Raw genomic sequence first — 72,089 nt, 5'->3', positions numbered from 1 at the left:
TGTCATCCGCACATCGGGACATGATCACACACCCGAATACACGAAGAACGCATGCGTGCAGTTCTATAAGTTAGAGAACAGAGACATGTGTATACTATCTTCACGTTTATTATGTTGTCATTACCTTGACCACAGCAACACATACACTGCAACATCCTGTGTAACGGCTTGCAGATGCTTATATGCAAATAACCCTATGGAACTACAGGAACACCTGAGGGACCTGGCAGAGCTATAAAGTGACTAACCTACAGACATTATAGAATAGCAACGTAGAAGTCTGTTATGGCTTAGGAAAATTACAACAGGCCGCAGATCCTCGGTTGAGGCTGAACAAAGCGGAGTAAGGCTGCCCAGAAGAGGGAACGTGTGGGATAGGGACTGCTGCCAAGGCCACCAAGATACATGTGGCATTCCTTTCCCTGAACTACAGTAACATTGGCTGTAGCTAATAGAAATAATTATTCATAAATGCAGGTTAATTCAGAGCTGCAGATCTCCAAACATGGTCTCTGGACATGTGATCGGCCGAGCCGGTAATGAACCGAAACTATCAGCTGGGAATGCAGAGCAGTTTCACGCAGCCAGACAATGGCTTGCAACAAAGTTGTTACAGAAGAAGCCGAATGTTGCATGATGAGATCAAGCATTCCCATAGTCTGTGGTGGTACACACACGTTACAACGCAGACACATAGTTGTTCTTATTACCTTGAAAAGGTACACTGTGAGCTGAAAACCGATCTGGGTCCGAGGCCTGGGGGCGACAGCTCTAACCAATCACAGTACAGGACCGTAGAGATGGGTAGCGAGGGGCAAGAACCAATAATCAGACCCTCACACTGCAACATTGTAGAAGTAGCATTTTTTGGGGGATGAACCAGGCCAGCGATCTGACATGGGAGAGCCAATAAACTAACAACTATAGGCTCAACCATAGGTGGACCATCACTCAGTGCCCAATCCACTTGCTCGATAGGTTTGCTGGAGAGAGGCCCAGGTTGTGATGTCATTGTGACTTGGATTTGACTAAAAACTGGCCTGCGAGCCAGGGTTTGCTGAGACGATCCAGGAGCCTGTTCCTTATTCTGATCCCTGTTGGATTTGGCTGTAATAAACCACAGTTTGAACTTGCTGTCTTTCTGGGCCTGTGTTCCTTTTGGGAAGGGAAGGGATTAGGGCTTCCATGAGTTCTAGTAGCCCTCTAGTAGCCCTCCTGCTTCCTTCACCAGTCCCCACTGGCCCTTCAAGTTCCCTATGCTGCCAATGCTACCCCTTGCCTCAAGTGCCTGTTACCCTGCTTCTGTCTACCGTGTTGTCCAATGCATCCATCCATGCTCTCCATGTATGAACCACTTTTGGGCCTTGGTTCATCCAGCCCAGACTTTATGAATGTGATGCTCGGTGCACGGGATGTCTTCTGGAGTGTACCATATCCATTATGCTCATGGACTAATCGAGTCCCCTTCTTCTACAGGGTACACGTGCCTCTCACTTTGCTTCCCTTTCCCTGTTCTCCTGTGGTAGGCTCAGGAATCATACACAGTGGTCAGGAAGGATGCAGCTGTGGAAAGCGAGGAGAACTTCCACTCCAAAAGTTTCCAATCTTCTCAGAAATAATCCCCCCCCCATTAGCCCGCCCCAGCACACAACTATGCTGCTTCCAGAAACACACATTAGACCCGCTGTTTGATTCATCCACCAGTAACCTGTAATAAGTTCCCAATGTATTCCATTGATCAGATGCAGTCCGACTAAATCTGTGATCGACTAAATTGTTTCCTGAAGGAAAACAACAACTTGAAAGAGAAAAGTTGGCTAGAAGGCGGGATCTATAATCCCACAAAAAAGTTCCAGGGTTTTCATTTCCAAGCCCAGTTTGGGATTCCACAGAGATTGAGTTCACTTTTCTCTCTGGTGATGGACACTATTGAGGAAAAGAGTTCCCTCAAGGGCTCTGTTCTCCAGCCTCAGGCGACTGAGATGCAGGGTTCAATTTCCAGAGCTTCTTACCACACATGTAAGAGACCATATCCGAAATACACCTTCAGCTTCATGACTCGCTGCGCCGTCTCTGACACCGGTTAGTTTCACAGGTTGCCCTGCATTTTAGGGACATTTTTGTTTTGTTGTAACAAAAAGCACATGCATTGTAAGAAAGACCAAACCCCAAAGCCAAAGTCCAGCATCGGGAATGGCAACCACCGGTTACTCTGACAGGGCAATGCCAGATACTTTTAAATCATTTTTCATAAAAACCTAAATAATAAAACACATTCTCATATTTTATCAACCTAAGCTGTATCTAATATTTATATTTGGGAAATTATTTGCAGAACTCGCCTGGAGTACCCAGATTGCTCCTTCACCTGCTGAGTCTAGGCCAAAGCCTAAGGAGCGTATCGTTAGCAGTATTTAAGTACAGCATGTGGCAACTTGCGCATTACTTTGCGTTTGGAAACCGTCTAAATAATGTTTACCACTCCCAAACGGTGGGCAAAATATTTTTGGAGAGCGAACCAATAGGAGGAGCGAGGGGCATAAAACAAAGATATCCACACAACCCTTCAATTTTGCGAAATGTGTTGCACCCAAAGGGCATCAGAATATGGGCGTTGAGGGGCATACTCAGATGCCCATGCCCATCGTGTACAGTGCGCAGGATAGTGGGAAGGACCCGTCTGCAAATCTTTTTACCTCCAGGACAGCGGAAGTGTGCATCACTACTGCCCACATGCATTTTAACAAGGAGGTCAGATGCAGGTTAACCCTCTGGCCTTGTAAATGGAGTTGGGGTATCCATGAAATACTGCACACAGTGTTTCACAAATACTTCATGTGAGGCCAGGTGCTACTCCCTTGCAGCGATAAACCCATAATTCCGGTGGACGCCCTCAGTTACCACAGACAGTAACAGCAGGTTCAGCAGGCAATTTTCTTGCCAAGAATAGCGAGAAACTAAAAAACCACCTCTAAAGGGGCCATAATTAGGCATATGCTAAAAACAGCTGCTCTTTGAAATTCTGCTTGGTGATACCATTACTACAAAGCTGATAATGGCCCTTTTAGTGGGCCTCTTTGGTTGTGAGTAGTCAGCTGCACCAACAGGGTGTCCTATGTGTTGTATGTGGAACTTGAGTGGACCACCTTAAAGTAGATACGACCTTAAGAGTCAGAAGGAAGGGATCCACACGGGGAAGGAGGGAGGAAGAGAAGGGGCTACTAGAGCCCAGGAGGGAGACCTGTAGAGGGACAATAGAGAAGTTTCACATATATTTGACTCCATCTCCCCTTTGGGCCCTCCGCCCATGCTGATCCCTGAGCCTGATTGGGCCACCCTCACACACCACAACACTATGTTATATTATACTATGTCATGTTACACCGATTTATACCATGCTGTGCCTCCATTTGCATGGTCTCTAGGTGCTCTGGGGGCTCCGAAAATGGTGGGGAGATGGGTTTTTGTAGTGTGGAAAGAAGAAAAATGGTAGATAGTTTTGCTGTTGTCTTAATGTATGCAAACTGACAGTATCCTGAGCCCTCAGTGCATGTCTCTTTTTAGGTGTTTTGTGACAGGGCATATAAGCAGTCGTGTCCCGAGGAGTCTGTGTGGTCTTGTGTCCATGGTACTTGGAGTGTTGCCAGGGATGTGGTTTGTAAGCTGGTTGTAGGGTTGAAATGTCCCCAAAAAAACGCGGACCAAAACAACTAACATTTTGGTCGAATTTCGAAAACATTAGTTCGTGTTTTTTTTACATTTTATGTGTTTGTAATGCGAGGGGGAGCTACCCGCCCATCCACCCAACATATACCCACCGTGTTTTATACCTTAACCCCACCCACATCTATTTATTTTCATACAAGTTCGAAAAAAATAAAATATGCTAATTTTATCCGCGTTGCTTTTGTATTCGTTTTTTTTTGGGACGGAGGGTTGCTGGTTGTAGCAGTATAATGCTCTGTTGTTTGAAGTCCCTTGTGAGGTGCATTCAGAAGGCCGCGCATAAGTGGCTTGGTTGATCTGAGTACAGGGCACGTGAGCATGGAAGCCGGAAATGATTAGCACGGGGAGGGTGCTGACGGACCCGCGGCCATGCTTTTTTGTCCATCTGATGTGTCTATGGCAAGGTTTCCGCCAGAATTCTCCTCAGGCAGCACCTCAGTACTAGAGCCCTTTGGGGGTAATGCTTGGGAGGGGGGGTCCTGTGGTGTCTGGCCTGGGCTGACATATTTGGCATTGGGCAGTGCTAGTGACTCGATCTGAGGGAGCAGAGAAAGAAGGGAAAGCAAGGGGGAAGAAGGGGAGCATAAAGTGGTTTGCGACAGGTAGAAAATCATTGAGAGCAGTGTGCAAAGAGGTTACAGCAAGGGCAGTGAGGACAGTGTCCCGATGTTAATGTTAAAGGATATTTGTACCGCGCACTATCACCAGTGGTCCCCTGGTGCTCTGGCGGATCTGAAAAGGAAAGGGGGTTGAGGGTGAAATTAGTGGGAACGAGCGGGATAAGTGGAAGAGAGCAGTGATGTGCTGTTGGCAGCTTCAGTTCGGTTGACACCGTTCGATGAGCATGGGGGTGCTTTCCGTTCGGTATCCGTTGCGTGCTACTTTTGCGAAGCTATGTATGGTTTGTTTTGTTGTTGCAGTGTAATGAAGTTTGTGCGTTTTGTGGTGCTTTAGGGTTGTGGTTGTGTTTGGTTAGAGTTTGAGAGGTAAATGCAGAGGGGTGAAATTGTTAGTGGGTTGGTTAATGGCTTTGCTATCTAGAAGTGATGTGTGCTGAATTTCTACGTTCTTTCTAGATGAGGTGCGTGATTATTTCTGCATTTCTATCTTGATCCTGTACTGGCTAACATTCAGAATCATGTATATATGACACATGCAGATATTCACTATTATATCCAGATGTGGCACTGGCCCTCCTTCAAACCTATCTAGATGTGAATCAAGCTAGTATTCACAGTTCTATCTAAATATGTTATTGGTAGTATTACCAATGCAGTCTAGATGTGGCAGTGGCTAGTATTCGCTACTCTGTCTAGATATGGCACTGGCTGACATTCAGACCCCTGTCCAGATGCGACGCAGGACAATGTTCACAACTCTATCCAAGTGTGGCACTTGCCAATCTTCACAGCTCCACCAAAGAGAGGTATCGCCAACCCTCGCAATCCCATCTAGATGGGACGCAAGCTAATGTTCACATTTGGTACTTTCTATCTTTTACAATTTTGTCTGGATCAGGCGCAGGCCAATGTTCACGATTCTGTCCAAATTTTGTCCTTGCTATCATTTACAACTCTGTCTGGGTCTGGTGCGGGCAAACCTTCCCAATTCTGTCTAAATGTGGCACTTGCAACATTCACAGCTCCCTCCAAGTGTGTCACTTGCTAATGTTCATGGAGTGGGTAAGTTTGTAGCTAGTGTTGGGTATGTATGCTACATCTGTCCTCATGGGGTTGGCGCTTGTGTTCTATTCCACCCAGTGTCGTCTCTTTGTTGTTGTAGGAGTTTCCTTAGTCGGTTCTGGGTGTTTCCTGTGCCATCATATATTCTGTCAATCTGTTCTATGTGTTTCCTATTAGATTGTTTAGTTGTGACATTTCAGAGCCATTCGTGTGAGTTATCATAGACCATCATGGAAGAGTAGCACCATGGCTGCATTGGGCATTGCAGCCAAGGGTGCAAGGAAGGAAATTGTTGTGGTGCAATTATGTCATAGAGCACCAGGGAGCCAAGCAGGGGACCAAAACACTGCTTGGGCTTTGATGCGAAACCCAGTTGGCGAATAATGGGGTTCCTTGGCTGGTTGAAGAGCCAGATTTGTAGGGTTTTCCTGAGCATTAGGTGATCCCAGATTGTACAAATTCCCTTTGGGGTCGAGTTCCAGCGTTTTGCATGATGTTAAACAATGCCTATCCTCTGTTTCACTTTCTGATGTATTGTGCTCGATTGGATTACAAATAAAGATCTCAGACCAAATAACTGGACGGACTCAAAGAATATGGCAAATTACTACTTTATTCTTAATTTAATAAATCAGGGCAAACTGGCAGACATCAGACTGATGTTTGCACACTCACACAAACTTGATTACACAGAGGTTTTATAACCCAATATTCGTAATCTATGATGCCATGCTACGTGGCAAACTATAAAACCTATTGATGGGAGGGATTAGTTAGAGGAACATATCTACTTATAGAATACATATGGGTTAGTATACCATTGTCTGTCTCTTATCTGTAAGGCATGCCTCAAACTACCTCTAAATACGTATAACACTAATTGTAGCGGACAAAATGGCAGCGGATTGGTCTATGCAATATTGTATAGCAGGTTACACCATAGACCCACTGATTGGTTGGCATTCCCACCCAACCTTGGACTTTTGGCCTGGCTAGTAACACATAAGCAAAACGAAACCCAGGTGCCTGAGTCACGTCGGATTACTCCCCACTTTCCCAATTAGTCCATCTTCTTCTCATCAGTCTGACCGTGAGCCAAAGTTTCCCATCTATAGTTGACCTTTTATCTTGCTCTCTGTTCTGGGACATTCAAGGGAGTATAAGCACATTACTATCTTCATCCACAGCTTAATGAATATCCATTGTTTTTGACTTCAGAATCACATGTGAGGAGACCGCAAATGTGTCAGTTCGTCCTCTTATTTACTGCAATTGATTAAAAAATGCTCGGTGTCACTGCTCCTCTTGGCCTCTAGAGACTTCCTCACTCCATCTTATAGGAACCTTATTCCTTAATTGTTCAATACTTGGCTCTTGCAAATGTTTTATTCTTCTTTAATCTAAGAGAAATATGTCTCACATCCATGGCTTATCCGTCTGCCTCCCTTTGTGCTTAGCAGCTATTCCTCCAATAACATCCTTTATCCCAGGCCAACACAGACTCCTCTTGGTTTTACACACAAAGCTAATTCTCCAACGTTTCATGACTCTGCACCCCTGGTCTGTTTATGAGATAGCTGTATTGAATCTTTACACGATCCGAAGTCCATTTTCCTACCATGGCCATCCTTGCCACATTATATTTTCCTCTATATCAAGTTCTATATGTCTCATTTATCTTGCATTGCTGCGTATTTACACATATTGGTCAGCACGTTACTTTATCTTCTTTTTATATGATTACTTTATAATTTCGTACATGTTTCTCTTGTCACTTCAGTTACGTCGTTACTATTAAGTACTTTCATATCGTTTCAGTATGTCTTTGAATACCTTCTTCATGACATCACTCTTCCCTTGATAGATGTCACTCGGCACTACACGATGTCCAGTGGTACATGCTGGCATCCTTCCATACGATATCCTTCCACTCTCTCATTACGAGGATACATTTGATATGGTTGTCTGAGCGCAGATCATCAACACTCGATGCGGTATAGGCATAGCACATGGGGTCCCAACTATAGCCCTTCTCCTGCTGTTCCAGTTTGATTGCCGTGAGGAGGCGGGAGTTAGCATAGTTATTGCTTCTGTCAGGGTTTCATTTTCTCCATGGGAGGGTGTGAATGTACAGCAAGAAGGTCCGACCTTGGCACACAACCCTCTTCCATTGCTGTAATTAAATTCAGGACATACCTGTTCTGGAGAGTCATCAGCCTGATGGCTCTCAATTCTTCTCTGATTGCATTGAATCCTTTTATTGTTGCATTAATTGTCTGTAACAGTTCCCATTTAGTAATCTGCAGCCACCTGATATTCACTGCAGTCTGGAGTCCTGGCATAAATATAGATGACATTATCATTGCTGTCTTGCTAAACAGTTCATGTTCATCTGGAATGTCTTCATAGGCATTTATTAATTTTGTTGATTTTGATGAGAAATAGTTCTCGCTCTTCAGCCAGCGAAGAATAAGCGACCTCTTCCTTCTCTGGTGTTCATTCATTTTTGGAACTGTATCAATATTGAGATCACTTTGAGGAATCACTAATGCTGGAACATGTATTAATACAATGGACCATACTCCTCTCCATTTTTTAGGCAATTGCATTTAAACTCTGGATCCACAGGCCCAATATTGGTCCATTAGTAAGGCAGTTCCTCCATTCATTCCTGGGACCTCGGTTGCCTGTCCACATCCTTTAATCCCTACAACCAGAACCGACCCTCCATTCTTGAAGCATTCTTCAATGGTATTATGGATACGGCCCTGCTTCATTGTCGACCCATGTTAGTAACTCATAAAACTTGGCCCTAGATTCTAGGCATCTATCATTCACTATTTGCACTCTGCTTACTGTTTGATTCTTCAATAAGTGTGCAGGGCAGGACAATAGTCCTTCCCATCCGGTAGTGGAGGCAACATGCCCATATACCAATAGCTGTCTCGCCCAGCAACCTGGCTCTCCTGATCTTTCAGTAATATCTGAGAAATCCATCCTCTTCATCTCAACAATATTTATTCGTTCTCCAATCTGGGATGCATACATATGTTTGTTACTTGCCCACCCCATCTCACTTTTCATACCTTTTGTCTTCATATAAGTATCTTCCTATGGCAATGTATCTCTTGATCGCCATCATAAAAATTGCCCTCTGGTTTTACACACTGCTAGATGACTGAGACATATTGCATCAAGGCAGGCATCCCTTTGGGAATAAATGTCCTTGTTGAGTTCATGGCATATGTTATTACGGAACAGAGATAGCAGCTTTCTCCGACATCCTCTCTCCCACCTCCTTCATGTGCTGATACCATAGGTTATTTTTTAAATGAGCCGATTTAACAAGATATGTATTTATATCTTCATGGTCTTCCCCAACATCCTTTTAAATCAAAATAGATGCCTTTTAAGATCATAAAGGATACTCTGTGTGCTTTTGTCACAGACAATATTAACTGTTTCATTGGCCCGCACCATGTCTGTATTGGTTCTTATAACATGTCTAAATGCCATAATAATCAGGAGAAAAACACAAATCATAACACAGAATGATATCACAATTATTATTCCATGAAAGCTCATTGGTTTTCTTGATGGAGCAGGCTACCATCCCAGGTGCATGGAAGCTCGGCGTGATCATGCCTCCTTTCAATTAACCCACTATCCATCAACACTCCTTCAGTATGTCAGACAATTATGCTTTTGAATTTGGCCTTGTAACTGTTGACTTAGTCTGAGAAATAAAGGGCGTATCGCTTCACTCTGTCTACTAGTTCCGGTACAGCCTGACCCAAGGTGTTTGATCTCACCCATATGACTTGAAGACCACTCTTTTTGACCCTCTTGCAGCATTTAATCCTATTAAATGATGAACTGTAGAAACCTTTAGTGTTTTTTTATGCTGCTTCAAACAGAAGCGTGTTCCCTTCTCACATTCATTGTATCCTTCTTGACAGGCATCAGTTTCACTGTGGTCTTATTACCTTAGTTCTGGGCTAGCCCTATCTTCTCTGAAACTTTCCTTGCCATCAGTAATTTCCAACTGCATCACTCATTTGAAAGTGTTTTTCTTTTTCATGAAGTTTCAGCCCTGCTGAAGTGCGTTGTGGAACATCCAGGTTATATACATTCCCATGTATATACATTGGGGCATCACGCAATCTAATTCACTACATAGCAAGCCTCATGAATACTTTTCCCTACTTGCGTTTCAGCTACTGTACACGTGTAAACTGATTTACATATTCTTTAGCGTTTCTGTAGCATGAGCATCTTAATCTCGAGCCCCAAATGTTGCTCATCATTAACTTCTGTTGTTCAAATCTTAGAGAATACTTTTGTGCTTTTTCCCTTCATCCAACCTTTACATATGTCAACTCCTATTTCATGTGCGTCATCAGGCTTCTTTCTTTGATCAAATGCACATTTCTTCTGGTACTTCATCCAAAGGAATATTATGTCTCTGTGCATTTAGGTTGAGTTTCCTCAAAGGATATCTTGTCTCGAAGGTTCTCTGCGGTATTGTTATACTGACTTGGACTGTACACGTCGTCATCTCTGATTCCCAACATATAGGCAACATAGGGGCGGAGCTTGGAGTGAGGATGTCTGATTGTACCTCTACAGCTACGTGTTTCTGGGTGGGCTACTCTTCGCTTTTTGCTCTGTGCCTGTAGCTGAAAAAAATGAATATTGTTTCAGATTAGCTCTGCTCCAACAACAATTACAATTATGTTTTCTTTTGCTGTTCCTCCCACTGGTTTTTGTGGGGTATTGAAGTTTAATTACTTTGTGAAACATGCAGGCAACAATAGAGGCAGCTTGAGCAACTCAAGCGCTTTCTTTATTTGATGAAGATCAAGTAGCAATTCATATAGAAACCGCTAAAGAGGACGATACAGAATGAAACTGAAATTACATTGCTCAAGAAATTGGAGGAATTAAAAAGAAGAGAAATTTCGAAATGGTGGGAAGAGACCCCTCTGCAAAACTATCTGAATGTGGGGTGGATCCCATGGGGATTGCGCATTTTAGTGACTCCGTCTTTCAAGGACCAATATCCAGCTATGCTCCAAGAATGGTGGGAAGCTGCCAATGTCTATTCAGCTAAGTTTTTGACAGCATTAGTGAAATATGCTAGATCAGACTGCATGATCATCTTGCAGTAAATTGAAGGTATGGAAAATAAATTTTCGAACAAACAAAACACAGAAGGAGGTAAAAAACTGCGTGCCAATATTGATTTAAATGTAATTGCTTATGATGAAGATATAAAACAACGCAAAAAGCGCATATTTCTGCGAGATAAGCAAGACTATGAGGCAGGCAGGGCATATACATCTGCAAAAAAATATGATGTTTTGAGAAAACAGCTTGTAGAAGAACCTAATATCAGTACATCCTTTAGTGAAACACCATCCTCCTCGGCAGAATTGGATGCTGTGATCAGTGATATGGAAACCCCAGTTACATGTCTGAATTGTTGGAGATGAGGCTTCTTTCCAAAGAAGGAAAGATATTAAACAGGTGAAGAGGCCGTGGAAGAGGAAAAGGATGTGAAAAAAAAACAACCAGGAGAAGGAGGGGGAGCAGGGGCAAGCGCATTTGACCAAACAAGCCAAACGAGATCAACACGCTATGGCACACGGGGCGAACATTAGAAGGTACAACCTACACTCAAATAATTAACTTTTCTGATCATACGCACAGAAATGTCTGCATTTTGACCAATATATGCAGAAGTAAAAATTGCCTACAACTTTTTTGACCAATCCCCAGAAGGAATCACAGACTTTGAGGCGCACCGGGAGAACTAACTTGGTAATTTCTGACATGCCTACTTTGATGGACATGGCAGGATTAGCAGACAGAAATTCTTGATCTATCATGTTTTGGTATTAATGTTGACTGGTCAAGAAAAACAAGTATGCATCCTAAATCCAAATTCAACTATCCTATTTAGGGTGCCTTGAGGCATTACAGGATCTAGTAATAAGTGATTTGAAGAAATTACGGCATTTTGACTTTGCCCCTGCAAGGAATTTGACCTTACAGCAGAAAAATTACTTTGTCTGAATTTACACAAATTACTGATATACTGATAAAGCCGTCTGACAAGGGCTCAAATATTGTGTTGGTAATTCATCTTGACTATGTTTGTGAGTCAAATAGACAATTAAGGGATCACTCCTGCTACTCCAAATTGTTGGTTGATCCATTTACAGACTTTTCTAATGAACTGTCTGTTTTACTGCAAAAGTGGACCAACTGAGGCATTCTGGATAAAGATACTTCCAAGTTTCTTTTTGCTCAAATGCCTGTGAACCCCACCATCTACTTCTTATCTAAGGTTCACAAGTCACTTATGCATCCTCCAGGTATGCTGTTAGTGACATTGAGTGGGTAGTTGGTGGAAAATTCTACCCAATTTGTAGATGAAACACCTTTTTTCTGCACTCTTCCTGCTTTTCTGAGAGATACAACAGATTTTTTAAAGCTTATTAATGAGATTGCAGGGGAATCAAGCATGATTTTGATTACCCTAGACATAGTTCCATTGTATATTTCCATCAGTCATGGGATTGGTATATCATCTTGTGAATTCATTTTCAGCTCTAGGTCCCTAAATGATCTGAGTCACTCAGAGATGATCATAGACATGCTTAAATTTTGTGTGAGACACAATGCATTCTTGTTCAATGGTTATGTTTATCATCAAGTGAGGGGGACAGCGATGAGAGCCATTTTTGCCCCGCCATATTTCAATCTCACGATGTGATGGTGGGAAAGGAGAATAGTCTGGTCTACAGATATGAGAAATATATTGAGAAAGTGGTTTGTTGGCTGAGGTTCATTGATGAGCTCTTCATCTTTTGGAAAAGGTAGGAAAAGAAATGGTTGGATATTGTGCAAATCTTAAATACCAATGAATTTAACATACGCCTAACGGAAACAAACAATGATTCTAAAATTGAGTTTTTAGATGTGGAAGTTTGTATATCACTGCAGGGAGTCAGCAACTCAGTACATCATAAACCAACAGGCTTAAATATTCCAATACGGGCTACCAGTAGTCATCCTATGGCTTGTATAAAATGTATCCCATATGGAGAATGTACATGGTTGAGGCATAATTGTAACCAATCTGATGGATTTCGATGCAGAAAGCTCCAGAACTGCTAGAAAATTACTTGTGCATGGATACCCCACGGTGAGTATTGAAAGGACATTTTTTTTTGGATAGAGATGCCTTGTTAAAAAAAATGCAAAATACTGAAATCAGTAAGGAGGCAGAAATGAGACTTATTTTAAGATATGGTTCAGAATCTTCGAATAATTAGACAGATTATGAATAAATAGTGACATGTTTTAAAGACAGATATTGACCTAGGACCGGGATTATCTCAACAGCATATTGTTACTTTTTGCAAGTCTAATTCTCTCAAGGACAAACTTGTATTGAGTTTTCTACCCCTGGCCACAAGATCAGCCAGCAAATGGCTTTCGGGGTCATGTCAGGGATTTTCCAAATTTCATAAATGTAAGATGTGCCAGTATGCCACTCCCTGTACCAGTGTTCAAACACCATATGGTAAATTCTAATTTTAATATCCAGCAAAGAATAACATGTGAAACAAAATTTGTGGTTTATATCCTATGCTGTCCATGAAAGAAATGGTACATGGAAAGCACCATTTGCAAGTTAAAAATAAGAATTTTACAGCATACAGAGCTATCAAATATGGTGATTTTAGGTACACCGCAGCAAAGCATTTCTTTGAATGTCATGGGGGTAAATTAGATGGCTTTTCATTTTTTTGGGCTATCCATGTACCGAGAGATCTAATGGGAGACAATGGGACTCTCAAGCTATGACAGCCAAAAACTAAGCTGATTATGGACTTTGAAACAAAAGTTCCCAGGGGGTTAAACATCGACAAAGAACTGTACACAATTGTGAGACATTGATATGATTGTGAATCTATTAAAGTCTGATATAGGAGCTGTTTGATCAGGACCCCTGCTATTTGTATCCTCGGTTTAGTATAATTCTAACAACAATGGATCACGGAATTATCTATGGGGTTAAAAGATCACTATACTATAATATGCTTTGAAGAAAAACTCTGTGAATGGCGTAAGCATATACAGAGACATTCTGTATTCTGCTACTTCGTGAGGTTTCTTTTCTTAATTTAAATTTTATTTTCATTTTGTTCTGTTTTTTCTCTTTGGGGTGGACAGTATCCTTTCAATTTAATTTGTATGCATTTTGGGGTCTTGTGTAATTTTTTTCTTGAATGTCACAGTTATTGGGTATTTTTCACTGCAGAGTGGATCAGTGCTGTGAACATGTGGTTGGTATACTGTGTCTGAAGCAATTTAGGATCAGTATGTAATTGATTGAGAGTTTTGTGTTTTATACAGTTGGAATTTTGATTTCAATGATGATGTCCTCTTTGGGGATGACATCAATATAATGACCACACAATGTCCTTTGCTCAGTAGCTGGGTAGACCCATATAATCTTCTCTTCCTTGGTGCAAAATTCAACCACTAAGGTATAAAACATGTTGGTGTATAATTTCAGTGGGATAGTACTATTAGGTTTTGGAGACATGCACTTAGCACTTTATCTGGATTAGTCGATGGGACCATCCACTATAAATTCCAACAATAAAGATACAGAAAACTATTATGATATAGATGCTGGTTTGTAAGCAGAGTTACATTACCAGTGTCCATTTCTATGCATCTGTCACTTTGAGTGGTTTGTTTACAATCCAGCAGTCCATGTAGATGCATACGTTTCTTTGAGTGATTTTTTTACATTCTAGCACTCCATGATTATATAGTAGTCCATGTTCATATGGACGCTAGGCTCACTGGCATGTGGCACTTCATCCGGATGAATGGACTAGACTGTATTATATATTATGACATGCACTGGTCACTTTATATAACTTTAGTTCATAATTAACTTTAATAAAGTACATCTACAGAGCTATTACAATGCTGATTTTTAAAGTAGAGTTAAATATTATCGGTGCTTTTCTATATCGATGTACTTGTTATCCAGTATAAACAGTCTGTTTACAATCATGCAGTCCATGATCAAGTGGCTGGTAGGGTCAAGTGAAATTCTGATTCAATTGAGGTCATTATGTATCATATTTCTTTATGCATATGTCACTTTTTGGCGATATTTGTGGACATTCTTTTTTTTTTAAAAAGATAGTATTTACATGATTTACCGTATTTTTCAAAGGTTTAGATCAGTTATCTTGTTTGGAGCTTTCTTGTTTTTACTTGTGATTCAAATGCTGATTTTTTATCAACCTCAATCTTATACATTTTTGATTTACACTAAAATGTAGCACTTTGTGATTGTGGTGTTTTTAATCAAGGAATCTATAGGTATATTTGCGACATGTTCAAAGCATGTTGGGAGTTGTTTGTGTGTACTTTGCAGAGATATTCTCAATAATATGTGAGTTATATCAACCCACTAATTGCGTTGGGTTTAAATACAATTTTGTATATAAATTGGCCTTAAAATCAGCAATAATTATGACCTGGGGGTGAAAATGCTAAATCAATGCACATTTTTACCCTTCTAAAAAACGATTTGGGCTGTATAACTTGTTTACAAATATAGTGTTAAGATGGCCACACTGTAAGTAGGCTTTAGCTTCGGGCTTAACTCAAACAGGACCTTGTTATGTGACACAGGTAGAGTTCTTTATTGCATTTTAAGGGTTGTCTCCCAAACAAACTGTGTGTGATGAAGCGCTGTGTGAGGTGTAAAATGTGTTGCTATGTTTGCTTACAAGCTGCCAGTCTGCATGCTATCTTATGCCACAATAAAGAGCACAGCATTCTTAAAATATATTTTTCGCGTTGACAGTGATTTTGTTAAGCAGATAGGAGTGCTAGAGTGCTGCCGCTGAGCCTAATGGCGCATTTCTATGTTCGCATATATATGTTTATATATAACTCTTTAATTCTTTGTGGGTCAAACCTTTCGATCAAAAACTGCAAGATGATTGCTGTACATTTTCTGAATTATTCTGAAAATATTATGATTTTTCTTAGGATTTCCCAAAAACTTCACTATATATATGTGTCTCCTTTCTAAAGCAGGATAAGACTAATATGTAAGTAAAAACAGCATAGATTAATGTATGTATTGTTATTATAAAGGGTAAGATAAGATGAAATGTGCTTCTCTTCTTTCAGCTTTGGTTTTTAAAACATTGTTCCTTGAGCCTATGTAAATAATTCCAGGAAAACTCCAAATCTATTTATTCCTTATCTAACTTTGAATGATATTGGACTCTAATTTAAAGTGCTGCTGTTCTCTTCATTTTCCTTGTCTTTGCTCTTTGCCATTGAATGAGTCTGCATGCATGAAACTTCTCTTGCTACACCGTCGGTAGCTACAGGAGGGGTTGAGGTTTCTCCTTTATGTGATTTGATATCGTGCGAATACAACCAGTCTCTTCTTCCTTTTTACTTGGCAGCTGTAGGGGTAACATTTTCCACCTCATGTGGTGCTTCAAAACAGGGCGCTCTCCAAATGCGTACAAACTTTAATAACAGCACCTGGTGCCCTGGGTATAGGCTGGGTTATTTTAACAAATCTTCTGCTTCAATGGATTGATTGTCTTTGTCGCTTCTCTTTGACCCCTCCCTTCGGTTTGTGACCTGTTGAGAAATGAAAGAAACACTTGCAGTCATTGTTGTTAGGCAATCATGCATCTCATCACCTAGTATCTTCACTACACTATGGGCATCAGTTTTTAGCCTAGTTGGAGGAGCAAGGGGGATTCTCATGCAGCATCCAGTCACCAACTCATGAGGAGTTAGATGGTGATCTGAGCCAGGCTGGTTTCTCAGGGCATATAAAGCAAGGGGTAGGCAATGTAGCCATCCCTTCTTTAGAGTCATTTTCATGTTTCCAGTCCATTCCTTCAAGAATCCATTTAATCTTTCACAGACAGGAGAGACGTGGCTACATGGCTGCGTGAGTGGACATGTTCTCAGGGGGCTCCCGCGGATCCGACATTGATCCTTTGAAATGGATGTGCTTTGCCCTGGTCATGTATGCCTGCAGCACACCCAAAGAAGCATGAATATCAGGGGCACAAACAGAGCGTCGTGACAACTCGATCCGCAGAGGGACAGGCGAGTTACAGCTGCCGGAAGAATTTGGGAGCCGGAGTCTTGGAGTGGCACAAGATGGCGGATGGTAAACAAAGGGCCGTAAACTGACCGCTGCATCGCGGTAGAGGTGGCAGGCACGGCGCAGCAGAGATCGATCCCGTCGTGTCCGGGTGGGACAGGAAGAGTCCAGCGTGTGTGCCGCCAATGCAGGACCCTCGTGGAAGGGGGTCCTGCCAGACCAAGAGGCTGCCGCTCCATGTTCGGCGCCCTGCTATCGGGCGACAGTGCAGCCAGTGGAAATGTAGATGCTCATTTAAGTGGATCAAACAGCCCCAAACAGATGGCACCAGCAGCAGAAAGCTGCGCGAGGATAGAGAGGATCAACCCCAGACTCGCTGCGGCAGCAGAACAGGGTGGAACAATATAGCCCATTCCAGGGCCTGTACCGGAAACTCGAGGGCACGCTCAATACAGCCTGATCATGAACTGTGCCCGGTGGATAGTGCTATAGATACCACCGCCAGGTGGGAAGCAACAGCACCTTGTTGGGGCTCAGGGCTGATGCGCGTGGGGCCAGCAAATCGCCCGAGGACACGAACCAATTGGGGCTGGGGCTCGGGGCCTGAGTGAGTTGAATAAGCCTACTTCATTACGTGGGAGGACACAGCCCTTTCCAGGAGTAAAATAGGCAGCCAGCAGATACCCCCGACATGGACAGGCTGGGCCCAGACACTAAGAGCCGTCTAACTTTACTTAAGCCGGGGCCTATAAGTGGTCGGGCTGGCCCACACTTTCTGATACAGCACGATGACCAACAAAGCTTTAAGAACAAAGGGCAAGCAGCCCACGCTCGATGACTACGCCAAAACATCGCCGGGTGCAGAAGGGGCCAGGAGCAAAGACAAAACACCCGTAGGGGGCACAGACACCATGTGCACGAACCAGGAGCTCCTTGCTGCAATTGCGGATCTGAAAGTGGCCTGGGAGACCAAATTGGGACTGGCCATGAACAAATTAAAGGCGGCTCTGGAGCTCAAGGTCAGGGTAGTGCAGGAAGAGGTGAACCTTCTTCGGCAGGATGTGAGGACAGTGGCGGAACACACGGGGGACCATGGGCATATTTATAGGGGGAGGGAGGGGGTTTTGTCCCCCCCAACTTCTTTGGAATGCCTTTTTGTCCCCCCATCTTTTGGAGGAGGGTGGGCAGGGGGGTCCTCACGTTGCACTGTATCAATAGAGCATTAAAATGTGGGCCATAAGGCACTGTTGGGAGGGAGGGGGCTACTATTAGCAGGGACTTTTGTCCCTTTAGAAATGTGAATGGGAGGGTGTGATCAGAAGTGAGAAGGGTGCATAATGTTGCATGCTTTATGAAATAATGACTATGCCTTTAAAACCCAAGGGGGATTTGTTAGGCTCACATTAATCTACATGATGCTATTGTGACTTAAGCCATACTCCCATTGATCAACATATTTCTATGACAATGAATGCAGTGTATGATTAGTTTACTATGAAAGGCTAGTTTATTATGTAATGTGGTTTGCTTCCAAGGCATTGCTATAAATAATTAGTTAAGCACATGAAATGTAAAGCAAAACCTTGATAAATATATTAACTAAACCTGGAAAGATGTGCGCGGTCGCTTAAATTGTCCACATCCCAGTTTCACATTTTAACCAAGTGTGTGACCCTGAGCAAATCATTTAATCACATTGTGCCTTTCCTGCAGCTCTGCAAGTGACTCTGATTCACTTCATACCTTATGTTAATGTACCATGGAATTATAATGACTATAGAGTTGCGCCACATATAACTATAGTGCAATTTAGGTATTTTGCACCACAAAGTTATTTGTCACTTGGCTTATTTATGGCAACTTATTCTAAAGTGACTTTCATGGTGCCTCCAAGTATCAAAGACTGATGATGCGCCTTTCAATGTCCTTTCCTGTGAAGTCATTTCTGTTGGTGCAATCCATATAATAATTAGGAAGTTTGCATGCATTTTGCCTCAGAGGGCCTGGACAGAGCTCTAATAGATGAGTTTTGTGCATCTTGAATGATGCTGCCGTTTTTTGTTGTTGTTGTGTGTTAAAATTCCATCTTCCACTATTGTTACCAAAAAAGTAGATTGGACCAGGGGTGGGCGGTTTGGGAGTGCCAATGAGACCATGTGGAATTCCACACACTGCATTTTGGTCCTCCCCCTTTCCCCCGCACTATTACAATGCTGGATACTCCCTGCTTAGTTTGGTAAGTGAAGCAGGTTTTGGTGGCCTCTAACCTGAACCATGACACTCATTTACTCATTTGCATCAAACCGTCCTTAACAAGTGTCTGCAAAACTTGAAATACTTTTTGCCAGTTTGGTGAAGATTATATTTGGTGGCAGGGGAAGGGCTCTTAAACGTGTGCTTTTCACATAAAATCCCATATGGTTCCTCCTCGCACCGAGAGCAAAAACTGCTTAACAAAAGTTCACCATGTTTGGAAGGCGTATAGCACTCAGCATCATTTCACAGAATTTGCAGAGCACAACAGTTTTGGGTCACAGGTATTCTCAGCTTGACTCTTTCCACTTTACTTGGGCCTTGGGCAGGGCACACCTTTCGCCAACTTCATTTTGAAATTAGGATGGTGGTGCTTTAGTAGCATCTGAAAAGTTGCAAGACTAATTTTAGAGGCGTTGTAGAGCTGTGGCCTGCCACAGAGAATGCACCATTTGTTATTGTTTGTGTGTCTTCCTACCTGGGGCCTTAATGTGTACTGTGAGCTCTGCTCACATTGTCCAAGTGTGACACGCACCCTCACTAGGGTCAGCTAGCAGCACAGACCCCAACAAACATAGACAAACACAATTAAACATTATAAAAAAAACAAAAAAGTACCCCTGCTCTGCTTTCAAATGCCACCTTGGCCACGTCTCATGTTACGCCGACCTAACCTCGCACTCACACACCTCCAGGCGCAGGGTATCCCACAGCCCTAAATGTGATGATATTGGGCCCCCTGCACCTCCAGACAGAAACCAGCAAGCTGAATGAGCTTCCTAGTTCCTGTCTGTGTGTCGCACGAACACAAAGCCGGAAATCGATTCTCTGCGCTGCGGCCCCTGGAAGTGCTGCTGCTAGTGTGGCAACACAGACGCCAGGCCCTGCAACACCCGGTTCAGCACCCTTGCTGCTGACTTTGAGTCAGGCCAGACAGGGTGAGGGACCTGACATATGTAGATGGTAGTTTTGGAGGCGATTCCTTACAGGACGCTTCAAGTATCAAATATGGTAATGCATCAAGAATTGAATAGCCTTGAAAAAGACATCATGTTCAAACACGTGTTGGCTGGTCTTTTGCACAACAAAATCAACTGGACTTAACACGTCCACTTAAGACTATATGACATTTAACTCAAGCGTTACTAAAACCAAATAATCTTTTGTAAAACATGTTGTAGAGCTGCATTTACCAAGCGAGAAGTGTGAGGGGTTTTCTTCTTTCTATTGGAATTAAGTTTGTGAATGTTATGTTGTGTCACTGGGTGCATGGCAGGCCGGCTGAAGATGTGTTGGGGCCCAACTGAATTTAATCCCTACAACCAGAACCGACCCTCCATTCTTGAAGCATTCTTCAATGGTATTATCGATACGGCCCTGCTTCATTGTCGACCCATGTTAGTAACTCATAAAACTTGGCCCTAGATTCTAGGCATCTATCATTCACTATTTGCACTCTGCTTACTGTTTGATTCTTCAATAAGTGTGCAGGGCAGGACAATAGTCCTTCCCATCCGGTAGTGGAGGCAACATGCCCATATACCAATAGCTGTCTCGCCCAGCAACCTGGCTCTCCTGATCTTTCAGTAATATCTGAGAAATCCATCCTCTTCATCTCAACAATATTTATTCGTTCTCCAATCTGGGATGCATACATATGTTTGTTACTTGCCCACCCCATCTCACTTTTCATACCTTTTGTCTTCATATAAGTATCTTCCTATGGCAATGTATCTCTTGATCGCCATCATAAAAATTGCCCTCTGGTTTTACACACTGCTAGATGACTGAGACATATTGCATCAAGGCAGGCATCCCTTTGGGAATAAATGTCCTTGTTGAGTTCATGGCATATGTTATTACGGAACAGAGATAGCAGCTTTCTCCGACATACTCTCTCCCACCTCCTTCATGTGCTGATACCATAGGTTATTTTTTAAATGAGCCGATTTAACAAGATATGTATTTATATCTTCATGGTCTTCCCCAACATCCTTTTAAATCAAAATAGATGCCTTTTAAGATCATAAAGGATACTCTGTGTGCTTTTGTCACAGACAATATTAACTGTTTCATTGGCCCGCACCATGTCTGTATTGGTTCTTATAACATGTCTAAATGCCATAATAATCAGGAGAAAAACACAAATCATAACACAGAATGATATCACAATTATTATTCCATGAAAGCTCATTGGTTTTCTTGATGGAGCAGGCTACCATCCCAGGTGCATGGAAGCTCGGCGTGATCATGCCTCCTTTCAATTAACCCACTATCCATCAACACTCCTTCAGTATGTCAGACAATTATGCTTTTGAATTTGGCCTTGTAACTGTTGACTTAGTCTGAGAAATAAAGGGCGTATCGCTTCACTCTGTCTACTAGTTCCGGTACAGCCTGACCCAAGGTATTTTGATCTCACCCATATGACTTGAAGACCACTCTTTTTGACCCTCTTGCAGCATTTAATCCTATTAAATGATGAACTGTAGAAACCTTTAGTGTTTTTTTATGCTGCTTCAAACAGAAGCGTGTTCCCTTCTCACATTCATTGTATCCTTCTTGACAGGCATCAGTTTCACTGTGGTCTTATTACCTTAGTTCTGGGCTAGCCCTATCTTCTCTGAAACTTTCCTTGCCATCAGTAATTTCCAACTGCATCACTCATTTGAAAGTGTTTTTCTTTTTCATGAAGTTTCAGCCCTGCTGAAGTGCGTTGTGGAACATCCAGGTTATATACATTCCCATGTATATACATTGGGGCATCACGCAATCTAATTCACTACATAGCAAGCCTCATGAATACTTTTCCCTACTTGCGTTTCAGCTACTGTACACGTGTAAACTGATTTACATATTCTTTAGCGTTTCTGTAGCATGAGCATCTTAATCTCGAGCCCCAAATGTTGCTCATCATTAACTTCTGTTGTTCAAATCTTAGAGAATACTTTTGTGCTTTTTCCCTTCATCCAACCTTTACATATGTCAACTCCTATTTCATGTGCGTCATCAGGCTTCTTTCTTTGATCAAATGCACATTTCTTCTGGTACTTCATCCAAAGGAATATTATGTCTCTGTGCATTTAGGTTGAGTTTCCTCAAAGGATATCTTGTCTCGAAGGTTCTCTGCGGTATTGTTATACTGACTTGGACTGTACACGTCGTCATCTCTGATTCCCAACATATAGGCAACATAGGGGCGGAGCTTGGAGTGAGGATGTCTGATTGTACCTCTACAGCTACGTGTTTCTGGGTGGGCTACTCTTCGCTTTTTGCTCTGTGCCTGTAGCTGAAACAAATGAATATTGTTTCAGATTAGCTCTGCTCCAACAACAATTACAATTATGTTTTCTTTTGCTGTTCCTCCCACTGGTTTTTGTGGGGTATTGAAGTTTAATTACTTTGTGAAACATGCAGGCAACAATAGAGGCAGCTTGAGCAACTCAAGCGCTTTCTTTATTTGATGAAGATCAAGTAGCAATTCATATAGAAACCGCTAAAGAGGACGATACAGAATGAAACTGAAATTACATTGCTCAAGAAATTGGAGGAATTAAAAAGAAGAGAAATTTCGAAATGGTGGGAAGAGACCCCTCTGCAAAACTATCTGAATGTGGGGTGGATCCCATGGGGATTGCGCATTTTAGTGACTCCGTCTTTCAAGGACCAATATCCAGCTATGCTCCAAGAATGGTGGGAAGCTGCCAATGTCTATTCAGCTAAGTTTTTGACAGCATTAGTGAAATATGCTAAATCAGACTGCATGATCATCTTGCAGTAAATTGAAGGTATGGAAAATAAATTTTCGAACAAACAAAACACAGAAGGAGGTAAAAAACTGCGTGCCAATATTGATTTAAATGTAATTGCTTATGATGAAGATATAAAACAACGCAAAAAGTGCATATTTCTGCGAGATAAGCAAGACTATGAGGCAGGCAGGGCATATACATCTGCAAAAAAATATGATGTTTTGAGAAAACAGCTTGTAGAAGAACCTAATATCAGTACATCCTTTAGTGAAACACCATCCTCCTCGGCAGAATTGGATGCTGTGATCAGTGATATGGAAACCCCAGTTACATGTCTGAATTGTTGGAGATGAGGCTTCTTTCCAAAGAAGGAAAGATATTAAACAGGTGAAGAGGCCGTGGAAGAGGAAAAGGATGTGAAAAAAAAACAACCAGGAGAAGGAGGGGGAGCAGGGGCAAGCGCATTTGACCAAACAAGCCAAACGAGATCAACACGCTATGGCACACGGGGCGAACATTAGAAGGTACAACCTACACTCAAATAATTAACTTTTCTGATCATACGCACAGAAATGTCTGCATTTTGACCAATATATGCAGAAGTAAAAATTGCCTACAACTTTTTTGACCAATCCCCAGAAGGAATCACAGACTTTGAGGCGCACCGGGAGAACTAACTTGGTAATTTCTGACATGCCTACTTTGATGGACATGGCAGGATTAGCAGACAGAAATTCTTGATCTATCATGTTTTGGTATTAATGTTGACTGGTCAAGAAAAACAAGTATGCATCCTAAATCCAAATTCAACTATCCTATTTAGGGTGCCTTGAGGTATTACAGGATCTAGTAATAAGTGATTTGAAGAAATTACGGCATTTTGACTTTGCCCCTGCAAGGAATTTGACCTTACAGCAGAAAAATTACTTTGTCTGAATTTACACAAATTACTGATATACTGATAAAGCCGTCTGACAAGGGCTCAAATATTGTGTTGGTAATTCATCTTGACTATGTTTGTGAGTCAAATAGACAATTAAGGGATCACTCCTGCTACTCCAAATTGTTGGTTGATCCATTTACAGACTTTTCTAATGAACTGTCTGTTTTACTGCAAAAGTGGACCAACTAAGGCATTCTGGATAAAGATACTTCCAAGTTTCTTTTTGCTCAAATGCCTGTGAACCCCACCATCTACTTCTTATCTAAGGTTCACAAGTCACTTATGCATCCTCCAGGTATGCTGTTAGTGACATTGAGTGGGTAGTTGGTGGAAAATTCTACCCAATTTGTAGATGAAACACCTTTTTTCTGCACTCTTCCTGCTTTTCTGAGAGATACAACAGATTTTTTAAAGCTTATTAATGAGATCGCAGGGGAATCAAGCATGATTTTGATTACCCTAGACATAGTTCCATTGTATATTTCCATCAGTCATGGGATTGGTATATCATCTTGTGAATTCATTTTCAGCTCTAGGTCCCTAAATGATCTGAGTCACTCAGAGATGATCATAGACATGCTTAAATTTTGTGTGAGACACAATGCATTCTTGTTCAATGGTTATGTTTATCATCAAGTGAGGGGGACAGCGATGAGAGCCATTTTTGCCCCGCCATATTTCAATCTCACGATGTGATGGTGGGAAAGGAGAATAGTCTGGTCTACAGATATGAGAAATATATTGAGAAAGTGGTTTGTTGGCTGAGGTTCATTGATGAGCTCTTCATCTTTTGGAAAAGGTAGGAAAAGAAATGGTTGGATATTGTGCAAATCTTAAATACCAATGAATTTAACATACGCCTAACGTAAACAAACAATGATTCTAAAATTGAGTATTTAGATGTGGAAGTTTGTATATCACTGCAGGGAGTCAGCAACTCAGTACATCATAAACCAACAGGCTTAAATATTCCAATACGGGCTACCAGTAGTCATCCTATGGCTTGTATAAAATGTATCCCATATGGAGAATGTACATGGTTGAGGCATAATTGTAACCAATCTGATGGATTTCGATGCAGAAAGCTCCAGAACTGCTAGAAAATTACTTGTGCATGGATACCCCACGGTGAGTATTGAAAGGACATTTTTTTTTGGATAGAGATGCCTTGTTAAAAAAAATGCAAAATACTGAAATCAGTAAGGAGGCAGAAATGAGACTTATTTTAAGATATGGTTCAGAATCTTCGAATAATTAGACAGATTATGAATAAATAGTGACATGTTTTAAAGACAGATATTGACCTAGGACCGGGATTATCTCAACAGCATATTGTTACTTTTTGCAAGTCTAATTCTCTCAAGGACAAACTTGTATTGAGTTTTCTACCCCTGGCCACAAGATCAGCCAGCAAATGGCTTTCGGGGTCATGTCAGGGATTTTCCAAATTTCATAAATGTAAGATGTGCCAGTATGCCACTCCCTGTACCAGTGTTCAAACACCATATGGTAAATTCTAATTTTAATATCCAGCAAAGAATAACATGTGAAACAAAATTTGTGGTTTATATCCTATGCTGTCCATGAAAGAAATGGTACATGGAAAGCACCATTTGCAAGTTAAAAATAAGAATTTTACAGCATACAGAGCTATCAAATATGGTGATTTTAGGTACACCGCAGCAAAGCATTTCTTTGAATGTCATGGGGGTAAATTAGATGGCTTTTCATTTTTTTGGGCTATCCATGTACCGAGAGATCTAATGGGAGACAATGGGACTCTCAAGCTATGACAGCCAAAAACTAAGCTGATTATGGACTTTGAAACAAAAGTTCCCAGGGGGTTAAACATCGACAAAGAACTGTACACAATTGTGAGACATTGATATGATTGTGAATCTATTAAAGTCTGATATAGGAGCTGTTTGATCAGGACCCCTGCTATTTGTATCCTCGGTTTAGTATAATTCTAACAACAATGGATCACGGAATTATCTATGGGGTTAAAAGATCACTATACTATAATATGCTTTGAAGAAAAACTCTGTGAATGGCGTAAGCATATACAGAGACATTCTGTATTCTGCTACTTCGTGAGGTTTCTTTTCTTAATTTAAATTTTATTTTCATTTTGTTCTGTTTTTTCTCTTTGGGGTGGACAGTATCCTTTCAAGTTAATTTGTATGCATTTTGGGGTCTTGTGTAGTTTTTCTTGAATGTCACAGTTATTGGGTATTTTCACTGCAGAGTGGATCAGTGCTGTGAACATGTGGTTGGTATACTGTGTCTGAAGCAATTTAGGATCAGTATGTAATTGATTGAGAGTTTTGTGTTTTATACAGTTGGAATTTTGATTTCAATGATGATGTCCTCTTTGGGGATGACATCAATATAATGACCACACAATGTCCTTTGCTCAGTAGCTGGGTAGACCCATATAATCTTCTCTTCCTTGGTGCAAAATTCAACCACTAAGGTATAAAACATGTTGGTGTATAATTTCAGTGGGATAGTACTATTAGGTTTTGGAGACATGCACTTAGCACTTTATCTGGATTAGTCGATGGGACCATCCACTATAAATTCCAACAATAAAGATACAGAAAACTATTATGATATAGATGCTGGTTTGTAAGCAGAGTTACATTACCAGTGTCCATTTCTATGCATCTGTCACTTTGAGTGGTTTGTTTACAATCCAGCAGTCCATGTAGATGCATACGTCTCTTTGAGTGATTTTTTTACATTCTAGCACTCCATGATTATATAGTAGTCCATGTTCATATGGACGCTAGGCTCACTGGCATGTGGCACTTCATCCGGATGAATGGACTAGACTGTATTATATATTATGACATGCACTGGTCACTTTATATAACTTTAGTTCATAATTAACTTTAATAAAGTACATCTACAGAGCTATTACAATGCTGATTTTTAAAGTAGAGTTAAATATTATCGGTGCTTTTCTATATCGATGTACTTGTTATCCAGTATAAACAGTCTGTTTACAATCATGCAGTCCATGATCAAGTGGCTGGTAGGGTCAAGTGAAATTCTGATTCAATTGAGGTCATTATGTATCATATTTCTTTATGCATATGTCACTTTTTGGCGATATTTGTGGACATTCTTTTTTTTTTAAAAAGATAGTATTTACATGATTTACCGTATTTTTCAAAGGTTTAGATCAGTTATCTTGTTTGGAGCTTTCTTGTTTTTACTTGTGATTCAAATGCTGATTTTTTATCAACCTCAATCTTATACATTTTTGATTTACACTAAAATGTAGCACTTTGTGATTGTGGTGTTTTTAATCAAGGAATCTATAGGTATATTTGCGACATGTTCAAAGCATGTTGGGAGTTGTTTGTGTGTACTTTGCAGAGATATTCTCAATAATATGTGAGTTATATCAACCCACTAATTGCGTTGGGTTTAAATACAATTTTGTATATAAATTGGCCTTAAAATCAGCAATAATTATGACCTGGGGGTGAAAATGCTAAATCAATGCACATTTTTACCCTTCTAAAAAACGATTTGGGCTGTATAACTTGTTTACAAATATAGTGTTAAGATGGCCACACTGTAAGTAGGCTTTAGCTTCGGGCTTAACTCAAACAGGACCTTGTTATGTGACACAGGTAGAGTTCTTTATTGCATTTTAAGGGTTGTCTCCCAAACAAACTGTGTGTGATGAAGCGCTGTGTGAGGTGTAAAATGTGTTGCTATGTTTGCTTACAAGCTGCCAGTCTGCATGCTATCTTATGCCACAATAAAGAGCACAGCATTCTTAAAATATATTTTTCGCGTTGACAGTGATTTTGTTAAGCAGATAGGAGTGCTAGAGTGCTGCCGCTGAGCCTAATGGCGCATTTCTATGTTCGCATATATATGTTTATATATAACTCTTTAATTCTTTGTGGGTCAAACCTTTCGATCAAAAACTGCAAGATGATTGCTGTACATTTTCTGAATTATTCTGAAAATATTATGATTTTTCTTAGGATTTCCCAAAAACTTCACTATATATATGTGTCTCCTTTCTAAAGCAGGATAAGACTAATATGTAAGTAAAAACAGCATAGATTAATGTATGTATTGTTATTATAATGGGTAAGATAAGATGAAATGTGCTTCTCTTCTTTCAGCTTTGGTTTTTAAAACATTGTTCCTTGAGCCTATGTAAATAATTCCAGGAAAACTCCAAATCTATTTATTCCTTATCTAACTTTGAATGATATTGGACTCTAATTTAAAGTGCTGCTGTTCTCTTCATTTTCCTTGTCTTTGCTCTTTGCCATTGAATGAGTCTGCATGCATGAAACTTCTCTTGCTACACCGTCGGTAGCTACAGGAGGGGTTGAGGTTTCTCCTTTATGTGATTTGATATCGTGCGAATACAACCAGTCTCTTCTTCCTTTTTACTTGGCAGCTGTAGGGGTAACATTTTCCACCTCATGTGGTGCTTCAAAACAGGGCGCTCTCCAAATGCGTACAAACTTTCATAACAGCACCTGGTGCCCTGGGTATAGGCTGGGTTATTTTAACAAATCTTCTGCTTCAATGGATTGATTGTCTTTGTCGCTTCTCTTTGACCCCTCCCTTCGGTTTGTGACCTGTTGAGAAATGAAAGAAACACTTGCAGTCATTGTTGTTAGGCAATCATGCATCTCATCACCTAGTATCTTCACTACACTATGGGCATCAGTTTTTAGCCTAGTTGGAGGAGCAAGGGGGATTCTCATGCAGCATCCAGTCACCAACTCATGAGGAGTTAGATGGTGATCTGAGCCAGGCTGGTTTCTCAGGGCATATAAAGCAAGGGGTAGGCAATGTAGCCATCCCTTCTTTAGAGTCATTTTCATGTTTCCAGTCCATTCCTTCAAGAATCCATTTAATCTTTCACAGACAGGAGAGACGTGGCTACATGGCTGCGTGAGTGGACATGTTCTCAGGGGGCTCCCGCGGATCCGACATTGATCCTTTGAAATGGATGTGCTTTGCCCTGGTCATGTATGCCTGCAGCACACCCAAAGAAGCATGAATATCAGGGGCACAAACAGAGCGTCGTGACAACTCGATCCGCAGAGGGACAGGCGAGTTACAGCTGCCGGAAGAATTTGGGAGCCGGAGTCTTGGAGTGGCACAAGATGGCGGATGGTAAACAAAAGGCCGTAAACTGACCGCTGCATCGCGGTAGAGGTGGCAGGCACGGCGCAGCAGAGATCGATCCCGTCGTGTCCGGGTGGGACAGGAAGAGTCCAGCGTGTGTGCCGCCAATGCAGGACCCTCGTGGAAGGGGGTCCTGCCAGACCAAGAGGCTGCCGCTCCATGTTCGGCGCCCTGCTATCGGGCGACAGTGCAGCCAGTGGAAATGTAGATGCTCATTTAAGTGGATCAAACAGCCCCAAACAGATGGCACCAGCAGCAGAAAGCTGCGCGAGGATAGAGAGGATCAACCCCAGACTCGCTGCGGCAGCAGAACAGGGTGGAACAATATAGCCCATTCCAGGGCCTGTACCGGAAACTCGAGGGCACGCTCAATACAGCCTGATCATGAACTGTGCCCGGTGGATAGTGCTATAGATACCACCGCCAGGTGGGAAGCAACAGCACCTTGTTGGGGCTCAGGGCTGATGCGCGTGGGGCCAGCAAATCGCCCGTGGACACGAACCAATTGGTGCTGGGGCTCGGGGCCTGAGTGAGTTGAATAAGCCTACTTCATTACGTGGGAGGACACAGCCCTTTCCAGGAGTAAAATAGGCAGCCAGCAGATACCCCCGACATGGACAGGCTGGGCCCAGACACTAAGAGCCGTCTAACTTTACTTAAGCCGGGGCCTATAAGTGGTCGGGCTGGCCCACACTTTCTGATACAGCACGATGACCAACAAACCTTTAAGAACAAAGGGCAAGCAGCCCACGCTCGATGACTACGCCAAAACATCGCCGGGTGCAGAAGGGGCCAGGAGCAAAGACAAAACACCCGTAGGGGGCACAGACACCATGTGCACGAACCAGGAGCTCCTTGCTGCAATTGCGGATCTGAAAGTGGCCTGGGAGACCAAATTGGGACTGGCCATGAACAAATTAAAGGCGGCTTTGGAGCTCAAGGTCAGGGTAGTGCAGGAAGAGGTGAACCTTCTTCGGCAGGATGTGAGGACAGTGGCGGAACACACGGGGGACCAAGGGCATATTTATAGGGGGAGGGAGGGGGTTTTGTCCCCCCCAACTTCTTTGGAATGCCTTTTTGTCCCCCCATCTTTTGGAGGAGGGTGGGCAGGGGGGTCCTCACGTTGCACTGTATCAATAGAGCATTAAAATGTGGGCCATAAGGCACTGTTGGGAGGGAGGGGGCTACTATTAGCAGGGACTTTTGTCCCTTTAGAAATGTGAATGGGAGGGTGTGATCAGAAGTGAGAAGGGTGCATAATGTTGCATGCTTTATGAAATAATGACTATGCCTTTAAAACCCAAGGGGGATTTGTTAGGCTCACATTAATCTACATGATGCTATTGTGACTTAAGCCATACTCCCATTGATCAACATATTTCTATGACAATGAATGCAGTGTATGATTAGTTTACTATGAAAGGCTAGTTTATTATGTAATGTGGTTTGCTTCCAAGGCATTGCTATAAATAATTAGTTAAGCACATGAAATGTAAAGCAAAACCTTGATAAATATATTAACTAAACCTGGAAAGATGTGCGCGGTCGCTTAAATTGTCCACATCCCAGTTTCACATTTTAACCAAGTGTGTGACCCTGAGCAAATCATTTAATCACATTGTGCCTTTCCTGCAGCTCTGCAAGTGACTCTGATTCACTTCATACCTTATGTTAATGTACCATGGAATTATAATGACTATAGAGTTGCGCCACATATAACTATAGTGCAATTTAGGTATTTTGCACCACAAAGTTATTTGTCACTTGGCTTATTTATGGCAACTTATTCTAAAGTGACTTTCATGGTGCCTCCAAGTATCAAAGACTGATGATGCGCCTTTCAATGTCCTTTCCTGTGAAGTCATTTCTGTTGGTGCAATCCATATAATAATTAGGAAGTTTGCATGCATTTTGCCTCAGAGGGCCTGGACAGAGCTCTAATAGATGAGTTTTGTGCATCTTGAATGATGCTGCCGTTTTTTGTTGTTGTTGTGTGTTAAAATTCCATCTTCCACTATTGTTACCAAAAAAGTAGATTGGACCAGGGGTGGGCGGTTTGGGAGTGCCAATGAGACCATGTGGAATTCCACACACTGCATTTTGGTCCTCCCCCTTTCCCCCGCACTATTACAATGCTGGATACTCCCTGCTTAGTTTGGTAAGTGAAGCAGTTTTTGGTGGCCTCTAACCTGAACCATGACACTCATTTACTCATTTGCATCAAACCGTCCTTAACAAGTGTCTGCAAAACTGAAATACTTTTTGCCAGTTTGGTGAAGATTATATTTGGTGGCAGGGGAAGGGCTCTTAAACGTGTGCTTTTCACATAAAATCCCATATGGTTCCTCCTCGCACCGAGAGCAAAAACTGCTTAACAAAAGTTCACCATGTTTGGAAGGCGTATAGCACTCAGCATCATTTCACAGAATTTGCAGAGCACAACAGTTTTGGGTCACAGGTATTCTCAGCTTGACTCTTTCCACTTTACTTGGGCCTTGGGCAGGGCACACCTTTCGCCAACTTCATTTTGAAATTAGGATGGTGGTGCTTTAGTAGCATCTGAAAAGTTGCAAGACTAATTTTAGAAGCGTTGTAGAGCTGTGGCCTGCCACAGAGAATGCACCATTTGTTATTGTTTGTGTGTCTTCCTACCTGGGGCCTTAATGTGTACTGTGAGCTCTGCTCACATTGTCCAAGTGTGACACACACCCTCACTAGGGTCAGCTAGCAGCACAGACCCCAACAAACATAGACAAACACAATTAAACATTATAAAAAAAACAAAAAAGTACCCCTGCTCTGCTTTCAAATGCCACCTTGGCCACGTCTCATGTTACGCCGACCTAACCTCGCACTCACACACCTCCAGGCGCAGGGTATCCCACAGCCCTAAATGTGATGATATTGGGCCCCCTGCACCTCCAGACAGAAACCAGCAAGCTGAATGAGCTTCCTAGTTCCTGTCTGTGTGTCGCACGAACACAAAGCCGGAAATCGATTCTCTGCGCTGCGGCCCCTGGAAGTGCTGCTGCTAGTGTGGCAACACAGACGCCAGGCCCTGCAACACCCGGTTCAGCACCCTTGCTGCTGACTTTGAGTCAGGCCAGACAGGGTGAGGGACCTGACATATGTAGATGGTAGTTTTGGAGGCGATTCCTTACAGGACGCTTCAAGTATCAAATATGGTAATGCATCAAGAATTGAATAGCCTTGAAAAAGACATCATGTTCAAACACGTGTTGGCTGGTCTTTTGCACAACAAAATCAACTGGACTTAACACGTCCACTTAAGACTATATGACATTTAACTCAAGCGTTACTAAAACCAAATAATCTTTTGTAAAACATGTTGTAGAGCTGCATTTACCAAGCGAGAAGTGTGAGGGGTTTTCTTCTTTCTATTGGAATTAAGTTTGTGAATGTTATGTTGTGTCACTGGGTGCATGGCAGGCCGGCTGAAGATGTGTTGGGGCCCAACTGAATTTAATCCCTACAACCAGAACCGACCCTCCATTCTTGAAGCATTCTTCAATGGTATTATGGATACGGCCCTGCTTCATTGTCGACCCATGTTAGTAACTCATAAAACTTGGCCCTAGATTCTAGGCATCTATCATTCACTATTTGCACTCTGCTTACTGTTTGATTCTTCAATAAGTGTGCAGGGCAGGACAATAGTCCTTCCCATCCGGTAGTGGAGGCAACATGCCCATATACCAATAGCTGTCTCGCCCAGCAACCTGGCTCTCCTGATCTTTCAGTAATATCTGAGAAATCCATCCTCTTCATCTCAACAATATTTATTCGTTCTCCAATCTGGGATGCATACATATGTTTGTTACTTGCCCACCCCATCTCACTTTTCATACCTTTTGTCTTCATATAAGTATCTTCCTATGGCAATGTATCTCTTGATCGCCATCATAAAAATTGCCCTCTGGTTTTACACACTGCTAGATGACTGAGACATATTGCATCAAGGCAGGCATCCCTTTGGGAATAAATGTCCTTGTTGAGTTCATGGCATATGTTATTACGGAACAGAGATAGCAGCTTTCTCCGACATACTCTCTCCCACCTCCTTCATGTGCTGATACCATAGGTTATTTTTTAAATGAGCCGATTTAACAAGATATGTATTTATATCTTCATGGTCTTCCCCAACATCCTTTTAAATCAAAATAGATGCCTTTTAAGATCATAAAGGATACTCTGTGTGCTTTTGTCACAGACAATATTAACTGTTTCATTGGCCCGCACCATGTCTGTATTGGTTCTTATAACATGTCTAAATGCCATAATAATCAGGAGAAAAACACAAATCATAACACAGAATGATATCACAATTATTATTCCATGAAAGCTCATTGGTTTTCTTGATGGAGCAGGCTACCATCCCAGGTGCATGGAAGCTCGGCGTGATCATGCCTCCTTTCAATTAACCCACTATCCATCAACACTCCTTCAGTATGTCAGACAATTATGCTTTTGAATTTGGCCTTGTAACTGTTGACTTAGTCTGAGAAATAAAGGGCGTATCGCTTCACTCTGTCTACTAGTTCCGGTACAGCCTGACCCAAGGTATTTTGATCTCACCCATATGACTTGAAGACCACTCTTTTTGACCCTCTTGCAGCATTTAATCCTATTAAATGATGAACTGTAGAAACCTTTAGTGTTTTTTTATGCTGCTTCAAACAGAAGCGTGTTCCCTTCTCACATTCATTGTATCCTTCTTGACAGGCATCAGTTTCACTGTGGTCTTATTACCTTAGTTCTGGGCTAGCCCTATCTTCTCTGAAACTTTCCTTGCCATCAGTAATTTCCAACTGCATCACTCATTTGAAAGTGTTTTTCTTTTTCATGAAGTTTCAGCCCTGCTGAAGTGCGTTGTGGAACATCCAGGTTATATACATTCTCATGTATATACATTGGGGCATCACGCAATCTAATTCACTACATAGCAAGCCTCATGAATACTTTTCCCTACTTGCGTTTCAGCTACTGTACACGTGTAAACTGATTTACATATTCTTTAGCGTTTCTGTAGCATGAGCATCTTAATCTCGAGCCCCAAATGTTGCTCATCATTAACTTCTGTTGTTCAAATCTTAGAGAATACTTTTGTGCTTTTTCCCTTCATCCAACCTTTACATATGTCAACTCCTATTTCATGTGCGTCATCAGGCTTCTTTCTTTGATCAAATGCACATTTCTTCTGGTACTTCATCCAAAGGAATATTATGTCTCTGTGCATTTAGGTTGAGTTTCCTCAAAGGATATCTTGTCTCGAAGGTTCTCTGCGGTATTGTTATACTGACTTGGACTGTACACGTCGTCATCTCTGATTCCCAACATATAGGCAACATAGGGGCGGAGCTTGGAGTGAGGATGTCTGATTGTACCTCTACAGCTACGTGTTTCTGGGTGGGCTACTCTTCGCTTTTTGCTCTGTGCCTGTAGCTGAAACAAATGAATATTGTTTCAGATTAGCTCTGCTCCAACAACAATTACAATTATGTTTTCTTTTGCTGTTCCTCCCACTGGTTTTTGTGGGGTATTGAAGTTTAATTACTTTGTGAAACATGCAGGCAACAATAGAGGCAGCTTGAGCAACTCAAGCGCTTTCTTTATTTGATGAAGATCAAGTAGCAATTCATATAGAAACCGCTAAAGAGGACGATACAGAATGAAACTGAAATTACATTGCTCAAGAAATTGGAGGAATTAAAAAGAAGAGAAATTTCGAAATGGTGGGAAGAGACCCCTCTGCAAAACTATCTGAATGTGGGGTGGATCCCATGGGGATTGCGCATTTTAGTGACTCCGTCTTTCAAGGACCAATATCCAGCTATGCTCCAAGAATGGTGGGAAGCTGCCAATGTCTATTCAGCTAAGTTTTTGACAGCATTAGTGAAATATGCTAAATCAGACTGCATGATCATCTTGCAGTAAATTGAAGGTATGGAAAATAAATTTTCGAACAAACAAAACACAGAAGGAGGTAAAAAACTGCGTGCCAATATTGATTTAAATGTAATTGCTTATGATGAAGATATAAAACAACGCAAAAAGCGCATATTTCTGCGAGATAAGCAAGACTATGAGGCAGGCAGGGCATATACATCTGCAAAAAAATATGATGTTTTGAGAAAACAGCTTGTAGAAGAACCTAATATCAGTACATCCTTTAGTGAAACACCATCCTCCTCGGCAGAATTGGATGCTGTGATCAGTGATATGGAAACCCCAGTTACATGTCTGAATTGTTGGAGATGAGGCTTCTTTCCAAAGAAGGAAAGATATTAAACAGGTGAAGAGGCCGTGGAAGAGGAAAAGGATGTGAAAAAAAAACAACCAGGAGAAGGAGGGGGAGCAGGGGCAAGCGCATTTGACCAAACAAGCCAAACGAGATCAACACGCTATGGCACACGGGGCGAACATTAGAAGGTACAACCTACACTCAAATAATTAACTTTTCTGATCATACGCACAGAAATGTCTGCATTTTGACCAATATATGCAGAAGTAAAAATTGCCTACAACTTTTTTGACCAATCCCCAGAAGGAATCACAGACTTTGAGGCGCACCGGGAGAACTAACTTGGTAATTTCTGACATGCCTACTTTGATGGACATGGCAGGATTAGCAGACAGAAATTCTTGATCTATCATGTTTTGGTATTAATGTTGACTGGTCAAGAAAAACAAGTATGCATCCTAAATCCAAATTCAACTATTCTATTTAGGGTGCCTTGAGGCATTACAGGATCTAGTAATAAGTGATTTGAAGAAATTACGGCATTTTGACTTTGCCCCTGCAAGGAATTTGACCTTACAGCAGAAAAATTACTTTGTCTGAATTTACACAAATTACTGATATACTGATAAAGCCGTCTGACAAGGGCTCAAATATTGTGTTGGTAATTCATCTTGACTATGTTTGTGAGTCAAATAGACAATTAAGGGATCACTCCTGCTACTCCAAATTGTTGGTTGATCCATTTACAGACTTTTCTAATGAACTGTCTGTTTTACTGCAAAAGTGGACCAACTGAGGCATTCTGGATAAAGATACTTCCAAGTTTCTTTTTGCTCAAATGCCTGTGAACCCCACCATCTACTTCTTATCTAAGGTTCACAAGTCACTTATGCATCCTCCAGGTATGCTGTTAGTGACATTGAGTGGGTAGTTGGTGGAAAATTCTACCCAATTTGTAGATGAAACACCTTTTTTCTGCACTCTTCCTGCTTTTCTGAGAGATACAACAGATTTTTTAAAGCTTATTAATGAGATCGCAGGGGAATCAAGCATGATTTTGATTACCCTAGACATAGTTCCATTGTATATTTCCATCAGTCATGGGATTGGTATATCATCTTGTGAATTCATTTTCAGCTCTAGGTCCCTAAATGATCTGAGTCACTCAGAGATGATCATAGACATGCTTAAATTTTGTGTGAGACACAATGCATTCTTGTTCAATGGTTATGTTTATCATCAAGTGAGGGGGACAGCGATGAGAGCCATTTTTGCCCCGCCATATTTCAATCTCACGATGTGATGGTGGGAAAGGAGAATAGTCTGGTCTACAGATATGAGAAATATATTGAGAAAGTGGTTTGTTGGCTGAGGTTCATTGATGAGCTCTTCATCTTTTGGAAAAGGTAGGAAAAGAAATGGTTGGATATTGTGCAAATCTTAAATACCAATGAATTTAACATACGCCTAACGGAAACAAACAATGATTCTAAAATTGAGTTTTTAGATGTGGAAGTTTGTATATCACTGCAGGGAGTCAGCAACTCAGTACATCATAAACCAACAGGCTTAAATATTCCAATACGGGCTACCAGTAGTCATCCTATGGCTTGTATAAAATGTATCCCATATGGAGAATGTACATGGTTGAGGCATAATTGTAACCAATCTGATGGATTTCGATGCAGAAAGCTCCAGAACTGCTAGAAAATTACTTGTGCATGGATACCCCACGGTGAGTATTGAAAGGACATTTTTTTTTGGATAGAGATGCCTTGTTAAAAAAAATGCAAAATACTGAAATCAGTAAGGAGGCAGAAATGAGACTTATTTTAAGATATGGTTCAGAATCTTCGAATAATTAGACAGATTATGAATAAATAGTGACATGTTTTAAAGACAGATATTGACCTAGGACCGGGATTATCTCAACAGCATATTGTTACTTTTTGCAAGTCTAATTCTCTCAAGGACAAACTTGTATTGAGTTTTCTACCCCTGGCCACAAGATCAGCCAGCAAATGGCTTTCGGGGTCATGTCAGGGATTTTCCAAATTTCATAAATGTAAGATGTGCCAGTATGCCACTCCCTGTACCAGTGTTCAAACACCATATGGTAAATTCTAATTTTAATATCCAGCAAAGAATAACATGTGAAACAAAATTTGTGGTTTATATCCTATGCTGTCCATGAAAGAAATGGTACATGGAAAGCACCATTTGCAAGTTAAAAATAAGAATTTTACAGCATACAGAGCTATCAAATATGGTGATTTTAGGTACACCGCAGCAAAGCATTTCTTTGAATGTCATGGGGGTAAATTAGATGGCTTTTCATTTTTTTGGGCTATCCATGTACCGAGAGATCTAATGGGAGACAATGGGACTCTCAAGCTATGACAGCCAAAAACTAAGCTGATTATGGACTTTGAAACAAAAGTTCCCAGGGGGTTAAACATCGACAAAGAACTGTACACAATTGTGAGACATTGATATGATTGTGAATCTATTAAAGTCTGATATAGGAGCTGTTTGATCAGGACCCCTGCTATTTGTATCCTCGGTTTAGTATAATTCTAACAACAATGGATCACGGAATTATCTATGGGGTTAAAAGATCACTATACTATAATATGCTTTGAAGAAAAACTCTGTGAATGGCGTAAGCATATACAGAGACATTCTGTATTCTGCTACTTCGTGAGGTTTCTTTTCTTAATTTAAATTTTATTTTCATTTTGTTCTGTTTTTTCTCTTTGGGGTGGACAGTATCCTTTCAAGTTAATTTGTATGCATTTTGGGGTCTTGTGTAGTTTTTCTTGAATGTCACAGTTATTGGGTATTTTCACTGCAGAGTGGATCAGTGCTGTGAACATGTGGTTGGTATACTGTGTCTGAAGCAATTTAGGATCAGTATGTAATTGATTGAGAGTTTTGTGTTTTATACAGTTGGAATTTTGATTTCAATGATGATGTCCTCTTTGGGGATGACATCAATATAATGACCACACAATGTCCTTTGCTCAGTAGCTGGGTAGACCCATATAATCTTCTCTTCCTTGGTGCAAAATTCAACCACTAAGGTATAAAACATGTTGGTGTATAATTTCAGTGGGATAGTACTATTAGGTTTTGGAGACATGCACTTAGCACTTTATCTGGATTAGTCGATGGGACCATCCACTATAAATTCCAACAATAAAGATACAGAAAACTATTATGATATAGATGCTGGTTTGTAAGCAGAGTTACATTACCAGTGTCCATTTCTATGCATCTGTCACTTTGAGTGGTTTGTTTACAATCCAGCAGTCCATGTAGATGCATACGTCTCTTTGAGTGATTTTTTTACATTCTAGCACTCCATGATTATATAGTAGTCCATGTTCATATGGACGCTAGGCTCACTGGCATGTGGCACTTCATCCGGATGAATGGACTAGACTGTATTATATATTATGACATGCACTGGTCACTTTATATAACTTTAGTTCATAATTAACTTTAATAAAGTACATCTACAGAGCTATTACAATGCTGATTTTTAAAGTAGAGTTAAATATTATCGGTGCTTTTCTATATCGATGTACTTGTTATCCAGTATAAACAGTCTGTTTACAATCATGCAGTCCATGATCAAGTGGCTGGTAGGGTCAAGTGAAATTCTGATTCAATTGAGGTCATTATGTATCATATTTCTTTATGCATATGTCACTTTTTGGCGATATTTGTGGACATTCTTTTTTTTTTAAAAAGATAGTATTTACATGATTTACCGTATTTTTCAAAGGTTTAGATCAGTTATCTTGTTTGGAGCTTTCTTGTTTTTACTTGTGATTCAAATGCTGATTTTTTATCGACCTCAATCTTATACATTTTTGATTTACACTAAAATGTAGCACTTTGTGATTGTGGTGTTTTTAATCAAGGAATCTATAGGTATATTTGCGACATGTTCAAAGCATGTTGGGAGTTGTTTGTGTGTACTTTGCAGAGATATTCTCAATAATATGTGAGTTATATCAACCCACTAATTGCGTTGGGTTTAAATACAATTTTGTATATAAATTGGCCTTAAAATCAGCAATAATTATGACCTGGGGGTGAAAATGCTAAATCAATGCACATTTTTACCCTTCTAAAAAACGATTTGGGCTGTATAACTTGTTTAAAAATATAGTGTTAAGATGGCCACACTGTAAGTAGGCTTTAGCTTCGGGCTTAACTCAAACAGGACCTTGTTATGTGACACAGGTAGAGTTCTTTATTGCATTTTAAGGGTTGTCTCCCAAACAAACTGTGTGTGATGAAGCGCTGTGTGAGGTGTAAAATGTGTTGCTATGTTTGCTTACAAGCTGCCAGTCTGCATGCTATCTTATGCCACAATAAAGAGCACAGCATTCTTAAAATATATTTTTCGCGTTGACAGTGATTTTGTTAAGCAGATAGGAGTGCTAGAGTGCTGCCGCTGAGCCTAATGGCGCATTTCTATGTTCGCATATATATGTTTATATATAACTCTTTAATTCTTTGTGGGTCAAACCTTTCGATCAAAAACTGCAAGATGATTGCTGTACATTTTCTGAATTATTCTGAAAATATTATGATTTTTCTTAGGATTTCCCAAAAACTTCACTATATATATGTGTCTCCTTTCTAAAGCAGGATAAGACTAATATGTAAGTAAAAACAGCATAGATTAATGTATGTATTGTTATTATAATGGGTAAGATAAGATGAAATGTGCTTCTCTTCTTTCAGCTTTGGTTTTTAAAACATTGTTCCTTGAGCCTATGTAAATAATTCCAGGAAAACTCCAAATCTATTTATTCCTTATCTAACTTTGAATGACATTGGACTCTAATTTAAAGTGCTGCTGTTCTCTTCATTTTCCTTGTCTTTGCTCTTTGCCATTGAATGAGTCTGCATGCATGAAACTTCTCTTGCTACACCGTCGGTAGCTACAGGAGGGGTTGAGGTTTCTCCTTTATGTGATTTGATATCGTGCGAATACAACCAGTCTCTTCTTCCTTTTTACTTGGCAGCTGTAGGGGTAACATTTTCCACCTCATGTGGTGCTTCAAAACAGGGCGCTCTCCAAATGCGTACAAACTTTCATAACAGCACCTGGTGCCCTGGGTATAGGCTGGGTTATTTTAACAAATCTTCTGCTTCAATGGATTGATTGTCTTTGTCGCTTCTCTTTGACCCCTCCCTTCGGTTTGTGACCTGTTGAGAAATGAAAGAAACACTTGCAGTCATTGTTGTTAGGCAATCATGCATCTCATCACCTAGTATCTTCACTACACTATGGGCATCAGTTTTTAGCCTAGTTGGAGGAGCAAGGGGGATTCTCATGCAGCATCCAGTCACCAACTCATGAGGAGTTAGATGGTGATCTGAGCCAGGCTGGTTTCTCAGGGCATATAAAGCAAGGGGTAGGCAATGTAGCCATCCCTTCTTTAGAGTCATTTTCATGTTTCCAGTCCATTCCTTCAAGAATCCATTTAATCTTTCACAGACAGGAGAGACGTGGCTACATGGCTGCGTGAGTGGACATGTTCTCAGGGGGCTCCCGCGGATCCGACATTGATCCTTTGAAATGGATGTGCTTTGCCCTGGTCATGTATGCCTGCAGCACACCCAAAGAAGCATGAATATCAGGGGCACAAACAGAGCGTCGTGACAACTCGATCCGCAGAGGGACAGGCGAGTTACAGCTGCCGGAAGAATTTGGGAGCCGGAGTCTTGGAGTGGCACAAGATGGCGGATGGTAAACAAAGGGCCGTAAACTGACCGCTGCATCGCGGTAGAGGTGGCAGGCACGGCGCAGCAGAGATCGATCCCGTCGTGTCCGGGTGGGACAGGAAGAGTCCAGCGTGTGTGCCGCCAATGCAGGACCCTCGTGGAAGGGGGTCCTGCCAGACCAAGAGGCTGCCGCTCCATGTTCGGCGCCCTGCTATCGGGCGACAGTGCAGCCAGTGGAAATGTAGATGCTCATTTAAGTGGATCAAACAGCCCCAAACAGATGGCACCAGCAGCAGAAAGCTGCGCGAGGATAGAGAGGATCAACCCCAGACTCGCTGCGGCAGCAGAACAGGGTGGAACAATATAGCCCATTCCAGGGCCTGTACCGGAAACTCGAGGGCACGCTCAATACAGCCTGATCATGAACTGTGCCCGGTGGATAGTGCTATAGATACCACCGCCAGGTGGGAAGCAACAGCACCTTGTTGGGGCTCAGGGCTGATGCGCGTGGGGCCAGCAAATCGCCCGAGGACACGAACCAATTGGGGCTGGGGCTCGGGGCCTGAGTGAGTTGAATAAGCCTACTTCATTACGTGGGAGGACACAGCCCTTTCCAGGAGTAAAATAGGCAGCCAGCAGATACCCCCGACATGGACAGGCTGGGCCCAGACACTAAGAGCCGTCTAACTTTACTTAAGCCGGGGCCTATAAGTGGTCGGGCTGGCCCACACTTTCTGATACAGCACGATGACCAACAAACCTTTAAGAACAAAGGGCAAGCAGCCCACGCTCGATGACTACGCCAAAACATCGCCGGGTGCAGAAGGGGCCAGGAGCAAAGACAAAACACCCGTAGGGGGCACAGACACCATGTGCACGAACCAGGAGCTCCTTGCTGCAATTGCGGATCTGAAAGTGGCCTGGGAGACCAAATTGGGACTGGCCATGAACAAATTAAAGGCGGCTCTGGAGCTCAAGGTCAGGGTAGTGCAGGAAGAGGTGAACCTTCTTCGGCAGGATGTGAGGACAGTGGCGGAACACACGGGGGACCATGGGCATATTTATAGGGGGAGGGAGGGGGTTTTGTCCCCCCCAACTTCTTTGGAATGCCTTTTTGTCCCCCCATCTTTTGGAGGAGGGTGGGCAGGGGGGTCCTCACGTTGCACTGTATCAATAGAGCATTAAAATGTGGGCCATAAGGCACTGTTGGGAGGGAGGGGGCTACTATTAGCAGGGACTTTTGTCCCTTTAGAAATGTGAATGGGAGGGTGTGATCAGAAGTGAGAAGGGTGCATAATGTTGCATGCTTTATGAAATAATGACTATGCCTTTAAAACCCAAGGGGGATTTGTTAGGCTCACATTAATCTACATGATGCTATTGTGACTTAAGCCATACTCCCATTGATCAACATATTTCTATGACAATTAATGCAGTGTATGATTAGTTTACTATGAAAGGCTAGTTTATTATGTAATGTGGTTTGCTTCCAAGGCATTGCTATAAATAATTAGTTAAGCACATGAAATGTAAAGCAAAACCTTGATAAATATATTAACTAAACCTGGAAAGATGTGCGCGGTCGCTTAAATTGTCCACATCCCAGTTTCACATTTTAACCAAGTGTGTGACCCTGAGCAAATCATTTAATCACATTGTGCCTTTCCTGCAGCTCTGCAAGTGACTCTGATTCACTTCATACCTTATGTTAATGTACCATGGAATTATAATGACTATAGAGTTGCGCCACATATAACTATAGTGCAATTTAGGTATTTTGCACCACAAAGTTATTTGTCACTTGGCTTATTTATGGCAACTTATTCTAAAGTGACTTTCATGGTGCCTCCAAGTATCAAAGACTGATGATGCGCCTTTCAATGTCCTTTCCTGTGAAGTCATTTCTGTTGGTGCAATCCATATAATAATTAGGAAGTTTGCATGCATTTTGCCTCAGAGGGCCTGGACAGAGCTCTAATAGATGAGTTTTGTGCATCTTGAATGATGCTGCCGTTTTTTGTTGTTGTTGTGTGTTAAAATTCCATCTTCCACTATTGTTACCAAAAAAGTAGATTGGACCAGGGGTGGGCGGTTTGGGAGTGCCAATGAGACCATGTGGAATTCCACACACTGCATTTTGGTCCTCCCCCTTTCCCCCGCACTATTACAATGCTGGATACTCCCTGCTTAGTTTGGTAAGTGAAGCAGTTTTTGGTGGCCTCTAACCTGAACCATGACACTCATTTACTCATTTGCATCAAACCGTCCTTAACAAGTGTCTGCAAAACTTGAAATACTTTTTGCCAGTTTGGTGAAGATTATATTTGGTGGCAGGGGAAGGGCTCTTAAACGTGTGCTTTTCACATAAAATCCCATATGGTTCCTCCTCGCACCGAGAGCAAAAACTGCTTAACAAAAGTTCACCATGTTTGGAAGGCGTATAGCACTCAGCATCATTTCACAGAATTTGCAGAGCACAACAGTTTTGGGTCACAGGTATTCTCAGCTTGACTCTTTCCACTTTACTTGGGCCTTGGGCAGGGCACACCTTTCGCCAACTTCATTTTGAAATTAGGATGGTGGTGCTTTAGTAGCATCTGAAAAGTTGCAAGACTAATTTTAGAGGCGTTGTAGAGCTGTGGCCTGCCACAGAGAATGCACCATTTGTTATTGTTTGTGTGTCTTCCTACCTGGGGCCTTAATGTGTACTGTGAGCTCTGCTCACATTGTCCAAGTGTGACACGCACCCTCACTAGGGTCAGCTAGCAGCACAGACCCCAACAAACATAGACAAACACAATTAAACATTATAAAAAAAACAAAAAAGTACCCCTGCTCTGCTTTCAAATGCCACCTTGGCCACGTCTCATGTTACGCCGACCTAACCTCGCACTCACACACCTCCAGGCGCAGGGTATCCCACAGCCCTAAATGTGATGATATTGGGCCCCCTGCACCTCCAGACAGAAACCAGCAAGCTGAATGAGCTTCCTAGTTCCTGTCTGTGTGTCGCACGAACACAAAGCCGGAAATCGATTCTCTGCGCTGCGGCCCCTGGAAGTGCTGCTGCTAGTGTGGCAACACAGACGCCAGGCCCTGCAACACCCGGTTCAGCACCCTTGCTGCTGACTTTGAGTCAGGCCAGACAGGGTGAGGGACCTGACATATGTAGATGGTAGTTTTGGAGGCGATTCCTTACAGGACGCTTCAAGTATCAAATATGGTAATGCATCAAGAATTGAATAGCCTTGAAAAAGACATCATGTTCAAACACGTGTTGGCTGGTCTTTTGCACAACAAAATCAACTGGACTTAACACGTCCACTTAAGACTATATGACATTTAACTCAAGCGTTACTAAAACCAAATAATCTTTTGTAAAACATGTTGTAGAGCTGCATTTACCAAGCGAGAAGTGTGAGGGGTTTTCTTCTTTCTATTGGAATTAAGTTTGTGAATGTTATGTTGTGTCACTGGGTGCATGGCAGGCCGGCTGAAGATGTGTTGGGGCCCAACTGAATTAAAAAAATATGCCACCAGTCTTATGAAAGTTATAAAAGAGCGTCAGTAATGGTCTTGTGGTGTAGTAGTTTAGTGTTATCCCTCAAGGATTTAGGTTGTTTGACCGAGATCCAAAATCACAGCGGAATTGACCGTAGTCATTTTTGCTGCGAATACGTTTTACCTCGGTACAAATTAACCAAACCCATGTCCCCCCAAACCGCCAGTACACTCATAACCCCCCTACTTACCTTTTCTCCACCCGCCGCCTCTCCTGAACACTGCAGCGTCAGATCCATCCATCTAACGCAGGTCAGATCTGATGTTGCAAGGTCCCTTTTTCTTTTTTTTTTGTTGGGTCCCCTTCCACCAAAGCTGAGGAAGCGGGGTCACCCCTGCAACCGCCAAAGCCAAGAATACCAAACATGGGGAGCGGGGGACACACCTGCAACCCCAGCTCTTAATGTTCGGGATCTTCGGCTTCAAACTAATTGTGGTGACCAAATTCCGTCAAATCTACCATTCAACCAAATTCTTTCAAACAATTTGGCCAAAACGATCCCTAAGAACCACCATCCGCCCTCCCTCCACCCCACCCCTGTCCCCCCAACATTTTCAGAAAAGTTACTCCACTGCGGGGGACCTAGAAAAGGAGATGGCCCCGAATACAGCAGACTGCACAGCCCATAAATTGGAACTTCATTCCCTGGTACAGTGTGTGGGCAACCTAGAAAGTAGGGCGGAGGAGGCGGAGGGACGCGCCCGAAGAAACAATAACCGCATCGTGGGATTGCCGGAAGGAGCTGAGGGATCCAACCCTATGGAGTATATTGAATCTATGCTGTTGCAGGAGATAACCAGAGGAGTGTTGACCCAGGGGTTTGCTGTGGAAAGAGCTCACAGGGCCCTGATGAGGAGGCCACCGCTGGGAACCCCCCCCCCCCAGGCCGGTGATAGCCAAGATCCTGAATTACAGGGATCAGGAAAAAATTCTTGAACACTTTCGGAAGGGCAGAACAATAGAAAGGGGGTTGGCAAAAATAACTGCATACCCAGATTACACCTTGCAAGTACAGCTCAGATGTATGAACTTTGGGACTGTGAAAAGAAGATTGCTGGAAGCAGGCCACAAGTATATGTTGATCTACCTGGCCAAACTGAAGGTGTTCCACAAGAACGGAACCCTGTTTTTTGAGACCCCGGAGATGCTATGGGGTGACTGGACACACAGAGCTGCCCCCAAGAATCGGGAATCCAGACAGGAGAAAGAGAGGATAAGTAACATGTGGCTGCAGCACCAAGGGTGTCACAGCCTAAGACAATGGGACTTGAATATAGGATGAGACATGGCTTATGGGAAGGTGCTGCTAGGGCTATACATGCATGCATGATCCGATAGTACTGAGAAACCTTGATAATAGTGCGGGAGCCTTACAGAGCCAACCCTCGTACCCCCACAACGAGAAGTTTAGTTAGGTCACCAGTAGTCCGGTGACACCCTGCCGGGTTCCTGACCTCGGCATTCTGAGGCAGGACCAAACGCGGGGGGCCTGAGATCCAGCGATGGAGCTGGGCACTTGTTGGGGTTGGGCGGGAAGGGGGAGGGAAGGGGTTGTGTGCAGTAGTTTGAAGTTGGGAAAAGGGGGGAGGGGGAGTTTGTTGGGAGCGAGAGGGGAGCGAGCCAAGCTTTGTGTCATCATAGGAGGAAGGGGAAAGTGGGAGGGGAGGCGGGATACCAAATAAATGACATCTGGTAGTCTCAGAGTTGTGACCTGGAACGTGAGGGGCCTCAAAAGTTATCTAAATCGTAATAATGTAATGATGTACCTGAGAAGGATGAAGATTGATATAGCATTATTACAGGAAACCCACTTCCCTAGGGAGAAACTGGAGGTGGTCAAGAGGAAATGGACGGGAGCATTACGGGAGCCACATATTCATCTTACGCAAAGGGAGTCATCATATGGGTGGCACCGCATGTACCGTTTCAGCTGATTCGGTCGACGGTGGACCCGGAAGATAGAACGGTTGTAGTGCAGGGGATGCTGGAAAAGCAGGAAGTGAGCATTATAAATGTATACGCCCCTAACCAAGATACAGCGGCTTACTTTAGGACTCTATATGGCAAAATTAGCCCCCTGTTGGGTAGCGCGATCCTATAGGGAGGGGACTTCAACTGCACTTTGAATCCCAAAATGGACAGGTCAGACGGTAAGCTAGGCAAACCCACTCTGGCCGCTAAGGCGTTACAGGCCCTGTTGACAGATTCTGACCTTGTAGATGTTGGGAGGCGGCTGCACCCAGTGGACAGGCAGTACTCACACTACGCGGCGCCACATGACTTGCACACGACGCTGGATTATGTGTTTTCCGCTGCTGAGTTAGTAGGAGAAATGGTGGGTGCGGAATATAAAGTCAGGGTGCTTTCGGACCACTCCCGCTTGGTCCTGGAGTGGCGACACCAACTCCCTATGGCACGGATCCCGACGTGGAAGCTCAGAGCTGAGGCCCTGCAAGTCACAGGATTTTGGGAGGACCTGAGGGAGGCGATCACTGAGTACTTCGACATTAACACCGGCAGTGTGCAATCTGTGAGAACAGTATGGGAGGCATTTAAGGTAGTAGTGCGGGGTGTAGACATATCAAAATCCAGAGTGCTCCAAGGGGGTATAGCACGGGAATTGCAAGAAACGGAAAGGGAGTAGGAGGACATACTGCATAAGGGCGGTGCCTCTTGGGAGGATGGGTTGCTGCAACAAGCCAGCTGTAAGCTCTGGGATATATTATGTAAGTTGAGCTATAAGAAATATGTGGAAAGGCAGCATGCGGGATGAGACAAGCCGGGCAGATTGCTGGCCTGCTTATATAAAAATGAGACACCACAATCTGTTATCAGAGAAGTCAGGGGTGACGAGGGCCAGATCTGGGATACCCAAGAGGGAGTAAACAAAGAGTTCCTCAGATACTATAAACGGCTGTATGAGGACGTAGGGGAAAATATGGACCAAGAGATCCAAGAAACACTAGAAGACATAGTTCTGCCTTATTTAGATGACCTGGAACGGGCAGACCTGGACACCCCAATCACCTCAGACAAACTAGAGACAGTGATTCAGCACCTGCCCACATGCAAAGATCTGGGGTCGGACGGGCTCCCCAGTGAATTCTATAAAACATGTAAACAAGAGTTGCTCCCGCCGCTGCTGGCGATGCTCAATGAGGCATATAAGCGTGGTAGGCTGCCGGAGTCCCTACGGGAGGCGGTGATCATCCCGCTCTTGAAACCAGGTAAGCCAAGCACAGACTGTGGGTCATATAGGCCCTTATTGATGCTCAATCAGGATAGTAAAATCCTCACAGTCGTGCTGGCTAATAGGCATAAGCGAGTCATCGGCAGACAGATACACCCCGACCAAACGGTTTACGTCCCTGGCAGGAACATAATCGACAATCATAGGAGACTTCACCACATTATTGACCAAACAGAGAAGGACCCCAGTGAGTTGGCAATTGTCTCGCTGGATGCGGTCCAGGCCTTCGATTCAGTGAGGTGGCCCTGGTTGCTGGTGACCTTCAAAGAATATGGGATGGGGCCGGGGTATCTGAGATGGGTCAAGATGTTATACAGCTCCCCAATTGCAAAGGTTAAAACGGGCACTACTATCTTGGATAAATGGCAACTTAGCAGTGACACTCGACAGGGTTGCCCCTGGTCGCCCATGCTATATATATTAGCATTAGAGCCACTGGCAGTCTGCCTCAGACAACAATACGGGGAGATAGGGATCCGCACTGCAGGAGGTATGCATCTTATATCACTGTATGCCGATGACATGCTTTTATATCTGCGCTTCCCAGAGGAGAACCTACAATATGTCCTGGATGTGTTGGAACGTTACGCTACCCTCTCGGGCATAGCAGTGAAACCCCGGAAGTCCAGTATGTTCACGCTGGGGAGGTATAGAAGTGCCCCACCGAGAAGTTTACCGGTTTTGCCAACACCTTGGCGAACTGAGACGTTTCGATACCTAGGTATCGATACATACCACACGACGGGGGCAGAACACAAACACAATATGGAGAAGGCACTTGCAGGTATTAAAAATAGCATGGGATTTTGGTCCAGATTGCCCCTGGCCATGATGGGGAGAGCAGCTCTGCTTAAGATGGTAGCCCTGCCCAGACTGTTACACTTTTTTGTAAACATCTCGTATGTGATCCCTAAATGCTTTTTTGCCAAACTCCATAGCCTGTGCAGGGGTTTCATATGGCAGAATTCCAGGAACAGGGTGGCCCTCTGGAAACTACAAAACTCGTTTGATAGGGGGGGTATAAACCTGCCGAATTTTGAGTTATATTACTTGGCAGGACAGCTGCAATGTGTGTCCAGCTGGCTGTCTGAAGAAGAAACAGCGGAAGCCAGGCTGTTGCGCAGGGATCCTGCCCCCTACTTCCTCAGAGAGACAGTGTGGTTGCCTAAACCAAAGATACTAGGAATGGCGAGACTGTTGGTGCTTGGCTGGGAAATGTGGAGTAGAGCATGGCAAACTGTGGAGACCCAGCCCCATTCTCCCTGCAGGTGCCATTAGTGGCGTTATGCGGGGAAGACTCCCAACTGATAAAAGGGGTCAGTAGCTACTGGGAACCGATCGGCCTGGCCACCCTTGGAGATATATGGCAAGAGCGGGAGGCATTGGACTTTCAGAGATCAATGGAAGACACCGGGGTGCATAAAGGCCAACACATTACTTATTCTAGAATCATTAACTGGGTGAGAGAAAGGTGGCCTGCGGCAGCGCTTGTGGAACAACCTGATGTTACCATAGAGATGATGTATGATATCTCTGAGGGTCAGCATGAAATATCTCGCATATATGATCTGTTGGGGACTAGGGTGGGGAAGGAGCTGATCCAACTGAGGCGAGACTGGGAAGAGGAGGTTGGTGAACCCATGTCGGATGGCCAATTGACTTAGAGCCCAAAGGTATCATAAGAAGGTGTCCCAAAACGCAGACTTCAGCAGATTCAATTATATGTCACTCATAGAGCATATTTGACCCCCGGCAAAATTGCCAGATTTGGTGGCCCGGAGATACAGAAATGCCCTAGGTGCGGGGAGGAGGAAGCTGGAATGCTGCACATGTTTTGGGCTTGCCCGGAGGTGAGAAGGTTCTGGACAGAGCTGAAGATACGCTTAGCAGGAAAAGGGATTACGCTGGATGTGGAGTCAGCTTGGGCATGCATGCTTGGGGGTTTTACCAGACTGTGCAACCTGAGGCACATTAGTAAGATGAAGGACCTGGCCTACATCTTGGCCAAATGGAGAATCGCAATGTGCTGGAAAGGAGCCCATCCGCCTAGAATTGAGATGTGGTGGGCAGACCTCATGAAGTGGGCGGAGGCAGAAACGGCTCCTTGGTATGAAGCAGTCACCAGGGGGGGGGGGAAGAAGAGGTGAGACCCCTAATAGCATGGAGGCAATTAGTGGCCTCAATGGTGGGTGCCTCCCAGGCTGACCACAATGATGATGACACGGAAGAGACAATGGAAGTAGACACGCCTGAAGATGAATAGGTGGATGACATGGATGCAGGGGCTCGAGTTAGAAGGGTGGGAGGGGGGGAGGACCGAAGAGTGCATTCTGCAATGTAATGTTTGAAGCTTAATCACGAAAGTCCTTATTGTTTGTAATGTTTGGAGTGTTGTTTATAAAATAAAATAATAAAACATTTTATTTTTAAAAAAAATCTTTCACAGACAGTATTTGCCTGTGGGTGATACGTAGAGGAAAACTTATGCTTAATGCCTAATAGAAGAACTATTTGTTCAAACAGTTCATTTACAAAATGTGGTCCATTGTCAGACCGCCAAACCTCACATACACCCCATCTTGGAAAACGTCCTGCACAAGGAACTTGGCAGCGCACATGGCATCAGGGTGTGTGCATGTACCTGTCTCGATCCATCTAGAAAAAAGGACATACCACAACCAGCATATTTCTAGAGCCATTGCATGTCTGCAGTGTACCCACATAGTCTATATTTAGGTGCTGAAATGGGCCATTGGGTCTAGGAATTGCTCCTCTAACTGTTCACAAAGTGTGCCCTGCAGTACATTTCTGACACACAATGCAATTTACAATACACTGCACCACATTCTCTAACAGGTTTGTCAAGAACCACTGCTCTGCAACTGTATCAGCTAGACTGCCTCGAGTCACATGCATGGGGTAGTGGAGCTGCTCCAGTGCTACCCTCAATAATTCTAGAGGCATAACTGGCTTTCCAGTGCTATCATGTGTCCAAATTACCGCAGTGTGGTATAAAGAACACTGTCGCCTTTTCCATAAATCCTTTTATCAAGTGATTCAGATAAAGCTTCAGGAGATGCAGGGCCAGGACATGGGACCCCAGGTGTTAGAGGTTAACAACAGGTTTTTTTTCAGGGGAGGAATACAAGACCAGAACCAACATAGACCACCTCAATTCCCACAGAGAATGCAGACGAGACAGTGGTATTCAAATTGGTAATTGAAGACAAAATACCCACTATCAATCTTTAAAAATATACATTTAACAAGCCAGAGACTGATCTACTGGCCAAAGGACTCTCGTATGTTCCAGTTACTTAAGTGGACCCTTTCAATTGTGAGACTGAGTTACAGAAATGTTTTCATAACATTAGACTCAAACATTTCTTCAAGGTCTATTTACCACAACACCAAGGAGGAGATGAGAGATTCTGAAACAGTTAACACCACAGGCCTCAAAGTAAAAATATATCCCACTCAACCATGCCTGTCCACCACAAGAACTGCTGGCTTTTGAAAACATTGTCATTAGACAAATGTTAGATGTAATCAGTGAACATAACTTTCAACAGGACATCTTAACACTCATGAACGCACAAGTCTAAAAGATCTGTGTAGTAGACAGGACATAACCATCAAACCCGCAGATAAAGGTGGAGGTATTGTGATTCTCGACACAAAGGACTACACCATGGAATGTGAACGACTGCTAAGTAACTGGAATGCTATAAAAAACTGGACAGGGATCCCACAAAATGTTTACAAGAAGAGATTGAAAGCCTCACCAATCCTGCTAAAAACGAGGGATCAATCAGCACAGAAGAACTTCAGTTCTTATGGAAACCTCATCTCAAGATAGCAGTATTTGACACCATCTTGCAAGTTCATAAAATCAAAAGCAAACCAACAGGGAGCCGATTGACTCAGCTTTCGACTCACTTTTGGAACCCCTGTCAGTATACACAAAGTACTTTCTAAAACTGTTCGTAGTTAAGACTTCATCTTATGTCAAAGACTCAACCGATATGATTAACATCATTCAAGACATCACTATGGAACCATTAGGCATGTTGGTCACCATGGATATGGAAGCATTATATACTTCCATTCCTCTAATGGAGAGTCTGGCAGTACTGGAGTGGATTTTAGATAAACCTGAAGCTCCAGATAATCCCCAGACGGGGTTCTTTATAGAGTGTGCGAGGTTGGCAATGACAGAACACTTTCTTTTGTTTAAGAACCAATTGTATAAACAACAGAAAGGGGTCAGCATCGGGGCCACTTTTGCCCCAGACGTCGCTAACTTGTACATGTCCAATTTTGAAGAAACATTTGTGTCTATAGCAACCAATCCATTTGGTAATTATATCACAACATGGACAGCAGAATCACTTATTGAATTTCACAGATGGTTGAACATGTGCGATCCAAACATCATATTCACTATAGAATGGAGTTTTGACCATGTGAACTTTCTAGATTTAAACATTTTGAAAGATGCGGAGGGACTATGTAGTTCTCTATTTAGGAAGCCAACCGTTCACAACTGTCTCCTCCACTGCAACGGTTTTTTCCCGGCCAGTCTAAAAATGAATCTTTTGTATGGGCCATTTCTTCAAATTAAAAGGAACTGCTTATGCAAGACAGAATTTGAACTACATGCTGATAAACTCACGACCACGCTACTGGACAGAGGGTAAAACATTTTTTTTTCAAAAACAACTACAAAAGGGTGGCCAACACAAATAGAGTTACTTGTCTCACTAAGTAATGCCATCAAAAAGATTGTCAAAAGAAATTGATGCTTGGTTAAAAAACAAAGAACTTTGTCACAGAAACCGATGTTCACTTTAAAAAGAAAATCAGTCTGAGGCAGAAATTGGTGCACACGTATGCAGACATTAAGAATGACCAGACTGTGCTGAACCAGGGGGGGCTCCCACCGTTAATAGGCCATTATAAATGTGGTAGATGTGTGCTTGCCGATTCACCAAAACCAAACACAGGTTGGAACACAGTCACATCAACTGGGAGCTCAGACTTCACACAAACTGCCAAACAAAGAATGCAGTATACATTATCATGTGTTCCTGTAATTTGATATATGTGGGCAAGACTATCAGCCTCGTAAAACAACATATATCGGAACACAGATCGTGCATTAGAAATAAGATCTGCGACAAACCCTTAGTGGAACACTCCACCAAGATGGGTCATACTGACAAAGACCTCTGCTAGTTTATCCTACAAACATTGAAAACTCATCCACAGGGTGGGAATATGTCAGTTGAGCTGCACAAATCAGAACAAAAATGGATTTATCATCTCAACTCAGTTAACCAAGGACTTATCATTCCGGTGGAATGGAACAATTTGATTTTGACATAAGACACGACAGTGAAAATGAAACTGTGGCTATGCACATGCAAGACTGAAACAACAAGAGCTTACAAAAGCATCAGCCGCCTGCGTCTGTTCCTTTTCCTGTCCATTGAGGAAGAGGTGGGTATCCTCTAATCCCATGTGCAATATAGGCTGGCTTGAACCTCCACAGTGTTATGTAGGACGGGTTCAGAACAGCCATTAATTCCACAAAGGCGTTCCCAAGGGTGTAGCTACAAAGACTAGGGTAGTGCGTGAATTAAAAAGGTACAGTACTTCGCCCCCGAGGGCATTTCCATCAACTGTGAATTGGGCTATTAATTAAATATTCATGTACATTTTTATGCAGTACATGGAAGATTGGTCTGCAATTGAGAGATAGTCCGGCCGTTATGATTGGATCAGGGCACGTATGTACCTAAACAAGCTAAAGAGGCATGAAGAGAATTTAGCTGCATTTACATATACGTGTTATGTATTGCAGTTGGAATGATTGTGTAAATTCATACATAACACAATACAAGCAACAGGAGATATTAACCACCATTGTGCAGCATTCCTGTTTCTATAACCATGACAAACTTGGTTGGAGTCCTTCCTCTAGCCATGACATAAAATCCATCAACAATCGGGTGTTCGGAATTGGCACCCGAAAGCATTGTGGCTTATTGCGAATCGGCAGGCTGGCTGATCATAGTGGCACGTAAGCCATTTCTGACACCGCCACGCGACTGTCAGTCCCACTTTGCGTGGATCGTGCTGTCATTTTGCGAGATCCCATGTGGTAGCGCCCCGTTCAGGTACAACCGGGGGTGGGAGTTTGGGAGATGGCACCAATCTATGCATGGAAGTACAGGTAATGACGTACACATTATTTTAGCCCACATGCAAGTTTGTAGGTGAACAGGCTTTAGATGCCCACATCTTATGACGCATCTTACTGTTTCAAGTTACTGAAGGGCAGTACAGGCTCTTAACAAGTAGGAGCCGCAGCCTTTCGGCACTTCACTGACTAAACACCGATATGCGCCTGCCATTTCAGAAACAGAGAGAGGAAAGGCTTTTTCTCATGAAACAGTATGGAGAGAACACATAAAAGAGAAGGGTTCACTGTTCCCAGCATAAACACAGACTGCGACGAACAGTGGTAAGTACTTAGAGAGCAGAGTAACAGCATTTGAATAATGGGTCCCCACTTTTTTTTTCTCCATTTTCTCTTAGATTACCTCAGCTGTATCAACATATCAACAGCAAGGCTATAGGGGACAGCTGTGACTTAGGCACACCTACCGCATATAAGTAATTCCAGCAAAGATGTGGCTAGTCAGTACAGGCATTGAACTGTATATAGATAAACATATAAGAGTGACAGAACACTGATTTGTAGCCTGTTCTATGCTCTGTATTCCTATGCCAATGGATGGGTCAATTTTCAAGTGAAGCAGTCACATGAACATGAGGAAGTAATTTTCAGGATCCTGGGCCCGTAGCTCAATTTTCTAGGTAGGTCCAAGTTCCATACATACACATGTTACATAAAGCATGACAAGATTTATTCAAGATAAGAATTGACAAGTGGGGACAAAATATGATTTGTAATATTAGTTTTTATTTGTAGATAGCCACACATACAGATGATTGAAAGGAGTGGAGCAAAGTGAGGCACCCACCAGTGTCCTGAAGAAGGCTGGAGCATCTGAGAGCCACAGCAAAAGGCTCACTTAGTCTGGCTGAAACGTTTATTGACGACTATTAGGTTGGTAAACAATAGACACACTGTTAGAAAAATGGGGTGTGTGGGAATATGTAAATGTTTCTGTTATTGTTAAGCACTATTTCAATCAAAGGGCCTGTATATATCTTCTGTATTGATTCTGAGTGTGAATGTGGTTACAAAAGGGTATGACTGATCAACTTGGTATGTATATATTTGTGGAAGCAAACTGAAAGGTATTAATTGAAACAAAGATGTTTCTTTTTTAATGTTACATATTGACAAATGTAACCAATGAATTTTGAGCAAAAATAAATAACAATTGATTTTGTACAATACATGGTTATAATTCAATGTAATCAGTTCTGTCCATCATTTAAAGTCTCGATCTATTGCTTGTTAAAGGATAAACAACAACCCTGCTTTTTCCCTAGATCGTTTTCTTTTTGTGGTGCTCTACCTTGTTTCTCAATCAACTGAACAATAGACAGCATGTTAAAGCCCTGCTTGACCAACATGCATCGATTATTACTTTCTATTTCAAAATTAGAAATGGTTGGCACTGCCTTTTTGGGTTCTAAGTCTGCAGCGTTGTTTCCGCAGGAAATTACAACTTCTCTTTTAGTATGCCCTGCACATTTTAAGACTTCTAGAATCAATGGGAGTGCTAGTGTTTCAATAAGTGTATTCAATAGGGCTACATGTTGAACTGAAGTGCCATCTGTGTGGATGAAGCCCCTTCTTTTCCAGCATGACAAACCTGTGTGTCGGTTGACGTCACGTAAGGGAAGTCGGAGTACACCGTCACTTCCTCATCTTTGAATCCATGAAGAGAAGTGATAAGTGCCACTAATTCTGCAGCCTGTGCTGAATAATGCAAAGGAAATCTCACGCTTGTCACTACCTCAAATTCACCCTCTCAGTTCAGCTTACTACTGCTGATCCAGTATGCCTTTCGCTAGTGGTTTGGTCCATTTTTGAAGAACCATCAATATAAAGAACTTCCCCCTCCTAAGAGCATTCTCTCTAGCTTGGGGAATATCAACATAGTATTCAGTATACATTGTCCAATCATGTGCTATGAACGTTGCTGGGTTCACTGTCTTACATCTATCGCAGGATACAATTTAATTATCTCGTATCACGATGCTCTTTGTGTGGTCAATGTATTTTTAGGTTTCTGTAAAATCGCGAATAATGCATGCTCTACAAATAGCTTTTTTGAATAGCTTTTTTGATTGTGAACGCAGCAGCAAAAGCCTGCTCATAAGGATAATGCACTTTCATAGCTGGATCTCAAATCCCACTATAATAGGCCAATGATTTGTGTCCATGTCCTAATGTCATTTTCTGTGTAAGGACTGCTGCCATGACTTCTCCATTTGAATGAGAAAATAAATAAAGTTATTCATGATAATATGGAATTCGCAAAACAGGGGCTGTACTGATTGCCTTTTTAAATTCTGTAAATCCTTCAGTCATCTCATCTGTCCATATTATTTTTCTCTTGCCCACCTGTGCTTCTTGAAGCCCTTTTACAAGTGGTTGAATATATGTATTGTAATCAAAAACCCCAGCCCTACAATAGTTGCATAGGCCTACAAATAGGTGCATTTCCCTCACTGTTTTAGGTTCTGAACTCTTTATAATTGCTTCTGCTACCTCCGGTGTCACTTTCTTCTCCTTGTGAGAAATCAACTGTCCTATATACAAGACCTCTTTCTGACAGTATTTTAGCTTCTCTTTGTCCATGTTATATCCTTTCTCTGAGAGTACAGTCATAAGCTTAACAAAATCTTCTCTGCATCTTTCTTCTGTCTCACTACACACCAAACTGTCATCCATGTATTGGACTATTTCACTTTCAAGCTGAACATTGCCTTGGTCCATCTGAAGGACACTGTTAAAGATTGAAGGGGAATCACAGGTGAATATTTCTATATAAAAAGGAAGTAACAGCCTGTGAGTCTTTGTGAAGGGAAACTGAAAAGAAAGCATTCTTTAAATCTATGACTGTAAAATGTCTGACCTTAGATGGGATGTTGCACAATATTGTCGCAGGGTTTGGAACCAAGGGAAACTCAGCTTCGACTATATTGTTTAGGGGGGCCAAGGTCTTGTATAAATCTCCACAACACCCCCGTTGATTTTCTCACTGTGTAGACAGCCGTGTTACATGGAGAATCAGATTGTGCCAATATTCCATGCTTCTTTAAAGCGGAGATGGTCTCAGATATACCTTGATTTATCTCTCTGGACATGAGATATTGCTTTGAATGTGGCAAAAGGGCTCCTGATTTAAGTTTTATTTTAACTGCTTTTACTCCTTTTAATAGACCTGCGTCTTATGGACTTGTGTTCCATAAAATATTTGGCATTTTCTCAAAATGTTCCTGAAAAAATGACAGTTCCTTTTTTAGCAGCACCATTCTCTGTGGTATTTCTCTACTTTAATCCAATAAGTGTAAATTGTGAAAAATACTAATTCATCTGAGTACTCATTCTTAAACAGCTCTTTGTCTGTAAAATCTGTCAGTCTGTATTCTTCACTGATGGCTATGTCTGTTTTCCATCCCCTTCACTCATCATCTGTTCCATGAAGAACCACCATTTCCTCTCTGACCATTGCTACTTCTAACTTCAAGGAGATAATCTGCCCTTCTTCATCATCCATAGGGATTTCTGGTTTGAACAAAAACTCATCAGATATTCTTAATAATTTACTTATCAATCTGGGGAGCCACGATAGTAAAATACATACAAGAATACCTCTGTATTCAAGGGAATTCCTCATAATGACTTCTGGCCTGTAAAGACTAATATAAACTCTCACATTCATATAATGTATCTGTGGGGTGGAATGCACTATGCTTCATCAGTAAAAGATATTGTAAAATGTTAAGTTTTGTCCTTAAGTCACACCATAATATGTTAATCGGCATCTGCCTAGAATATAATAATTGCATCGACATGTGATGTTCTCCTATAGAGATTGGTAATTCATCTGTAAAAGGAACTAAACTCATCACCCCAGAAAATCCTTGACATTCATGGCAATACCTGACATTGGATATTTTCCCTCACGGACACAGGAATGAGTTGCTCCCGTGTCTACAAGAAATTAAAATGTCTTGCCTCCTATCGTCACCTTGATCCTTAGTTCCTCATGGGGGTCTGGTGTCACAGAAAGTACTGAACACATCAGGTCGCAATGTGGGTTGTCCTATTGTGGGTGTAAATTCATCGCTTTACCTGTGAAATGATTTCCTTCTACTACAACCACACTCCCTAATTTGGGTGCATGTGTTTGCTGGACTCCTTTAGTCATATTTCATTGTGGTACCCTGGCCTGCTGTGTCTGCACTTGCTGAGTCTGTACCTGTTGTGTTTGCATGGGTACTTGCTGCAATTGTCCTTGTGATGATTGCATTTGTATCAACACTTGCTGTATTTGCTGTGTTTGCAGTGCATAGGTCTGAGCCTGCGTGTGATTTTGGGCATAATACTACAGTGATTCTGTATTATATTGTGGAACATAGCCTCTCCTCTCTTGGAGCTTGCCAATGTTGCTGCATGCCTCTTCTGCTTCTACATGTTCTGCTATGTGTCCTATTCTTCCGCAATTCCAGTATTGTTGCAGCTGTCCATTAAATCCTCCTCTTCCCTGAGGGTTTTGAAATCCACCCTGTCCTCCTTCTCGAGGCCAATTCCCTCTTCCCCTTGGCCAAACATTCTACCCACGCTGATATGTGGGATATACTTAGTTGTTTTGCTGTACTGATTGCATCTCCTGTGTCACTCCACCTTCATTACTCGTCAATAATGCTCTCTCTATGGCTATTTGTGACATTTTCTAGACTAACTTTGCTTCCTCCTGCTTCCTACTATCGCCTTTCTTCGTATTTTTCTCCTATATTAATCGGCAGTGATGCACAATTGTCAACTGTATTTCTTGCTATGGCTTCTCTTCAATTCTCACCTCTTTCTTCATCTGCCATTACACTGGCTTGGACAGTCCCTGACACAAAATGTGGTAAATTAATGCCACTGTTTTATCCCACAGTTCACGCGTCTCAAGGTGCCATCGTTTTTTAAAGTCTTGAATATAGGCAACAAGGTCTTCACCCTCCCCCATTTTCCAAGCCATAATTGCACCCATATCTGGTGTATCGGGATATTAAACGCTGAACGCCCGCCATACATCTGTTCTGCAATTATTCAATGTTGCTACATTGTGTGTCATATTTTGTGCAGTCACACCTGCATATCCTGCTTGCTTCCAAATGTCATCAACTTTCTCTCCTATGATGGCTGCTTGCAACCTTTTATGTCACCCATGGCTACCATCATTCCTGATGTCATTCTCACTAATTCATGAATCCATTTACCTGCACCCGGTAATTTACATCTTGATTGTCTTTATCCATCTGTGGCCATGGAATATGTTGTTGTACTTCCCCTTTATCTAATAATGGGAATTGTGAAAATCCTGGTTCATAATCACACCTGCCTACACTTCTTGTTTTCCAGGCGGGGCTAGTCTTGCCCGTTTATCTCCGTCCTGGTAGTGCCTTTAATCTGCTTACATAAGACATGGATACATCCCCTGTACTGCACGATAGTGCTTGTGGCCGGACAGTATATGGTGTCGATTCTGGTAGTTTTTGTTTTGGGGTCCTCCAAATTTGACCATTTTACCCCTTTTTCTACACTCGATTCTTTTGAAAATCCGAATGCGCCCTCACTTCGCGCTCTCTCGTTTTCTTCCCTTTCATTGTCTGACATTATTATGCCCCAGCTTGTATGGCTGTTATCCTTTTCCGCATTATCAAGATCTAGTCTAGTTAAAGTCTAGCTAAAGGCAGTGTTCTGTGCTCGTCTGTTATGATGTCATCTGGCCTTCCTCCAGTTTCCCTCGATAGAGATCCTTGTATGTTCTCTTGGGTTTTATACCCTTCTTTAGCCCTTATTTGTCTATATAAATCCCAAATTCTTTTCCCTACGTCTTCTGTATCTCGCTCATCAGCCCATGTTGGAATTCGTGGTATTCCTTGCAGCTCGCTGCTGGACTGTTGTGACCCTCTCTCTTCCTCAAATCGTTCTTGTGCTTTGATTGGCACTATACTTCTATGACATAGATACTCTATCTTATCATCTTTTAGTCCCCTGGTTCTGTTCATTTCTTCTTCCCTTCTCCTCATCTCCCTTAATTCATCTTCCTTTCATCTTCTTTTCAACCTATGTACTTTCATTTTATGTGCTTCTACCTCCTCTTGTATCTTCTCTTCTAATCTCTCCTTTTTTTCCTTGCCTCGTACCGTCTTCGTTATTCCGTTCACTTGCATTCTCATTCTTTCTCTTCTTTATATGGTCTATCTTCCTCCTTTTCTGTCTTTTTCCGCTCTTCTCTTTCTTCTCTTTCTCAAACCCCCTCAATGTCCTTATCGTCCAGCTTGGGTAATATTTGTCTTCCCATCCATTCATTATGTACTTGTTATTCCCTTCGCTCTGTCCTTATTTCTTTCTGCTTCCTTGCTTCTTCCTCTATCTCCATCTGCTATCTTGCCTATTCTTTCTCTCATCATGCTATTTGGTTTCATTGTGTGTCAATATATAGTTGCGTTCTCTGCTTTTGCTCTCTTCCGCATTGCCCTCACTGTTGTAAGCGGGGGGCTTGTACGTCAGATTAACATACCATGCCATTGCTTTCAATTCCTTTAAGTGATAAAATCCCTTCTCCTCTGTGTCTATGCTCTTATTTCCAAGAAGGGAAAGGGGAGCCGAAGGCGTTACATCCTCCCCTTTATGCTGATTGATCATCACTCCTTCTCGGCTGGATCCTCTTTCTCACTCTGATACATTTTACATAACTCTAAAATAGCCAACCTTTTCTGTAACTTCTTTCCGTTATATGTGGCATTCAAATATGTCATCATATGTCACAATACAGTTTTTGACAACAAACCCTCCTGAGGCCACGGCATAAGTGTCTTATTTGCCGTTCCTCAAACCCACTCCAAATTATACTTCCTTATTTTGGCTGTGTAATTTGGCAATGTTCTGCATAAATGTAGATGAGGAGTTCCCCCCATGATGACGAGTCATTCTCGATTGTCTATACTTACCCGTCCTTTTATTCTTCTCTTTATTTCATCAAGTATGCTACACTGATCAATTTGAGTAGGCACCATCAATCGCCGCTTAATTATCTGAAAAATCGAATAAATATATATGTTTTTTAACCACTTTTAAAAGCCATGCAACAATGTTCTTTGTGTTCCTTCGTTTACACTTTCTATCAATGTTTAGTATCTCATTGTTTTATCATTGATATTTTAAGAGTGTCTTCTCGATTTATTTATTAGTCTCCTTTGATTTTTATCCTCCTGATTGATGTCAATCTCCTGAATAGAAAATCTAATAATCACCTTGATGTTTTACTATCGTTTTAAATCTATTAGTTTAAACACAACAAAAGCTTTACACTGACATATTCATAACCTCACATATGTGGCCTTTTTTATTGAATTTTTCTGCGTACCCTTCCTTTATTATCTTTGGAAAATGTATCTCATCTCATTTTAACTCCATCTTGACGTTTGGCACACACTCTTCTTGCTGGCCTTGCCTCAGGATTCCTTAAAACCCCTATTTGGAGTCTTTTTAGTCCATATCCTTCTGTCCCCTTGGAAACCAGAAATCAAGGTATCTACTTCTCTTCTTTATAATCCCCCAAAATCCCACATATATATATATATATATTACATGGACGCTTTAGCGTCCATGTAGTTATGGTTAAGTTGCTGTTTCCATAGGAAGAGAATTTTTTGGGTGGCTTATAACTTCGCCCCCTCAGGACAAATCCTCACCAAACTTTGCAAAAAAAGTTTATGGCCCACTCAAAGTTTGGAGAGGTTTGGTCCAGGGGGGGCAAAGTTATAGGGGGGGTTCAAAAACTTTAGTTTTTTCCCATAGACATAATGCCATAAGACAAACGCACGCCTACAGCCCAAACCGCTGGACGGATTCACACAAAATTTGTGGCAGGAGCGGGGGCTTGCTCCCGAAAGAGTGCTTTTGCAAATTTGGTGTAAATCCGTCCAGTAGTTTTTTTTAAAAGGACCAAAATGTAAGGCAAAAAAATTAATGATATCCCCGTTCGCTTCGCAGACGGACTTCCCGGTTTGCTCCGCGGACAGTGCCCTGATTGGCCGGGCGGCTTGCGTGATGTCCGCGAACATGCGACGTGTTCGCTGATTGGATGGCGTGGGGCGTGGAGGGCGTCAGATTTTTTGTGACGACCGCCATCTTGCATTCGCTGACGACCGCGGACAGCGCAGTGAAACTTGGATTAAAAATTGTATTTAGTGGAGTGTGTTGGTGTGTAAGAGTGTTTGGGGAGGGTGGGGGAGTATCAGATAGGTTCAATGTTCTGTTTTTTTTATGTGCTAGACGCTTTTGTTGTGTTCGATTTTTCTGCAGACAACACGGCTGTTCTGAAATGTTCGCAAATAAACAGAATGGATTCGGTGTCAAGTTGAAAGTTTTCTAAGAAGACTCGTGGGGTCCTGGAATGTTCGCAGGGAGTGTCCTGAAGACGTTGTCTGTATTGTTCGTTGTGAAGCTGAAAGTGTTCTAAGAACACTGGCGGTGTCCTGAAATGTTCGTACATAAAGAAAATGGTGGTGTTCTGAGGACGTTGTCCGTATTGTTCGCTGGCAAGTTGAATGTGTTCTAAGAACACTCGCGGTGTCCTGAAATGTTCGAAAATAAACAAAATGGGGGTGTTCTGAGGACGTTCTCCATATTGTGTGCCTGCTTAGCTGTATCCAATGAGGGAATGGCACAGAGAGTGAAGTGGAAATGGTAGAAGGGCTGTCTAAGAGTTACGCGGTCCGCAGACAGGGCGTGCTACATCCGGGGTTTTCCAGCAAATCAAGCATGGAAAGAAGACTGTAGGGATCAGCCAATCAGATGTTGAGGTTGTGGATTTGTGTTCAAAGAGACTGTGTGTAGTGAAGATGGCAGAAGTGGACAAAGTCAGGGTGTTGGTGCTTGGAGATATGGTTGTGCATGGTTTACAACAGTATGCTCAATGCAGGCATGTTGCAACGAATTTTGATGTTAAAGGAGTGGAGGTGGTGTGGAGCACTGTGCCTGATTGCAATGTACAGGGAATTGTACAACTTTGTGAAGATATGGGCAGAATGAACAGTCCCCATGTGGTAGTTTTGCACTATGGTGCTTTCCATTTGGGCTATGTCAGTGCCCCTACTTTGTTGGCAGATTTGGAACACTTGGTTCAAGCAGTAATGAACATCCTTCCAAATGTCAAAGTAATTTTTCTGGATTAGTACCTAGGGCAATATGGGACAATAGTTCAGTTTTTTTTCCTCAGCAAAACAATGCTAGGTGTGTAATCAACCGAGGCATGTGTGCCTTCATGCTTAGAGCTGGTATGTTCTTCTGTAATAATGAGAATATTGATTCCAGTAATGCTGTTTATTTTAAAGAAGATGGCATTTCCTTATCTTTTATGGGAAATGCCATTCTGTTTTGGAATGTAAGGGTTGCTTTGGAGAAGGTTATGTGAAGATTTTAGGAGTAAAGTAAGAAAAATAAAAAAAAATACTAAATAACAGGTGTCTGTCAAGCATCTGCAAAAAAATGGCTCTTTTCAGAGCCAACCTCAAAGGGGAAATGGGGCACACTATTTAAATTTACATTCACCACGCTCAGATTTTCGATATGTCCGCGGACATAGCGGTAGTCCGCGGACATCGAAATCACTAGCTAAGGGTTCAGTATGTTCTATGTTACATGTATATAAAGTCAGGGATATTATGGTTACGTTGTGCTACTAAAAACCTATCAAATTCAGTTAAAAAACTTTGTTAAAGGGACGTTATGGTTCAAAGTAAAACCAAAAAAACCCTGAAATTCGGCAGTTATGGTAAGATAAGCAACCATAACTCGCGCCACCGTGCACTGCTAACACTTACACCCAGGACATCAAAGATGACATCACACATGTCATTGATGACATCACTGATGACATCACATGGCTGGCTCTCTCTTTTTTTCCTTTACTGACATATCTAAGCCACATAGTTTTCTTCAGTAACAGTCAGGAAGTAAAATTTGAAAAGGTACTATATTTGTAGACTTAGGGTCATATCATATGAAACATATATATAGCGGAAGACACAGGCTTGAAAGAGAGCAATCCTTTCTGTGCATGAAGATAATCATTAGAGTTATCGGCACTTTCTCATAGTTTTATTTTTATGACTATACCTTCACTGTATATGCTCATATTTGTATACATTGTACTCACACTCCTTTCCTTAGGGTTCACTGACATCATTTGATACACATACATACAGTAAGTAGCAGCTTTGAAACAGAGCAATCATTTCTCTGCATAAAGATAATCAGTTAGGTTATGAACTCTTTCTGCTACTACTTCTGCTTTTTTGCTTACTTCTCTGTCCCTGTATATACTCATATTTGTATGTGTTGTTGTCTCTTTGTGTTTTGTCTGTAATAATGTAATTATGTATTAAGTGGGTTTTATTAGCTACTTATTACATGTTTCACAGTACGCAAAACTCTAATAAGAAAGCAGTTATCATTTCATTATTCTACATGGCAAGATTATGAATATTGCACCTTCATCATGTATACTGCACACACTGCATAAGTTTCTGCACGAGTTGCTTAGTATACTGGATAGAACTTCATAATAGAATGCTATTTATATCAATGCATTGCTTAATGCACTAATTAGCTCATGATATTTATGCAAATGATCCTTGACACTTTTTGGTCAACATTATAAGAATCCCTCCTACAGAGTTTTCATGAAAAGTAAATGCACATGTGATGTCATCAGTGATGTCATCAATGACATTTGTGATGTCATCTTTGATGTCCTGGGTGTTAGTGTTAGCAGTGCACGGTGGCGCGAGTTATGGTTGCTTATTTTACCATAACTGCCGAATTTCAGGGGTTTTTCGGTTTTACTTTGAACCATGGCGTCCCTTTAACAAAGTTTTTTTACTGAATTTGATAGGCTTTTAGTAGCGCAACTTAATCATAAAGTCCCTTTTAATAAAGTTTTTTCATTGAATATATATATATATATATATATATATATATATATATATATATATATATATATATATACATATATATATATGTGTGCGTTATTTACAACACAGTCCCTCCCCCTATTTCTGCCACTTTCACTGTTCTACTAATGTCCGCGGCTCAGCTTGAGTCCTTCGGCATTGACTCTCCCTCAACCGACCAATTCGCCTTCCGTCCACAGGGGACCTGCGGGGACCGGACAGGAATTTCGTCAAAGGAGGCCTGGTAACCATATTTTCTTATGAATGCTTTTGTGCACCGTTCTCCACAGGAAGCTCCGCGATCTTCTGGTTAATGGTGGGAGCAGTTGAGCGCCTGGAGGTCTGGATCTGGGCCTAGATCGATTAGACCTGGACCTTCCGCACCACTACCAAAATATGCTCTAACACCTTTAAGAGTTTTTTGTGCTAGATGGGATTACCAATAAAGATCTCAAACCAAATAAGCGGACAGACTCAAAGAATATGGTAAAGTACTACTTTATTCTCAATTTTTATAAAGCAAGGAAAAACTGGCAGACTTTTGACTGATGCTTGCACACTCACACACACACTTGATTTACACAGAGATTTTATACACCAATATGCGTCATCTATGATGTCATTCTACGTGGCAAACTGAAAAACCTATTGATGGGAGGCATTGGTTAGGGGAACATATCTACTTATAGAATACATATGTGTTGGCTGTCTTTTATCTGTAAGGCACTCCTTGATCTACCTCTAAATACCTATAATGCTAATGATAGTGGACACAATGGCAGCAGATTTGTCTATGCAACATTGTATAGCAAGTTGCCCCATAGACCCACTGATTGGTTGGCATTCCCACCCAACCTTGGACTCTCGCCTCGACTAGCAGCACGTAAGCAAAACGAAACCCAGGTGCTTGAGTCACGTCAGATTACTCCACACTTTCCCAATTCATCCATTGTCTGCTCATCAGTCTGACCATGAGCCAAAGTTTCCTGTCTGTTGTTGACCTTGTAGCTTCCTCTCTGTTCTGGGATATTCAAGGGAGTATATACACATCGCTATCTTCATCCACAGCTTAAAGAATAGCCTTCCTCCATTTGACCTCTTATTTACTGCTTAAATTGATTAAATTATGATGAGTGTCATTGCTCCTCTTGGCCTCTAGAGACTTGCTCACTTCATCTTGTAGGAGCCTACAAGACTTATCCATTGATAAGTGTCCAATACTTGGCTCTTGCAAATGTTGTTTTTTATTCTTTAATCTAAGAGAAATATGTCTCATGTCAAGGCATTATCCATCTGCCTCCCTTTGTGCTGTGCAGCTATTCTTCAAGTAGCATCCTTGATCCCAGGCCAACATAGACTCATCTTTGTTTTCTACACAAAGCTAATTCTCCAACATCTCCTGACTATGCACCCCTCGTCTGTTCTGTTTCTGGTGTGGCTAGATTGAATCTTTATACAAGCCGATGTCCATTTTCCTCACCATAGCCATCCTTGCCACGTTATATTTTCCTCTATAGCAAGCTTCTATATGTCTCATCTATCTTGCGTTGCTGCATATTTACACTTATTGGTCAGCACGTTACTTTATCTTCGTTTTATATGATTACTTTAACATTGTCTCTTGTCACTTCAGTTACATTGTTAATCTTAAGTCTTTTCATATTGTTTCAGTATCCCTTTTTATATCTTCTTCATGACATCACTCTGCCCTTGTCAGTTTTCACTCAGCACTACATGATGTCCAATGGTACGTGCTGACATCCTTCCCTACAATATCCTTCCACTCTTTCAGTGCAAGGATACATTCAATATGGTTGTCGGAGTGTATATCATCTTCCGTAAACTCGGTTTCGGTATAGACATAACACATCGGGTCCCACCTATAGATGTTCTAGTGCTGTTCCAGTATGATGAAGATGAGGGGCCGGGAGTTAAGAAAAATACGTCCACCTGTTTCTGTACACTTTGTTGCCAGGTCTCAGCATTCTCCTTTGATTGTATAGGGTGATCTTTCCTGGGATTGATTGTGCTTCATATAACTCAAGAGTTCTGTGGGTGATGCAGAGTGTTTTGGAGTGGTTTACTTTCTTGACTGGTAGTCAGCCGAGTGAATCTGGAGATGGTGTAATATGTTTTCTCCTGTTGAATCGGAGTAATATTTCTGCTGCTGTGTTATGGATTGAAGTTTCTCAATGAGGTAATCTGGCATGCAGAGATATATGCTGTGTGCATAGTCTATTCTTCATACAAAAAACAAGTTATACACGCACCCAGGACTGCTCTTGTGTCTAACCTCCCCCGGCATATAACCCCTCCCTAGAACACAGAGTCACCATTACAGCACACTGGTAATGGGTGCTTCCGAGCTCCACTCAGTTACACCAAAGGTTGTTCAGTATCTGCCTTCAACCTGTCACAACTAAGACAACACACTTCTCTCTGTTACAGAGCCATGTGCAGCAAGCCCAACATTATTGGTAAGTGCATGCTATATAGTACTAGATACCTTACCTTTCCATAAAACCAGTCATATGATGGTGAAGGTCCTCTGTGGAAAGGTGAGGAAGGGCAAAATCTGCCTGATTGAATATAGATGGTAGAAGAATTCATGTACTACTGCCTTCATTTGTGGTTTAAAGTTTAGCCCATTGTCCATCAAAAGCCCTAGATTTTTGTCCACTTTTGAAGTTTCCTGATAGATGCCCATTTCAGTAGTACAAAGGATTGTTGGCTCTGGTTTGCTGCTGGATGAGGAGATGATGATCTCTTTCCTGTCTGGGTTCAGATTTACGTTGTTATTCTTCATCCATGTGTTCTCTAGGGCAAAGCCATTGATGAGGAAATGTCTCTATTTTTGCTAGTAGTCACATTGAAGCATTTTTCTTCTGTCATCTGCATAGCTGAAGCAATTGAGGTCATGCTTTTTGCTGAGTCTCATGTGGGGGGCCACATATAAATAGAACAATCTTGGTGACAAGCTTGACCCCTGTGGTACACTGTGGGCTATGTTGTGTGAGCTTGAGTTTTATGGGGGTTGCCAGGTTATTTAAATTATGTCCATGAGGAGGGGATAGCTCAGCATTGGGAGGATAGCTCAGCAGCAGCATGCTCGCCTTGGAAGCAAGACAACATGGTTCGATCACCGGTCCGTGCTTAGAAACCTCTGGGTATTAAGCGTGTTATAAATAACCTATCATATCATATCCTATCATATCATATCATTCATTGCAGTGTGATGTTGCCCAGTCCACTTCTTGAAGTCTTTATTAATGATGTGTGGTTAAAAGTGTTGAAAGACGCTGAGATATTTAGAAATATCTGGGCAGAGGTGGGGTTGGCATCTGCATTGATGTTAAGGTCTTCCCAAATGGATAAAGGCAATGATTCCACTCCTCTCATTGATTGTAATCCTCTTTGGGCCTGGTTCAGGATCTTCTTGGACTCAGCGTGTTTGAGAATTTGTAAATTAACATAGTTTTCCAGAAATGTAGCTTGGAATGTTATGTTGGAGGTCTTTTGGTAGGTAGTTTGCCAGGTCCTCCAGGTTTCCAGAAGTATTTTTGATGAGTTGGGCAATATATGTCATCTTTAAGCATCATGGTACAATTCCTGGTGCCTTCGGTGAGTTCAAGAGTTTACAGAAGAAAAAGATAGGGTTTCCCTGGAAAGGATATCCTTGGAGGTATCCAAAGCAGCAAGCTACAGTTGGTAAACCTGCGATATTGCTTTCCTTTACCAGTTTGTACAAATTGTGCCCAGTGATTTGTTTTAATTGATTAAACTATGTCATTGGTGGTGTTAGGTCACTCTGTGGAATATCATATTTCATATTGATTTGTGCTGGTTCTGTGTTTCGTCTGTTGTTTTAGAAATGTTAAGTGATGTCATTGCATCATTTATGGGTGGGTTAGGGAGTGTTGTTGGACAAGTTTGGGTTTCTCATCTCCTTGATGATTTTGAGCAATCCCTTTATGAGGGTGGATTGTTCTTTTGATACATTATTTGTACTGTAGTATTTTTTCTTTAGGATTGCTGCTTAGTAGTGTTGAATCTGTCCCTGGTTGTTGACTGTAGTATTTCCTCCATGCATGCTTCTGTTTCAATTTTGTTAACTTCAGGGCTCATAGTAGGGGTGTGAATCACCTAGCAGATTGTTTTCGGTGATGGAATGAAATGTTTCAAATGTATTGGGTTGTCCAGGGATTTTGTGATCATGATTTGAAGTGTCTCTTCTAGTTCCTATGAGAGCCAGTGCTCAGGTGCTGATGTGCTTGGTTTATTGTCTTCCAGTAGATTCATCTGTTCCTCCAGGTTGTCGGCTTTTCCAGGTTTTGTTTGCTTGTTCTTTGTGAGTATGGAGCGTGCATGCTGGTGCGCAAATTACAAAAGGTACAATCCGCTGACCAGGGCACAGTACGTACATAGGTGGGGCAGTGACCGTCAGGCATTCTCCACTGAGAACTGCACCCAGTGTGTGTTCAGCTGATTGGTTTGCCCCTTTAACCATTTGCTTACGGGGAGGCTGTCCATATAGGAAATGGGTTACTTGGTTAAAGAATAATACGAAGGTTGTTCTCCACCATGAGGTTAGCAACTGTGCATAAGAGTCCTTCAGTGAAGTTGAGGTTGTATGAAGACCATCTCTATATGAGCAGGAAGGATAAGTTATTTGGTAGTTAAGATTTAGCTAGATGATAAGTGACTCACAGTCAGGGATGTCAGTTTGTGTTGCTGCTAAAATACCAATAGGGTGTTTGTGTGCAACAGCAATTCCCCTCCTATTTTCCCTTCCTGGTTAACATAGAAGAGTTTCAAGTTAATTGGAATGGTGTTGTGTGCTAGGACCCTGTAGTGATCAGTTACTCATGTTTCTGGGCTAAATAACATGTTGGTGCCTCCTTCGCTGAGGAGCATTTGAATCTCTGTTCTATGTTTTGACATGTAGCACGCATTGAGTATTCTCTGCCAATGAAACCCATTATGGTCCAGCCAGTGGCCCAACATTTCTATTCCCATCAGGGCTAGTCTTATACTCTTCGTTACAGTTTATTACTAGACCAGAGGCACAGCATTGTCATTCTTTTCTCCACTGTTTCGGCTTCCTTATTGTGTTGCTCTAGTAGAGTACTTATTGAGGTGACCTGCTCTTCTAGTATGTGGTTGCTTGAGGGATCCTTCCTTATTGACATGTTGACATGCCTGCTCTTAAGATAAAAGATAGGTTTTCTTGCTTTCTCTCTCTGAATGTTGTGTGACTCCTATTCATTTTTGTGTTTTTTTTCGTTGTCACCCTTGTAGGGCTGACATTCCAGGTGTTGTATTTGCATGCACAGGTATTGATCCTGCATGTGTATAGTTCTTTTGTTGACTCCTGTTTCTAGATGCAGTGCTCTGTACCAGTCCAGTTTCCCTGAATAGTCATTGCTCAATGCATGGGGAGCATACGTAAGTTGAGAGGTAGAGTCAGATGTAGAGAGTAATCAATCTTTGTGTGGGTTGAGCTCCGCTTTCCCTCTGCTTCTGTGACCATATATGAAGAGTTGTGCTTTTTTCAAGGCTTCACTTAATGATATTGTTTGCTCCCGAATAGGACATCCTCATCTAGCTATCTTTCCTTGGAAGGGCCAATTTCACTCTAACCGTATGCCGCAATGTGGACTAGTCTAGTGTGTCGTTGGGCACCAGTTCTTGTTCTTGTACCAGAGGGATGTACAAAGCTCTGCCTGAATGACTGTCACAGGCAATTCATGGATCCCAAAATGAAATATGCAACCAGTGAGTAAAGTGACAGTAAATCAACAATTTCAGTGGAGCAGAGAGGGCAGGCTCACACTAGGGCAACAAATTGCCATGGAATGATTAGAGGCACAACACAGTATGGCACTAAGGTATAGTGGACCACCTCCCCGGAGAATTGTGCGACACCAGGGAGTGAACACCCACATTGTTTTAGGGCATGCATTATGGTGGGACAGTGGTTAGAACACTAGTACTATATAATTACCACAGAACCCTGTGGCACATTACCGTGTGGCATAGATTTGACTGAAACAGTACTAAATGTGGAATAGCAAAGCACAGAATGGCTGAGGTTAAATAATAATAAATGTAATATGGGACAGCAGGGAGTGGGGTCAACAGTAGAAAAACAAGGAGCACACTCCCAGTGGGCAGCAGTTATATTGGAACACAAAGAGACTAATCCCAGTGGTCAGCAATATGTGTGGGCTACTAAGGAGCAAAACACATGAAATAATATGAGAATATGAGAATATGAGAATATGATGTCCAACTAGGCCTACCTAAAGGGGCAGATATCTGCGCACACATCCAAAGAGTGAGCATTGCAGACTGTGCAGTGTGGTGGGGCTTGTGTCCCAGGATCACTGGTTACCAATTTGTGGAACGATTCTGCATCAGAAGAGTCTTTAATTCACTCTGTTTGTGAGGAAATAGTTGTTGTGTAAGCATATTTCCAAGCTAGGGATACATTATTTTTTGTTGCATGAATACATTTCCTTATGTGATAGAGGGAGAGATACCCAGGTGTTTGTCGGTGCCCAGACCCAAAGCCCTCATGGCTAGACATCTCTCCTATCATTGGAGATCTGCTTGCTGCTTGTATACGTTTTCTTATTTGATTGAGGGAGGTGTCCAGGTGTGTGTGTGTGCTCAGAACCATAGCCCTCATGGCCAGGCATCTCTCCTATCGCTGGAGATCTGCTAGCTGCTTGTATACATTTCCTTATTTGATAGAGGGAGAGATATCCAGGTGCTTGTCGGTGCCCAGACCCATAGCCCTCATGGCCAGGCATCTCTCCTATCATTGGAGATCTGCTAGCTGCTTGTATACATTTCCTTATGTGATAGAGGAAAAGATGCCCAGGTGCGTGTGGGTGCTCAGACCCATAGCGCTCATGGCCAGGCATCTCTCCTATCATTGGAGATCTGCTAGATGCTTGTATACATTTCCTTATGTTATAGAGGGAAAGAGGTGCAGTTGCTTGTGGGTACTCAGACACATGGCCCTCATGGCCTGGCATCTCTCCTATCATTGAAGATCTTCTTGCTGCTTGGATACATTTCCTTATGAGATAGAGGGAGAGATGTACATGTGCTTGGGGGTGCTCAGACCCATAGCCCTCATGGCCAGGCATCCATCCTGGCACAAGCAATATGCTTGCTGCTTGTATACATTGCCTTATGTGATAGAGGAATAGATTCCCAGGTGTGTGTGGGTGCTCAGACCCATATCCCTCTTGGCCAAGCATCTCTCCCATCCTTGGAGATCTTCCTGTACCATTGAGGCACCCTTG

The sequence above is a fragment of the Ambystoma mexicanum genome, chromosome 3p (assembly GCF_040938575.1).
Source record: "Ambystoma mexicanum isolate Mex_15411 chromosome 3p, UKY_AmexF1_1, whole genome shotgun sequence".
Taxonomy (NCBI): domain Eukaryota; kingdom Metazoa; phylum Chordata; class Amphibia; order Caudata; family Ambystomatidae; genus Ambystoma; species Ambystoma mexicanum.
The sequence above is the reverse complement of the archived record's forward strand: the minus strand, read 5'-3'. Positions refer to the sequence as shown.